Source organism: Glycine max, chromosome 10, assembly GCF_000004515.6.
Source record: "Glycine max cultivar Williams 82 chromosome 10, Glycine_max_v4.0, whole genome shotgun sequence".
Classification (NCBI taxonomy): Eukaryota; Viridiplantae; Streptophyta; class Magnoliopsida; order Fabales; family Fabaceae; genus Glycine; species Glycine max.
This window is the reverse complement of record NC_038246.2, coordinates 32,379,078-32,451,166: the sequence shown is the minus strand read 5'-3', so window position 1 is coordinate 32,451,166 and position 72,089 is coordinate 32,379,078. Positions and strand designations below refer to the sequence as shown.

General features: G+C 35.5%; 2 long non-coding RNA genes across 9 annotated transcripts; one reads left to right on the top strand and one right to left on the bottom strand.

The window, feature by feature from the left end:
* Positions 1-25,756: 25,756 nt before the first annotated feature.
* Positions 25,757-43,841, bottom strand: LOC102663015 (uncharacterized). 7 transcript variants are annotated; one of them, XR_003263187.2, is made up of 5 exons: positions 43,348-43,841; positions 42,962-43,228; positions 40,919-42,851; positions 40,759-40,839; positions 25,757-28,428 (listed from the first exon to the last, which is right to left on the bottom strand). It is a non-coding gene; the product is annotated as an uncharacterized lncRNA (long non-coding RNA). The 7 variants fall into 7 exon arrangements; XR_003263188.2 differs by having other exon boundaries at positions 40,936-42,851; XR_001383181.3 differs by lacking the exon at positions 25,757-28,428 and having other exon boundaries at positions 40,217-40,839; positions 40,919-41,004; positions 42,273-42,851.
* Positions 35,810-37,990, top strand: LOC102662930 (uncharacterized). 2 transcript variants are annotated; one of them, XR_416420.4, is made up of 3 exons: positions 35,810-36,410; positions 36,847-37,061; positions 37,550-37,990. It is a non-coding gene; the product is annotated as an uncharacterized lncRNA (long non-coding RNA). The 2 variants fall into 2 exon arrangements; XR_005886836.1 differs by having other exon boundaries at positions 35,810-37,061; positions 37,550-37,746; positions 37,893-37,958.
* Positions 43,842-72,089: the final 28,248 nt, after the last annotated feature.

Sequence of the window (72,089 nt, the reverse complement as noted above, 5' to 3'; positions counted from 1 at the left end):
TCCCATAAGCTTATTTTATTTTATTTTATTATATTCTAGGCCCAAACGCTAACATCTTTTCTTTCTAGGCCCATAATAACAACCCACAAAAAATAATTAACAACTGAATTATTTAAATATGTAAAATGTAATCATAAAAGAATTCACACAATAAAATATTTTAAAATAATTACTCATAATTTCCTACAATAATAATTCTTTAAATTCAAACAAGTAATATTTTAAAAAATATTAAATTTCCTAAACGTAAATTCCTATAAGACAAAATTTGGGATGCTACCAAAAACATATTCTAAAATACATATTTTGGAATATGTTTGTAATAGTCCAAATAGTTATTTCGATTTCGGAATCAATTTTCAACATCTGGATTGTTTGCTTCGAAAGTGGAGCATCCTTATACAACAGTCGAGAGTGGAGCACAAATAGGAGAATTGGAAGCATCAATAATTTCGTTAGGTGAAGGTTTGGATTGTAAAAATTTATGGGTTTCCTAGATTAACAATTATAGGAAACCAACAGGATCTTGTAAAAGTTTAAGGGTTTCCTAGATAAACAATGCACACCTTTCTCCATAGTGAGACTTCTCTCTGGTGTACTTCGATTTCTTGGAAAAGAAGAGAAATTAGATTTCACTCCCTTGACTATTCTTTCTGTCTCTCTATGTTTGTGATGACTAGAAATTAGAGAGAATACTTTTTTGTCAGGAATGAGACCTTGTTTCACGTTAGTGGGTATTAACCCATTTTATAACCACTACTCCCATCAAGTAGTTGTTACTTCTATAAACTTCTTTTATTTAACACAATTATAATTTAGTCCTTAATTATTAGTTATTTATTTATTAGTCTCTACATAAGTCGCATGCCTCTCACATGAGACATTAATTCTAACATTCTTCCACTTGGCTCATGTGACATTAAGAAACATTATGGACTAAATAGATAAATAGATTAAACTAACATAATGCGCATTAAAATGACTAAATCGTTCTATATTTTGGGTACATCATAATTTCATGATTAAGAATAAGAACCAATTTGAGTCATGGTGGCTTTACATCACTTAATCGACATATCCTCTTTCATGTACTACAAATTAATCTTCTCCTTAATATGATCATTATATTAGTTAGGAGTACATAATTGGTCCAACATAATGTCTTTATTAAAGACAAACCTGTTAACATTACTCTAACATAAACATGCATGCAAACATAGAAAGCATGTAATTAGAAACATATCATAAATGACCTTAGAGTGTCAGTAAAAGTACATTAGGTAAATTACACTTAATGAACATCAATAACAATAATGCCTATATTTTCAACATGTTCTATAAATGTCTTGGGTGGTAATCCCTTTGTCAAAGGGTCAACTATCATAAGGTTTGTGCTAATATGTTTTATTGACACTCTTTGTTTCTGAACTTCTTATTTCACGGCAAAATACTTTAATTCCATATGTTTAGCACGCTTAGAGTACTTGTCATTCTTAGAAAAAAATACTGCTACGGAGTTATCACAACACATTTTCAATGGCCTAGCAATACTGTCAACAATTCCAAGCCCTGAAATAAAGTTCCACAACCAATTAGCTTGAATTGTAGCCTCAAAACACTCTACAAATTCAGTTTCCATGGTAGATGCAACAACTACTGATTGATTTGCACTCTTCCATGATACTGCTCCTCCGGCTAAGAGGAATACAAAACCAAGAGTGGATTTTCTCGTATCCACACCTCAAGGTGATCGTACCTCCTATATGTAAGCATGTGATCTTTCGTTCCCTGTAAGTATCTCATAACTTTCTTTGCATCTTTCCAATGAATAAACTATATATTTGATAGTGAATTGAAAGTTATCAGGTGAAGGGTTTGATGTGTTATGAAAAATACATTATGAGTCTAATTTATAAGGTGATGATTTGACAATGTTGATCTCATAGATCCAACGTTGTTCATCGCACCGAATTTTTTAATGGTCAAAATTGCATCGACAATTTTAACTTCAGTACCATGAACAGTGTTCGTACCACATATGCACAGAAATCTTTGACAAACAATACCATGAATAGTGTCAGCATAATGTCTCTGTAGGATTCCTGATGTGCATGGTGTCTTTGCACAATGTCTCTACAGGATTCCTACTCGCATAGTGTCTTTGCAAGATTCCTAACACGCATAGTGTCTCTGCACAGTGTCTTTACATAGTGTCTCTACAGAAATCCTGTCGCGCACAAAGTTTGCACAGTGATCCAGCAGGATTCCTTGCGTGCATAATGTTTGAACAGTGTCTCGATAGGAATCCTGATGCAACAATGTTTAGACAATTTTTTGCATACATTGCACCGACACTTCTTCATGCGTATAACACTTCTTGATGCCTATAAATACCCTACACCAGCTTATTTAGAATCACGAGAAAAAGATTGTTAACAATTTTCATTGTGCAAAGGGAGAATGGAGCCAACAATGTTATTATGGAAACAAAATAGTCATCGATCTTCAAAGATACAAAACATGGTAAGTATAAATTAAATTATACTATAACCTTTTATTTGATAACACAATTTTTATTGTCATGGAAATTAAAAAAATGTAACTTCAAATTTATAAGGACAATAACCAATAATAATTTCTTATTGTCATTCCATGCCGCCTCTTCATCCTTTAATTGAGCGTTGTTAAGTCATATTGGCTTTGCTGATGTTGCCAAATTACAACAGTTCAAAATTGATCACCATCTAGTGAATACACTTGTTGAGCAATGGAGACCAGAGACTTACACTTTTTATCTTTTTGTTAGGGAATGCACAATTACACTCAAGAATGTAGCACTTTAACTTGGAAAAGGGTTGACGGTAGGCCAGTAACGGGTGCAACGTACTATGATTGGGAGGAAATGTGTGAACAATATTTGGGTGTGGTTCTGCCAAAGGGAGAAGCACTAGTTGGCTTTGCCGTTAAAATTAAGTGGTTGCAAGATAATATGTCATCGCTTCCTGTAAAACTAACACAACAACAATTAGAAACACACTGTAGAGTTTACATTTTGCAACTAATTGGTGGGTTTTTAATGCTAGACAAGATTGAAAATCAGGTTCATTTGATGTACCTAACTATGTTGGTTGATCTCGAATGAGTTAGGCGCTATAGTTGGGGCTCTATTTGTCTTGCGATGCTATACAGAGAAATGTGTAGGGCCACTAACCCTGAGGTGAAAACCATGGGCGGGTGTGCGACATTGTTGCAATCTTGGGCATGGTATCACATGCCCTTCATTCTGGCAAGAGTTAATCGCAACCCAATGTATCCATTAGTTATGAGGTAAGAATGTCAAATTCATTGTTATATGATTATTATAGTATCTATGAATTTAATATTATTCCATATATTAGATGGAGTGATGATAGATTAAGCTTTACTGGCACACCATATAGAGGTGTCATCGGTTATAGAATATGATTAGACAACATAACACCTGAACATGTAATAAATACTAAACTATGGATTGCATAAAAATTTCGTTATGATTTTTGTTTTTAATAATTAATTAATTATTCAAATGTATTATTTTAGTTCTTGTGGAATCCATATCTCCATTTTTTGGGGCTTATTAAGTCGAGAGCTTTCAAAGACTCCTTCATATGGTCAGCCTACACCACACTGATTTGTTTCTCAACAGTAGAATTGCAACAAGCTGATAGAGTTAAACTTTAATTCTGACTACAGCAAGGCATACCAGATGATGTAGCTCCATGTAGAGCTTGTAGGCCTTGGATCTTCTTCATCAATGGAGTCCTTTGCTTCTTGAAGATCAATGGCAGCGGAATGGAGAAGAAGGAAAGGTGATTAGAGATGCCACTTCAAGGAGAAGATGAGTTAAGAACAAGCTCACCATCATAAGAAACCATGGATAAGAGCTGGAAGGTAGGAAAAGATGAGTGGAGGGAGAGGGAGAGAAGGGGGCACGAAATTTATTCCTCAAATGAGGTTTGAACTTTGAAGTGTGATTTCTCATATGATAAAAGTTGCAAAAATGCACACACAAGGCCTCTATTTATAGCCTAAGTGTCACAAAATATTGGAGGAAAAATTGAATTTCTATTCAAATTTCACTTGAATTTGAATTTATGAAGCCAAATTTGGAGCCAAAATTTCACTAATTATGATTAGTGAATTTCAGTTATGGTTCAACCTACTAATCCAAGATCAAGTCCAAAACTTTCCACTAAGTGTGCTTAGGTGTCATGAGGCATGTAAAGCATGAAGGACATGCACAAAGTGTGACTATATGATGTGACAATGGGGTGTAACAAGCAAATGCTCACCTCTCCCTCTAAAATTTAATTGGATTGGGCTTCTCCGAATTCAATTAAATTTCTCTCCCAACACACACATCAAATAGTGCACTTAATGCATGTGAAATCATAAAACTACCCTTAATACAAAAACTAGTCTAGGTGCCCTAAAATACAAAGGCTGAAAAATCCTACATTACTAGGGTACCCTCCCTACACTATGGAGCCCTAAATACAAGGTCCAAAAATAATAAAACCCTAATCTAATATGTACAAAGATAAGTGGGCTCATACTTAGCCATGAGCCCAAAATCTATCCTAAGGCTCATGAGAACCTTAGGGCCTTCTACTGCATCTCTAACTCAATCTTCTTAGAGTCTTCTATCCAATACCCTTGGGGGGTAGGATTGCATCACCAGATCTCCCAAACAACATGGACAAACTTCACAAAATCAACATGTAAGGTCGAATTGACACAAATAAGGCTGAAAAACATGCAAAGTGGATAGGATATTGGTGACAACGCTAATCAATTTGTTTTAGAGGGACAACAAATTATAGGACATGCAAAGCATTCTGAAGAATACCTAACATGATATCAAAGTAATTCTATTATTTTTTATATATGCTACTGCCAAGTGGAGCGTCTATGAATGTAGAAACTGGTCAATCCTCAAGGGCAACACAAACATCATGTAAACAAAATCTAATCCTATATACACACCAATTCCTGCAAACACGGATTTTGTTCCACCTAGTCCTTTGAACATGGACTATACTCCACCAATTGTCCAACCTGATGAATTCCTGAGCAATGTTTTCTGAACTGATTGTGGCTCGCAAGCATCAACTCGTGAATACATGCATAGCCAATAGAACGAACTAGGTCACTTTACTCCACCAAGTTTCAATTTGATGTTTGCAAGATGTTGACGAGAATAATCCATCATCGCATGATATACCAGATCAACGCCCACGTTGAAATCCAGGTCGTAATAGGAGACATCCTCCTTGTGGAATAGGACATCGTTATAGGGATTAATTAGTCAAATCTATTATACTAGGACAATATTATTCTCCAATTACTTTATGTTCAAGTTATCCACTTACATTATGTTCATGTTCAAGTGCTTTCCTTTTGCAATTAATTTAAGTACCGTTATGACAAATGAAAATAACAACTGAAAAGCATGGTACAAATGCCAAATACATAATGACTACTAACAAGTAATTAAAAGCAATACAACAACAAAATATATTAAATAGTTTATTCTAATTTCATGGAATTATGTAGCTTCTGCAACATCTCCGTCTAGATTAGCTCATTAGCTTGAGAAGGAGACAGTGAAGTATGAAGTTCAACTCTAAGTTCCATACATATTACACTTGGCATGTTTGTGAATGTATTAAACATGCATCAAACACCTTCTTTGTCAATAATTCGACATGCCCTATACTCACCAGTCCATTCATTTTGTATATAGCAAAACAATACCAAATTGAAATAATTGCAGACAAAACATCATCATCTCTAATTGATGATTGTATTATAGTGATTATGTTTGGCAATATCATTGTTGGATACAACAACATCGATTTTGTGTTGTCACTGGTGGAAATTGAATTTCTACTTGAATTGTAGATTATCTCACCATTGACATTAATGAATACACAAATTGGGTCTGAAATCATTTTTCTTGTACTCTACGCTTTTTTGCTCATTGAGATTTTGATGTAACTATGCAAAGTATAGGGTGATATGATGCCTTTAAATATATAATCAATCACGGGTTCACGGTTGACGTGCTTTGGAATCTTGAGGTATGACAGTAAGATAGTCTTTTTAACGTGCTTTGGAATCTTAAGGCCTTACATTCAGACAAAAGTCGTGTGCTGCACAACCTCACATGCCAATTATCAGTGCATGTGACCACACAGTGAACAACTACACACAACCGACAAAGCATGTGTGAACGATTAAAGCTATTTTTTATTATTACTCCTCACCGCAAAAAACCTTATCATATTTCGAGGCCATGTATTGTTCAGCCCTGCATGCCAATTACCAATGCATGTGACCACACAATGAATTCATGCACACAACTAACAAAAGAAAAAAAAAACTATCTTATCGACCCTTAAAACAATGTTTAACTGGTCATGTTATGCAATTTATAAAATTTATCTCCAATACATTAAAAATATCTGTGGCAAATTTATTTCAAAGTATTCACATTAAAGAATCCAAAAATAAATATATTGTGTAATAGTTTCATCATCACCAAATTTGTGCATCGTATACGCGTGACTTCATTTTGTCACCTCCACACAACCACACATGAAACCCATTCAGGCCCCACCATCATCGACACCCACCCACCAAATGCATTACATATTGTTATATTTGTAATGCATTTGTATTACATATTGCTCAATTCATAAGGCATTTGTACTACAAATTGAATAATCCATAATGTATTTTTTTGTATTACAAATTGAGCAATCCATAATACAAAAAATATGTTATGGATTGAGTAATCCGTAATGGATTGGTACTATGAATTGAACAATCCACAATGTATTTTTTTTTTGTATTACAATTGAGCATCCTATAATACAAAAAAAAATACATTATGGATTGAGAAATCTATAATACATTTGTATTATGAATTGAACAAACTGTAACGAGATCGGAGGTACTAAAATTCAGTGCCACTTATGATGTAGCTCCATGTGGAACTTGTAGGCCTTGGATCTTTTTCATCAATGGAGTCCTTTTCTTCTTGAAGATCAATGGCAGCGGAATGGAGAAGGGAGAAAGATGATTAGAGATGCCACTTCGAGGAAGAGATTAGTCAAGAACAAGCTCACCACCATAGGAAGCCATGGATAAGAGCTTGAAAGTAAGAGAAGATGAGTGGAGGGAGAAAAAGAGAATGAGCATGAAATTTTATGCCTCAAATGAGGTCTGAACTTTAAAGTGTAATTCTAAAATGATTAAAGTTGAAAAAATGCACACACATGGCCTCTATTTATAGCCTAAGTGTCACACAAAATTGGAGGAAAATTTGAATTTCTATTCAAATTTCACTTGAATTTGAAATTGAACTTGTGGAGCCAAATTTTGGAGCCAAAATTTCACTAATTATGATTAGTGAATTTTAGCTACGGTTCATCCCACTAATCCTAGATCAAGTCCAAGATTCTCCGCTAAGTGTGCTTAGGTGTCATGAGGTATGTAAAGCATGAAGGACATGCATAAAGTGTGACTATATGATGTGGCAATGGGGTGTAGCAAGCAAATGCTCACCTCCCCCTCTAAAATTTAATTGGATTGGACTTCTACCAATTCAATTAAATTTATTTCCCAACACACATATCAAATGTCCACTTAATGCATGAGAAATTACAAAAATATCCCTAATACAAAAACTAGTCTAGGTGCCCTAAAATACAAGGGCTAAAAAATCCTACCTTTCTAGGGTACCTACCTACATTATGGAGCCCTAAATACAAGGCCCAAAAATAATGAAATCCTAATCTAATATGTACAAAGATAAGTGAACCCAACCTTGGCCCATGGGCTCATAAATCTACCCTGAGGTTCATGAGAACCCTAGGACCTTCTTCAACAGTTCTAGCCCAATCCTCTTGGAGCCTTTTGGTCATGGCTCAGGTGACAGGTCCCTTCCTATGGAGGATTGCATCAACTTACTCTTTTTTCCTTAACCTTCATTTTCTTGACCAAAACTCAGCATCGCACTGATGCACACTTCATTCATCTTGCTTTCTAGACTCTCCTCACACACATGTGAAGAAAAAAATGGCATGCAAATCTAGGTGTGAGTGAGATGCATTTGGGTGGTGATGGGGTGGTAGCATGTGAAGGAGGTGGTTAGAGAGAGGATGAAGGATAAAAAAGAGACATTAGAAACTTTAGAGGTGCATCAAGTAATAAATGGAATACGTTAAATAATTGCCTAGCACTACTGTAATGGGGTGTTCAACCCATTTTGTTTGCAATTTTAATTTGGGATTTTCTTCCTACACCGAAATAATTTCTTATACACCCAACACTTTTATAAAAGTTCCAAAATTACCCCTATTAACTTCTTCTTCCATTGTTCGGAGGTTAGTTTTTTTCCCTGTAACTTGGATCTGTGCTAATAAACATACGGGTTGATAATCCATAAGAACCATGTGAATTGTTAATCCATAAGGTTCATACAGATTACCATCCTCATGTGTCATGTGTATCCCTCCTTTGTCTGGACTGCACATAAACATTTCGTTGCTCAGTGACATCCTTGGCTAATCTTAGATAGTGCTCAGTCAGAGCGTATGCATCAATTCCAACAGTGACCATCCTCATGTTGATCATGTGTTCCAAACTTTTTGCTATCTTTTGGCAAGCGTCCTATATGACATTGACAACAAAGTATAAAATAATTATTGGAAACATGACACCAAAAATCACTAATAGTGAATTGCAAAAATATATTATATTACTGCGTGTCGAGGCATGTCTACATCGGTAGCTGGAGGTGCAAGTGGTTATGGCCTAGCTACTGCATGGATTGGCTCTTAAGGAGGATCTTGTACAATAAATGTATCATCATGCACCACCGGTGGATGTCTAGGAGGGTCCTCAAGCTGTGTTGGACTCATGAAGGGGTGAGTTATCCTATAGAACCACTCCATGTAGTTTGGTGCACACTGACTATGAGTACTACAAATTTGTCCAATCGGTGCAAGATATTCTGAAAACCGAAGTCATCTATCATCAATTTCCTCTGTGGATAAGGATGGAGTAACATGGAGTGGAGGAATGGTCTGAACATAACCAAACTGTTGCACTACCCTCTCTGGTTGGTGTTTGACAATAGATGAACCCCATCTGATATGTCATAAATATAATGAAATGAGTTCAAATTTTCTGAAGGGTCGGTGCTCACCATAAGGTATCCAGCACACAACATCTGGCGTCAATTTATCCAATCACTTACGATATATCATCACTGGTAATGCCTTCCCAGACTTCTAACGACAAGCACGTGTCACCTATCTCCAACGAACATGTAATCAGAGAACTTAATCTTGTAGTAGCCACTATGCCTTCAATCTCAGGTACAGGCCTTCCAAATTTCTCTACTTTCCTCCCATGAGAGGCCAACTTCAACTCAATACGTTCCTAAAAAAATTAAAAATTAATTAGTTCAACTAAAATGATAAATAGTTATTCAAATATTATATAATTAAAAAAATAACTACCTCTTCTGCCCAAACTTTGGTTGCCACATGATCAACATAAGACGTCAACACTGATGTATCATAGGGTCCGCCTGCAAAACCCTCTGTATTAGCACCGACATGATCCATAATTGGCTCCTGAGGCTGCTTATGAACCTCATTAGCAACATGATCCACATGGTCACCATCCTCAGCAATCGCTGCAGCTGCCCATTGTGTACGTCCAGATGCTGTCAGCCTTCGACACTGAGGGGCTTCTTCTGCATCACCACTAACCTATCTACCTAAGGCTCTTCCTAAAAGTCTACCTAAAGCTCGACGCAATCCTTGGGTTCTAACCATAATCTACAAATTTAAACAATAATAGCAATTAACGTCATCGTTCAAATAATAGTTGAGTTTCATATTTCATAACAATTCTTTTTTCATTCTATTACTCAAAAACTAACTAACAAATTTACTAATAAATCTTCTAAAACTCTACTGTATTATTAAATGTAGTTTATTTTAACAAAGAAATAAAAAAATTAAGTTAACATTAAATGATTAATCTAGCAAACTAAAATATATCATCAAAATCAAACTATAATTTAATTTAAAATATTTTATAAATTACTATTTAACAATTCATAAATAAATATTTAATTATTTTATAAATAACTATTTTAATACTTTTACATATTCATAAATCAATGTAGAAATTCATTTTTTAAATTTTTATACTTCACATCACTAATCCTAGCAAACTAAAATATATGATCAAAATCAAAGTGCAACTTTATTTTTTATTTTTAATAAATGACTACTTCATTATTTTATAAATAACTATTTTAATACATTTAAATATTTATAAATAAATGAAGAAATTCATTTTCTTTTATTTTTATACTTCCAAACACTATTTATATAAATATTTAATATTATTAATGTAATAATATTTATACAAGTATATTAATGAAAAAAACATTCGTCATATATAATATTACCTTTTCTTGTTTAACTAAACTCTAAAATTTATACATTATAAAAATTTGGAATTTTTGTTATCAAATTTTTTATAAATAAATATTTTAAGTATAAAAGTTTATTAAAATAATTATTTATAAAATAATTAAATAACAAAAGAATTTATGCATTGATTTTTAAATAAACAAAATTCTTAAATAAATTGTTTATTAAATAAAAAAATTATTAAAAATCAACTTAAATAAACAAATATAGTTAATTAAATAAATAAATATTTAAAATAAACAACAATATTTGTTTATAAAATAATTAAATAACAAAAAAATTTAAAATTAATTTTTAAATAAGAAAATTAATCAAATTAATAATTTATTAAATAGTAAAATAAATAAAAATAAACAAAAATATGGATTGAGAATCCGTATAACTCACACGGATTACCAATTCATATGAGCTTAATGCACTAAAAATTAAACTTTATGGGGAGATAAGGGTACTCACGATGACAGCGACAAAGGGGGACGACACCACAAAAATGGTGAAGATGTATGGAGGGATGAGTAGAGAGAAGAAACTCACAGCGGCGCATCAAGGAGGACGAAAATTGAAACACGAGAGAGGGGACAGGTGTAAGGAGGGATGTTATATTTCAATTTTATGTGAAGAACAATTTCGCTAATTCACTTTAATGGTTAGGTGTAGAAGAAATTCTTCCTTTGTAGAAAGAATAAGCCGTTTAATTTTGGCTACCAAGGGTCACACGTGATGTTTTAAAAAATATACCCGACTTATATATTTTAATTGTAATTTTATTGTTTTACTCCTTTAAAATATAGAGTAAAAATACTAGCAAAATTACTATTCAATTCTATTCTCTTTCCTTCTTCCACCATGACCCATCATCCCAAAACAATCATGCGGCTCAAATTAACGAAGTGAATAATGCATGGGAACATGATCATACACAGTCATGAGAAGAAAGCTTAATATGATTAGGATTGGCGTGTTGGTTCAGTGGATCCACAGGTAATTTTTGTATAACAAATTAACAATAAAATAATAACAATGGAAGCAGCATTCATGTCTTCTTCAGTTTATTTAATAGGTATATAAAGTAAAGCAAGGACATTTCTTAATTTTCACAATTAAACTAATGGGTTTGTTTGTTTATAGCTTTGGGACATCTTGTGCTTAGGTGGGTCTAATAAGAATCTTTTTTGCTGTTCAAGAAAAACTAATGGGTTTGTTTTATTCGCGTTTTCTATCTATCTAATGATAGTGAATGATAATTTCGTATGATAATAGCTGATTAAAAAAAATTCGTATAATGATACTAAGAGTGGGACCAACTATCTTCTACACTTTAAAGTTTTTTTTTAAACAAATCTATCTTTAGTGGTAAAAGAATCTATCTTTACTCGAATATTTCAGCTTATTTTATTATCCCCGCTTGCACATGCATCGGCTTCATTCCTCTGCTTCTTCGTTCAAGTGTTTCCCGCGTTTTGTTCGAATTTCATTTTAAATTCAATAGCCCAGGCTATGACGACGCTAGGTTGCAGACATGTAAGGTCACATCGCCAAGCCTCAGCTGCATCTACCCACGTTGAGCTTCCTCATTTGCTTCATTCCTTCATTTCACGGTTTATTTCAAATTTCAATTTCAAAACTTGCAACTTTCTTCTCACTAGCTTCCAGACCTACGAGGTAACCTGAGCCAACTATCTTGATTATGCACTTCATAGAAAAAATCCCAACCAGATATTAGTTGTTGTGTTTTTGTTTCAACCTTTGTGCCAAGCTTTCCATTAGTTTTCTTTCAACCTCATTTCTCAACTCCAGTTGGATTTTTGGCAACCTAAATGGGATCCTGCATTTTGATTATCTGTTGTACAAAGGTTGTTCAATTGTGTTTATTCAACAAGTTAACGTCAATCGGTAAGGGTCATGTTTTGTTTTGAAGATAGATTAATGTGTTTTTTTTTTGTATTATAAAGAGATTTATTTTTTAGTTTCTATGTTTTTACTATATTATCACGATTCTATTTGTAATAACATTTGCTCTATTCTGCATTTTCATTTTATGCTGCAGGAATCTTCTGCAGGTGTCACCTTAGCAACCTCACCCTGCTTTGAAAGTGTGTTTCACTCTATATATGGACTCATTTAGACTAATGGATCTTTAATGACTTTTTAACAATCATGTTTTGGATATTTTCAAATTTTTGCAGTTGGTGTTGAAAGTTTAATGGTAGCTGGTATGGATTTAAGGCAGTTCCTTTCATTTGTGGTGCTTTTACTAATAATAACTGACACGTGTAGTGGTTTTGTTTGCAATAGCTGCAATTTGTGTATTTGTGTAGCATTACTTTGTAGGTTGAACTCCATAGTCAAAATAGATGACCAAAAGGAAACTTGGAAGATTGTTGTTCGAGTGATATACATGTGGACTATACCAAGATCGCCTAAGTCTATTGTTGAGCTAATTTTAGTTGACAAAAAGGTCATGTTAACTGATTTTTATTAGCTATATTGTATGCATTGGTTGTTCATAGTTGTTTATAGCAAATATTTTAAAAACTATCACTTGACATGTTGATTGTCCAAGGTGATAAAATTCTAGCTCAAATGAAGAATGTTGATGTTCAACTAGACAATGTAATTATTGATGTTGGTCAAAATTATGTTATTAAGAACTTTGAAGTAGAAAAGAATAGTGGTCATTATAAAGCAGCACACCATGGCTTTACAATTAATTTTGTGAAGGCAACTAAAGTCACACCTCACAAAATATTAGAAATACATGAAACAATGTACAACTTCATAATGTTTGATGACATTGTAAGTGGCTCAACCAACACTAACTTTTTAATAGGTACAATTTTTGAATATTTGATAAATGAACAACTTTACATGTTAGTGTCGTTATTCTCTCTAATGTTGGTTTTTCTTTGAAGATTTTATTGGTGAGGTTGTTGAGATTGGGCAGTGGAATCTGCATGGCAAGCCAAAGAAAGTTGTATTTACAACGAAAGATGGTGGTATTCATTATTTGTTTGTTAACAGAAACTTGAGTTAGTTTTAAATGTTAGTTGCATGAATAATTGATTTTTAATTTGTTACTATAGAAGTATCATGAGTTGTACTTTGTGGGGGTCAATGGCTCTGGAGTTTAAGGATTGTTTCGATAGGCATGTTTATGGTATTGTGGTGTTGTTATTGAGTCTGGCTAAAATCAAAGAAGCAAGAGGTTATTGTTTCATTGTAAATGGATTTTCTAAATATACATTTCATTTTAAACTAATAATTTTTTTTCTACAAGCACTTAACCTATAGCAATCCAAAATTCAATATATGGTTCTCAAATTTTTGTGAATAGCGAGATGAAAGAAATTTTGGAATTCAATGATCGGTTGACCACTTCTTTCATGATACTTCCATCTATGTTGTGATTTAGTTATGAATAGTTAAAATTTATTTATCAGTACATATGTTTACTTATTTCAAAATTGATCCGACACAGTTAACAACAATTCCGTGTACCCAAATGGGCAGTCAAATTTTGGGATCTTTATTGTTTTCTCTTGCAGATCGCTTTCTACATAATGCACATGTGAAACGCTTTTATGAACTTATCCAATTGAAAAAGGTTTGAGATAATATTTGATACATTCCTTGGGTTTCAAATATTGTAATTCATTTTTATAATGAATTCATTTTTGTTGTAGAATTGTATGTGTCATTGTGGCCACTATAAGCAAGTTGTTGGTAGCCAATGGGTGGATTTATGATGACTGTCCCAAATGTAACAAAAAAGCTAATGGAGAGGGTTCGTTGTTTGTTTGTGTTGGGTGTGGTAATAAGAGTGCAAGTACAGTTCCAAAGTAAGTTGCATCTTGTGAGATGTTCAAATAACAATTTTCAGTGAATGAATTTTGTTATTTATGGGTTTCACATGGATGTTAGAGTTGGTCAACCTCATGAGTCTGCATTTTTTACACTATGGGATCGTGAATGTTATGCTCTGATAAAGGAAACTGCAATTGAGATTAAGTAGAAAATGATTGATGAGGTAAAGAATATTGATACTGCGTCTCTGTATGCATCTTGCATGGATAGTATAGTAGTGGTATATTAAAAATTAATGGCTTTATAAATCTAATTACATAGGATGGAGTATTTGATGCAAGAGATATACTGGAAGAACTTGATTATGTTCTGAGCAAAAGATTAACATTCAGATTTAAGGTTGTCCTTGGCAATACACACCATTCTATGTCTTAGTTATCTGATGATTATGCTTTAATCAAGTTTGTTCTTTCAAAGCTTCCAACCTTACAACATGAGGTAAGGTTTTTTTAAGTTGTTGGCCTATTTAATATTCACTTTGTTAGTTACTAACTGCCTTGGTTATTGTATTATTAAGGAAGAAGTTTCGCCTTCTATATCGATGATGCATGAGATTAATGATGTTAGTGAGAGTGTAAGTTATTTGTTGTTTCCATTCAATGGATTGTTTTTTAAAGTGTCATGCATTTGTAGGCTTCAACAAATAATTTTGGCAATGTTCATCAGCTACTTGTTTTATTATGAACTCTTGAAATGGTAAATGACTGATTGAATATATATCATATGTCATAGAAATGTTTCTCAGCCTCCGTTGAGTCTAATCCAACCCTACTGGGATCCATCACACTGGCTAAGCACATTTTGCCACTATCTCATAGTCAGTTGGATGGAATACTATTCAAAGATTTATCATTGATACAACTATCCTCTACTAGACTCGGCAAACAACACATCAAGACTGAGTGATCACCATGAACCACTATTGAAATTGCAGGCCTTCCTTTTTTTTGTTAATCTGGACTAATGTAATAAGTTATATGGTTATTTTGAGTACAGTATCACATGTGTTGTGGTAAAATGTGTAAAACATGGACAAAACATTTATGGGTTGTAATATTAATTTAATGTTGTGGACAATATTGTGTTACATTTTCTGATTTTTTAATTTTAGTTTATTATGTTATATATTTATTTACTAAAGTGTTTAATACATTGAAAATATAAATCAAGCTTGAAGCTTTTTTTGTTATTTGGTCCATATAGTTAACAAGACCATGACAAATAAATTGGTAAGTGTTTGGTGATTTTAGAAACACTATTATAATCTAACCAGACTTAATATATCTCAATTTGTAATTGATATGTTAAGATGTGATCACTTGGTTGATAGTCATATTTGACAACAACTAACCAATATTCACAATAAGCATTTTTCCTTACTTCAATTACACAGTCATATTAACAGTGACAGACGTGATGGATTAAAACACAATTGCAGTCAAAGCTATTGACTTGTGTACTACACACTTATAGATATTGTGCTTATGAAATGATAGGTTAACAGTCTCAGGATTACAAATATTGTGAAGTAAGAAATTGCAATGCAGAAAGCACACAGCAGAGGTGCGTTCGTGTGATTGTTAGCAATCTGATTTCACCAAGCTGATTTCAGAAGCACACAACATAGCTACCTTCAAAACACCCTTGTGCTAAGGTGATGGCAATTTTAGGATACATGTTAATCCCAGTGAAGGCTATTATTCCTTCTATTACCTGTTGGGCTGTGAAGGCTCAAGTCAGTAAGCTATGGAAAACATTTGACCATGTTAATGGAAATGCAATTGGGAGGTTCAAAATGATTTTGTTTGATAGCCATGTATGAATTTGTTATGTGTATAGGTTATTTTTTTCTTAATTAATATAAGACAAAATTGTCTTTCTGCCTTACACCAAGTTTCATTTTTATATGGAATAAAGGTGATCAAATTGAAACATCTATAAGAGAAGACATTTGGAATCTGCTGAGTTTAAATATGGAAGAAGGAAAGCTCTATATTTTGTAGAATGTTAGTGTACTGAGGAACATTGCTGAATTTCTCTTAGCAAATCATGAATATAAGCTTAAAATAACAAGATTATTTGTTGTTACATCAATGGTATCAGAATCATTGAATCAATCATGTTGCCTGAAATCAGTTCCATTAGGAGCCTTTACTGAACCTTTTCAAATTCCTGCATATTGCATACGTATAGTAGTTGTCTTATTGTAATAGGATTTAGTTATAATGTTGTGAGCAAGTTGGTGATTTAATTTGTTTAATGTTTTATGTAATGAAGACATAGCTGGGTGGATTTTAGCAATATCGTCGGTGGAAAACTTTGTAAAAAATGGCACCACTATTCAAAGGATATTTGCTCACATCGCTAATGGAGAGTATGATTAAATTTTTTGAAGTTACATTTTGTATAGTACCCAGTGTCTGATAGTCAATTGTATGTATTATTATGAAGTAACATTGTTGAGTGTGTTTTCTGTGATGAATATGTCAAAGTTAAAATAGAGTTATTAAGAGATAGTAATGTTTCTGCTCCTTTTTTGGCAATTCAACATAGAAGACTGCAAGGAAGTGGTGCATTGACTCATGGTAGGCATTAATATTAATTTTGAGAGTCGTTATTGGTTGATGATACAACATACATTTGTAAGTGTCGATTAACTAAATGCATGTCAATGAAATAGGTGAAATGTATGTTGGAACTATGGCTAATGTCAGCAACATATTATTGAATCCAAGCTTACCAACCATGCCTAATTCTGGAATAAGGTATCCATTGATTTACTGTGTAGCTACTACAGTTGTGATTTTGGCCAAATGTGTATTTTGTTTGTCAAGTCTTTTATGCTTTCGTTGAACATTAACATTGCACGTATTATAACAGAGTCAAGCTTGAGAAAGTATATGTGATTAATCTTGGACCAATTGCAAAAGATGTGTATTTCAAATTCCTGATTCTTAATGGCCACAAAAGGATTACAGATTTGCATTTATTTGGATCGGTCAATAATTTTACTCCTTGATATACAACCGTTTAGTTGGTTGTTGAAGTTGGTAATATGGTATTCACTAATATCTACATATGGTGTTGTTCAATGTGAAGGATAATTTGTGTGTAGTTTGGGCCAAAATTGTTAGATTCATGGATAATAAACCTTGGTGGGAGTTAGAAAATGGCCAACGATTGGTAGAATATGATAACACCGGACATTACTACACTAAACTCAGTGTTCCAATTATTCCCAAGTAAATATATTTAATTGATACATTCTGTTTTGAATTCATATTGAACCTGTGAACAGTGACACATTGTCGCAACCTACCCTTCGACGGGGGGGGGGGATGCGAAAAGAAAAAGGCGTCTTCTCATGAAGAAAATGCGTGGAATCGCCACCAACGTTTATTCGAGGAAAACACTAGAAAAACCAAAAAGAGATCTGCGAATTTGGAAATAAGGGTTCAAGATTTGTTTACGCATGGGGAAGGTATCAGCACCCCACGCGCTTGTCATAAGGGACGATAGCCTTTAATCGAGTGTGCGCAACGTGACTTCAGAATTATGTACTTTTCCCTTTTTATATTTTTTATTTTTTGGGGTCAACAAGGGTGTTGCCCTTGCTCCTACGTATCCTCAGGTGTGACGAGGAATTCAAACCTACGTATTTCTTTAAGTCTGAGTGTTTGTGTGCTAAATTGATTTTTTATGTTTTTGAGAAATTCATTTTAATTGTGAACAAAAAGTCATTTAAGGCATTGGACCCTAAAATGATGTTTTAAATTTTGAAAAGCTGAGAGAATCATTAAGGCGTTGGACCTTGAAACGATCTTTTAAATTTGAAAAGCTGAGAGAATCGTTAAGGTGTTGGACCTTGAAACGATCTCAAGTGATATTTGATAAAAAGAAGTTAGTTATGAGTTGGTTTGATCTTGGTTTTGTTTATTAACTTTTGATCTCTTTAAAGACAACCTTACAACACTAGTGATCGGTTAAGATTGAACTTTACAAAGAAAAACGAGATCACCGATGATAGAAGAAGGAGATGAATATGCACAAAACACAAGCGAGGGGGACCCCTAAGGGTGCATAGATCACATTCAAATCCTTAAAGACAAACACTAACCGAATGATGAACGAAGAACACAGAGCGAGAAACGACATAGAGATTGATCACAGTCGTGATTCGGCAGCGCCTCGACCTTGTTTTCCTTTTCTTTCTTCTTCTTCTCTCTTATTTCTCTCAATTCCTTCACTACTCAATGTTGGAACCTCCCCTCAGCCTCCTTAGCATGCCTATTTATAGGAAAATGGGCAATTGGGGCCATGGCAGCTCTCCCAGGTGAGCCGGAACTCGCATAGGCAAGCTGAGACTTAGTCATGAAGCAATGAGCTTGCCCAGGCGAGCTGGAGCTCACCCAGACGAGCTAGAGGCTAGCCTGGGCGAGCTAAGGTCCAGGAAACTCAATGAAAAGACCTTTTTGTCCCTTCTTTTGGTATCTTTTGCATTCCTGTCGAAACACTGAATGGTTCTTTGCTTTGCACTGTAACTGGTGTTCAACACCGTAAGTCGACTAGCAAGGATCAAAAGATCAACAAACGATAGTCCCCGGGCGAAATTAGGGTATGACAGTTGCCCATCTTTACTTACCTTTTATTGGAAATAAAGGGGAAGTAAAGATAAGGACACTAATTTCGTTCGAGCGATCTTGCTATTCGACCGTGCAGCTGGCGAAAACCAAGGAAGTGAAACCGAAAAAACATGAGGATATTAAAGTTTTATGAAACGTAAAATAGAGGACATTGAAGTCCTGTAGAGCGGAAGACATCTGAAGTTCTTCTTTTTTTTTTTTCAAAGCATAGGAACAGAGGATGTTGAGTCCTAAGAAGCACAAAGACAAGGACATTGAGTCCTATAAAAGACAGAAGACATTGAAGTCTTTGAAATATAAAGGACATAAGACATTGAAATCTTGTAAATGTAAAAGACATGAGACATCGAAGTCTTTGAAATGTAAATGACAGAGGACTTTGAGTCCTATGAAAGCATAAAGACAGAGGACTTTGAGTCCTATGAAAGATAAAGGCGAGGACTTTGAGTCCTATGAAAGATAAAAGCTAGGACTTTGAGTCCTGTGAAAGATAAAAGCGAGGACTTTGAGTCCTGTGAAAGATAAACAGAGGATTTTGAGACCTATGAAAGATAAAGGCGAGGACTTTGAGTCCTGTGAAAGATAAGAGCGAGGACTTTGAGTCCTGTGAAAGATAAGAGCGAGGACTTTGAGTCCTATGAAAGATAAAGGCGACGACTTTGAGCCCTGTGAAAGATAAAGGCGAGGACTTTGAGTCTTGTGAAAGATAAAGGTGAGGACTTTGAGTCCTATGAAACATAAAAATGAGGACTTTGAGTCCTATGAAAGATAAAGGCGAGGATTTTGAGTCCTATGAAAGATAAAAGTGAGGACTTTGAGTCCTGTGAAAGATAAAGGCAAGGACTTTAAGTCCTATGAAAGATAAAGCAAAGGACATTGAGTCCTATGAAACAAGCCAATAGGTACTAGTACCAAAGGGCTCAACCTTATGAGAAAGCAAGAGGTTGACTCTTTTAGAGGGTCTTTCCTCCTAAACTCAAAAGATAGGACATTAGATTTGGGAAATTGGTATATAAAGAGAAATCTATGTACTTATAGCCTAATGTGAATATGATTTTTGGGATGCAGATGCATGCAACCTTTATCTTGAAATGTAATAAATGTAGGCTTTGTATCATGAAAATTGTGTAATGCTCATGACATTCTTTCCTATTTTGTGATTTTGATTTTGATTTGATTTTTTTTGTTGCTTTTTTCCTTTTTATGGAAAACACAGATTAACTATCTGTTTCTGAAAGACATGATAACTCATGAGACCTCATCCTATCTTTTTGCAAATCTCTTCGGGGACTCCCTCAGAGTGTATGTTTTGTTTGATTTAGCCACTTGAAAATTTTGGAGTGACGGCAATGGAGCCGTTTGACATTTAATCAATCAACTGAAATATTGATCCTAGGCTTTTCCCCTGTCCTTTCATTTAAAACTTTGATTATTCTGCATAGCAAGAATATATAAGGCTTTGGGACCGATCGTATGCACCATGGAAGGATGGCAATGGATTGTCACACTTTGGTATGTTACCAAGTGAAACTTTCCCGATTTAAGATCGTAGAGTGATGCCAAGGGTTTGTCGATCCTGCTGAAACTTGATGACATGGGCTGACCCCGAAAGAATTTATACAACAAAGGCCACCCTTAGATTTAAAAGGAATCCTAAGGAGTCTGCATGAACGACTAACATCAGATGTACCCTACTATCACAATTGTCTTTGGGCATGGTGAGCTCTTGGTCGAATGAGTTTTCTTCTCAAATGTGCAAGTGCGAAACCTCGAGGATTCTCTCTCTTTCTTTATATATATATATATATATATATATATATATATATATATATATTTCAACAATCATAAGCGTGTGCAGGTTTCATTCTAGAATCCCAACTTAAAAGAAAAATTAGTCATTCCTTGATCCACATGGGCTTTATTGGGCTTGTAACGTGGTTAGGGGTAAGAGGGCTATGAAAGAAAGGATTAGAGAGGCTCAAAGAGTGTTTAAGGGTTACATTGAGTAAGAACCTCGAGAGCGTTGCTTGTACCTTTGGGGTTGGGCTCTACTTCTTTTGTCTTATACATTAATCTTTATTGCACTTTTTGTGCCTTTCATGTAAAATCTAGAGATCTTTTAACTCTTTTTTTTTCTTCACTCACTTTTGGCGGATTTTATTTTCTTTTTCTTTTCATAGTTTCCCATCTTCATGCATGCGTTGTTTGCATTGCTCTTCCTGTCAGTTTAGCGGTGGTTCCTACTCAAGGTTCCTATTTTGTTTTTTTTGTTGTTGTTGTTTTTAGAAAATAAATATGCTTTAGTTTGGAGGGGGTAGCAAGGGATAAATTAGTGTTTAGGACCAAACCTCTGATAAACACGCCCCTGATTGTTTTTTTTTTATTAACCCTAATTTTTGCCTAGGCCGCCCTTTCGGGTTTTCGACCTACTGGGTGAGAACTTCTGATCTGCCCTTAGGTTCGCTTGAGGCTCATGCATGGTGCCTCTCATTGCCCCAGTGTAGGGCTCTTAGGTATCTATTGTTGTCTTTTTGTTATGACCATGTAGCAAGGAAAAATGAAAGAAATTGTGTAGGTTCTCGAAAATGAATTTTCAAGGATGAGAAATATTTAAAGGATTTTCAATTGATGGATTAAATCAAATGACTCTTGTTCTTGACAACTCACTTTTCTCTCAAAAAGACAACTTTTAAGAACGATAAAATGAGGTCACATGAATGTTTGTACTTCTTATTTTTTATTTGAAACACCGTCAATCAAACATTTTTTTAACTTTTTACTTTACTCGTTGTTTACAGCACCCTCACCAAACGTGGAGAACGAGCAATTTCTGATTGAATAGACTTGGAGATCAACTCAGGAGCGCAGGTTACTTGAGCAAACAAACCAACGACTTACATTCACATGCCAATGAAAGTTAAATAAGCAAAGATGTAATTGTGAGAGAATGAGAGACAAGGACATCAAATTTATCCATATTACTAGCATTGTGACTGTTGTTTACAGTAATGGTATAAACCTGAAAATCTTAATGAGTCATTGGAGACATTTAACAACAACCTTCAAATTTCCCCAAGCATCACACATAGTATTGCTTGACGACATCAGAACTCACGAGTGATTCTCCTCCTCGAATCTCAACCAACCTGCATCAATCAGACTTTGCACCTTATGTTTCAAGGTCATACAATGCTCAATAGAATGCCCCGAAACTCCTCCATGATAAGCACATGTCACATTGGGGTTGTATCCTTTAGGAAACGAAGGTTGAGAAATCTTTGCTGGGCTTATGACTGCCATTGCATGGTTGAGTTGATATAGGATTAAGTTAGCATACGACACCGAAATTGGGATGAATTCTACAGGCTTTTTTCTGAAAAATTCCTCCCCTAGTTGGTGTTTTGGTTCATATTAAGGGTGGTGTTTGGCCTCGGATGTGTAGCAGGCGGGTTTTGTGGCTGATTTAGGGGTGGCCTTTGTGGATGATTGAGTGTTCTTGGCTGGTAGGGTGATGGGTAATGAGAATGACTGATATTGGTCGAGTATTGATATTGTTGGGCTAATGGGAAATTTGGCCATGTAGGAACGCCAGCCACAACATGGGTTTCTCCCTTCTTCTTATTCTCTCCATTTGCCCCAAGCTTCCTAATCATCAAAGTAGGATAATCAAATTTGCCTCTTCTCAGACCCACTTCGATTCTTTCGCCAACGAACACTAAATCGGCAAAGCTTGAAGGCATGTAACCCACCATCTTCTCATAGTAGAACACCGGCAATGTGTCTACTATTATTGTTATCATCTCCCTCTCCATCATTGGGGGCGTAACTTGAGCTGCTAGATCCCTCCACCTTTGGGCATATTCTTTGAAAGATTCATTCTCCTTCTTACACATGTTCTGTAGCTGCATTTTATCCGGAGCCATATCAGAATTGTACTGATACTGCCTAATGAAGGCAACCATTAAGTCCTTCCAGGAATGGACCTGGGAAGATTCCAGATTGGTGTAACAGGTGATGGATGCCCCAGTAAGACTTTCCCGGAAGAAATGCATCAACAAATTTTCGTCTTTTGCATGTGCCCCCATTTTCCTGCAGTACATCTTCAAGTGATTCTTGGGGCAAGTAGTCCCCTTGTACTTATCGAAGTCCGACACCTTGAACTTTGGAGGAATGACCACGTCGGGCACTAGGCACAACTCTGCCATGTTAGCAAAAACTTAATCTCCACCTCCTTCAATGGCCCTCAGCCTTTCTTCTATATGATCAAATTTTTCACTTTCCATCGTGGAAGGAGGAACTCTTCCCATCGCAAAGTGCAAGGGTTGTGGTTTTGGGCAAAATTGAGGACCCCCCCCCCCCCCCAAAGTGTTTGGCAGGGGTACACCACCAATTGCTTGTCCTTCAGTGGCATATCCGAGGTGAGGCTCAAAGTCGACTAAAGTGTGGCAAGGTACTTCATGTGTCTCCCTCATGGGTTGAGAGACATGTGCATGATCAAATTGGGGTTGTTGGCTCTCAATGGGTATGAGAGTAAAGTTATCGACATTCTCATCAGGAGTGTATGCAACATTAGGTGGTGTATAGTTGGGAGGCAAACCATATGGTGGGAAGGAATGTTTGCTTCGGACCTGCACGAAATGGGGGTCGCCCGTACTTCCCAATGCTTCGCCTCTCTGGCCTACTATATCTGAGACTGAATGATTTACTTGATTGAGGCCAGATGGGTGAGCCGGGTCCACCTCAATGGCAGTACTTACGGCAACGACTGTAGTCGTGTTGACCTCCATCATTTTTCTCATACTCATCATGGCTTCCATCATTATGGTCATTTGCTCTTTCATGGCCTCCATGTCGGCCTTCATCTATTCTTGTACCTCTTCTATTTCACTCATCACTCTAGCTTTGGCACGCGTTCGGTAAGGGTGTCGTAAAACACATTCTTTCTTTTTTATTACAATGATTACAGTTCTGATTTCAAGGAAAGAATGCAATGAGCAATGCCACCAATGTGAACAGAAAAATAAGCATGGATGTATGTAGATGATAGATTGTTGAAGTATTGCAAATAATTTTTACACAGGACATTCAGTAGAACATAGGGTCGAATCAATTCAGATTTTCATTAAAACAACATTGTTCATTACATCTTGTCAGAGGCAAAGTGCAACTGGAAATAAAACATGGACATCAACAGTCCCTAATTTTTTAAATTACTTAGCTCAATCATGTATTGGCTGTAGCCAAAGAAGCTATGTTAAACTCGATCCATCTCTTGCCCCAACTTTGCAAGCTGGTTACCTCCATACTTGACCTTGACTTGACGAAAACCTTTTCTTAAAAGCATGTGCTTGGTTCGACCCCATAATCCAAGGAATAGAAATTTTGACTGTCAATACTTCGCCAACATATCATAGAGATGAATGGTTAGGGCATACTTATGCTATGCATGACAAATGTAACTATGAGATCGACATAAGATGCCTGAAGAAACACCCTTTCCTAGTTAACCATGTATTAGGTACCATGTTCACATGATTTTCAATCATTTTTTAAGAGAAATGAGTGTATAATCCTAACATGGTTTGCTTATAGCTATCATCATGGTACCCAACACATGTAACTAAGAATGTGGTGTAAACTTTCATTCTTCATTGTGACTTTCTTTTTGTTCTTTTTTTGTTCTTTTGTTTTTTTTTTTTGTTTTTTTCTTTTTGCAGAGGAAAACACAAGGATTATGCATAAGTGAACATAACATGCGAACGATGAAAATAAAATGTATGCAGTTGGCAAAACAAAAGCATGCTAAATTGATGGAAGCTTGCTTGTGGAGCTTCTATGGAGGCTGGATCTTTGAGCTTCAATGAGGTCCTTCAATGGTGATTTTCCACCATGGAGATGCAGTGGAAGGCAAAGGAGAAGAGGAGAGGGGAGGCACCATCCACTAGGGAATAAGCCATGGAAGAAGGAGCTTCACCACCAAGAATGTGCCTTGGATAAGAATCTTAAAGAGGATGCTTTAATGGAGGAAAAGAAAGAGAGAATGGGGGAGCACAAAATTGAAGGAATAAAAGAGGAAGAGAAATGGAACTTTGAAGTGTGTCTCATAAGACTTTCATTCATCAAAGTTACAACAAGTGTTACACATGCTTCTATTTATAGACTAGGTAGCTTCCTTGAGAAGCTTCTTTGAGAAAACTTCCTTGAGAAGCTAGAGCTTAGCTACACACACCTCTCTAATAACTAAGCTCACCTCCTTGAGAAGCTTCCTTGAGAAGATTCCTAAAGAAGCTAGAGCTTAGCTACACACACCTCTCTAATAGCTAAGCTCACCTCCTTGAGATGAGAAGCTAGAGCTTAGCTACACACCCCCTATAATAGCTAAGCTCACCCCCATTCCAAAAATACAAAAAAAAGTCCTTACTACAAAGACTACTCAAAATGCCCTGAAATACAAGGCTAAAACCCTATACTACTAGAATGACCAAAATACAAGGCCCAAAAGAAGGAAAAACCTATTCTAATATTTACAAAGAAGAATGGATCCAACCTTGACCCATGGGCTCAAAAATCTACCCTAAGGTTCATGAGAACCCTAAGGCCTTCTTTAGTAGCTCTAGCCCAATCCTCTTGGAGCCTCTTGCTCATGGCTCTGGTAATTGGTCCCTTCCTAGAGAGGATTGCATCATAAATGAAGATGTATGATAATGCAATGACTTATGCAAATGCAATGCATGAATATGATAAATGATAAATGCAGGAATGATATGTCCATTACGATGCCATAAAGAGATGCATGATGTGATTAAGGAACAAGCCAGAGTGAGTTTGTTATGTGCCGCCTAATTCAGGAACCTAATGGAAAGGATCCAAAAGTTCACTTCTAGTGATAACTCCTAAGGGTACTTTCATGTAACCTTACTGATCTCTAGAGATATCATCCTCTTAGATAATACATTGTGGTGGTAGGGACTATCAGCAACAATGCATCACCAAAAGAGGAAAACTCTAGATAAGGCTTCACTATTATCAAGTGAGTCAGAGACCCAACATGACCACAGATCGACCTCCACTCCTTATGGCTCACATAAACCTGGATATAGGGCCTAATATCTCAATGTGTGTGCGAGGTGTAGGTGCCATGTGTGCATATTTATAGGAAGATGGGCAATTGGGGCCATGGCAGCTCGCTCAGGTGAGCTGGAACTCACCCAGGCGAGCTGGTTTCTTAACATTGAAGTCTTTTGGTGGCCCAGGCGAGCCAGAGGCTAGCCTGGGCGAGCTAAGGTCTAGGAAACTCAATGAAAACACCCTTTTGCCCCTCCTTTTGGTATCTTTCGCATTCCTAATTGAAACACTGAATGGTTCCTTGCTTTGCACTATAACTGGTGTTCAACACTATATTCGACTAGCAAGGATCAAAAGATCAATGAACAATAGTCCCTGAACGAAATTAGGGTATGACACACATCAATAAGTTACAACTACTCATTAATAGCTCAAGTTTATGATGAATCTAGAACCGTGTGGTTAAAATGACCAAATTTTGATGTATCAAAGTTACTCAATGAGGAATGCCATAATCTTATTTTGAAAATTGAGGTAGTTATAGACTTTTCATGGACCTGTGATGGTTTTAATAATATAACCAATGTTGCCTAAAGTTGCTTTCATGACTTATTCATGCAGGATCCTGATACAAGTGTGTATCCAACACAAGTAATGTCGCTTATCGACAAACATCTTCTATTTTTAATAGAAAGAGAAAGTACTGAAGGTAGATGTCTTCAAGATGTTGTTAACTATCCTAATGCATATACAGTGCATGAAATCTATCATGACAAGCAAGTGCTAAGGATGTTTCATTCCAAGGAGCTCTTAATTGTGGCATAAGAGGTATGTGAAATATTTAATGTTATAATAGTATAATGGTTAGAAAACTATTTTTTTTATTGATAATTAAACAATTTTATATTGCAAGTTAGGTGCAAAGACAGTTGCACAAAGATCATCAATTGAAAAATGCTAAGATGATTATTGTGCAGCCTGCTCCACCTGTAGTGTTAATTGAATGGATTACAAAGCAAAAGGAGGACCTCAAGTGTCAAGGTTTTCGAGGAAGCAAGAATGATGCACCCTAAGCTACACAAATTTGGAATGATGAATCAACATCTTCTTAAGTATTGCAAATTGGTTCATGATTGTAACATATAATTGTTGTGATCAAACTCAATGTTTAGAACAGTGCATTTTGGGATATTATTTTGTTTTTTGTTCTCCTTTAATGTAAGTCAGTGCTCATAAACAATATAAAAAGGAAATAGGAAATACATGGCAATTTCTTATGTCCAAAATATGATCATTGCAAATTGTATAACCATTTTTAACTAAAACCTTTCTAAAATAGAAACAAAAATAACATTTTAGCCTCTGTATGAGGTTTAGTGATAGTAGTAGTAAAATGTTATATTATCGTTTACCAATCACAACAAACTAGACCAGTGAACCAAAAATATCATGGAAGAGGTGTTAGGTGTCCTGGGAGGCTATTATCAAAAGCAATTTTTAACTGAAGTTGTAATAAAATACAAACAAAAATGACATTTTAACCACACAACAGGTTTATTGTTAGTAGCAATAAACTATTATAGTATCATTCACCAATGACAAAGGATTAGAAAGCCAATTCAATCTAAACTTAATGCGCTTAAACTAATGACAACAAAGCAAATCAGTGCCCAAGAAGTATCACTAAAAAGGTGTTAGTTGTCATAGGAACCTATTATCAAAAGCAAATAGAGGTTTGCTTTGCACATGTGCTGCTAGCCTATTACCAATTGGATGGGATATCTTTATAATTTTATGGCCTGTTATTAGCCTATTTTATCAGCAATAATAAAGTAGAGTCAGTATGTTGTAAGTGTTGGCTGAAAGATGGCTATAAGTCTACCATCTACCATAAAATTGGTGTGACCAATGAAAGTTGTCAAACAAGTGTACTAATAGTTCCAATAAGTCACTTTTTGTCTTCTAACCATGGTACCATGCAAAATCGTGATTAAAAGTACAAGATTATCAATGTGGTAGACTTGGTATATGATTTTTCAAGGCTAAAAACTTATGCAATAGCTGTGTCATAGATGTCACTAATACTCAGCCAAATAGCCATCACCTCCAAACCTGACAGAGGAAAACTATCAATAACATGTGTAGGCTTCGTAATAATTTGTATAATGACTTTGAAGTTGCATCTTCAACTTCTACTGCACTACCAGACAATGAAATGCATGATCATTCCTTTGTATGTGAACACGCAAATGACCTACTTCAGCAGACATATGAAGGCTCTTCAAATGACAGTACTGAAAATGCAGGTGACAATAATTTGAAATATTATATCAAAAAAATTACACATCAAGTAATAATCATAGTTGTGCTATCGTTGGTTGTAATGCATAAACCAGTGTGAGTTTACTAGATGATGAGAATGACCTATTTGATGGTGTTCATGAATCTACTCATGACATTAGCACATGTTTTAGTCTCACAATGTAGTGGTTTTACCTTCAACAATGTTATTAATGTCAAACTAAGTAACATGTATTTTGTAGGATATATTGATCTAGGAGATGCTTCTGAAACATATGCGTATTGCCAAGTTGCTATGAGGTATCAAGAAAGGACAAGAAAAAATAGAAATCAAGCTAATGCCAAATATAGTCTTTGTTGCAGCATGGGAAGGATACAACTTCCTTTTCTCAAGAATCCTCCAATGCTTTTGCAACAACTACTATGTGATCAAGAATCACACGAAAGTAGAAATTAACAACATAATATTAGGGCTTATAATATGATGTTTGCTTTTAGCTCTCCTAGAGCCAAGATAGATACAAGTGTGCTCAGAGGAAAGGTCCAGTAATTTATAAAATTCATGGACAAGCATGTCATTTGATTGGAAGCTTATTACCAATGCCCCAAAAACCTCCAAAATTTGCCCAGCTGTATATATATGATACAAAAAATGAAATTCAAAACAAAATTGGTGCAGTAAGGTAAATTGTGTGTTTTGACTTTATTTGCATTAAATGGCTATGTGCATTTTTTTATTCAATTGTGATACCGTTAAATGAATGACTATATGCATGACATGTTTTAAACTTGTGCAAGGCAAAATATACTTGATTCACAGCTGGTCTCCAAGTTAAAAGAAATGTTTGATGAACACAATATGTTTGCTAAGTCTTTTAGGATGGCCAAAGATAGATATGATAACTTTCAGACAAAGAATCATGACCTACAATTGATAGCTGACAGAAAAAAAAGATGGAAGAATCTATAATTTGCACACAATTTTAAAGGTGGTTGCAGTTATTGTTGGTGATGCAAGTCAACCTATCAATCAAGACATTATACTTGAAAAACAAAGTGGACATTTACAAAGAATCAATGAGCTTCATCTAAGTTATCTTGGATTGCAATATCCTCCGTTGTTTCCTTATGGCGAAGATGGGTACCACAGTGATATCAAACATGGAGATATGGATGATTCTCATCAAAGAAATAGATACATACTAACTATCAGAGAGTTTTTGTGTTTTAGGCTGCAGTCCAAAAAAGATAAAGCTCAAACTTTATTGAGGTCCAAAAGATTGTTTCAACGATTTATTGTCAAGGGTTACACAATGATGGAAGCAGAACGATTATTGTTTGTCCATATGGTCATATCTTGTTGTTTTTGGATGCTGCAAGCAAGTATCCATCTCCTTCAAATATTAATGGCATCATGTCAGCTAAGATACTAAATTCTATTGAACAACCACAACTATATGATTATGCCAAGAAACAAATGATGCATGGTCCATGTGGTCATGCAAACAGAAAGTCTCCATGCATGAAAGAGGGAAAGTGTTCTAGATATTTTCCTAAAAAATGACAACCTGAAACTATTGTTGACCTAGAGGGCTATCCTATTTATAGAAGACGTAATGATGGTAAATATATTGACAAAAATGGGATAGCACTAGATACTAGATATGTGGTACCATACAAACCAAATCTGTTGTTGAAATATCAGGCATACCTTAACATAGAATGGTGAAATCAGTCAACATCCATCAAATATTTATTCAAGTACATTAATAAAGGTTATGATCGCATAATTGCGACTCTTGTACCTGCCCAAAATGATGATGGAACTACTGAACATATTGTTGATGAGATTAAGCACTGGCTTGATGGGAGTTATATTTTTCCTTGTGAAGCTTGCTGGAGAATATTTTCATTCTAAATTCACAAGAGATCACCTGTTGTTGAAAGGTTGTACTTTCATTTGCCAACAAATTCGCATAATTAATGGTCAATTGTATTCATCATTTAGAGAAGCTTGATTTGCTATGGGCTTCTTGCTTGACGATAAGGAATATATTGAGGCTTTAAGATAAGCATACCATTGGGGTTCTGGCCAATTCCTAAGAAGATTGTTTGTAACAATGCTCATATCTAATAGCATTGAGAGACCATATCATGTATTAGCTAAAACATGGAAGTGTCTAATTGATGATATTCTTCATCAACAGAGAAGGATAAGAAACATGTCAGGTAATGTATAGTAAACCTTGTATTTTTTTATTGAATGCAATTGTTGTTTAAAACTTACAAATTCAATTGTTTACTTCTATCCAAAGATTTACAGATTGAAACAGAAGAGTTATAGAATTTGGCATTGATTGAAATTGAAGAGATATTACAATCGAACAAAATATCATTAAAGGATTATCCAATTCCAAAACATGTGTTCTAGCCACATTATGTTAATATATATATATATATATATATATATATATATATATATATATATATATATATATATGCTGAACAAAATTATGACAAGGCTCAATTACAACATGATTTGCAAACATACTTTGTTTCTCTAACAGGTTGGAAAAAACTGGTGTTCTTATTCTAATATCACTATTATAGAAATAATGATGGCTCAATCATGTCGATCTAATTACATTTTTTGTAATTACAAAAACATATGAACAAAGACACATCTTTAATTTAATCATGAATGTTGTCAATAGACAAGCTGGTGGAATGTTTTTCATGTATGGATATGGAGGTACTGGGAAGACCTTTATGTGGAAGACATTAACTTCTGCATTACGTTCGAAAGGTGATATTATTTTGACAGTTGCCTCAAGTGGTATAGCCTCATTGTTATTACCCAATGACAAAATTGCACATTTGAAATTTGCTATTCCTGTGCCTGCATTAGACAACTCCACATGTAATATCGACCAAGGTACGGAACAAGCTAAACTATTAAAGGCAACCAAGTTGATTATATGGGATGAGGCTCCTATGGCTCATAAGTATTGTTTTGAAGCATTAGATAAAACATTGAATGACATCATGTGCATGTCTAATTTCGATTGTGTTCTATTTGGTGGAAAAGTTGTTGTGTTTGGAGGTGATTTCAGGCAAATTCTTTCCATCATCCCAAGAGGAAGTAGATCCAGCATATTATATGCTACTATAAATGCTTCATATCTATGCGACTACTGCACAGTTTTAAAGCTGACAAAAAACATGTGTTTGCACTCCAACCTAACAATTACAAATACACAAGAAATAAAGAGCTTTTCTCAGTGGCTGACAGATGTTGGTGATGGGAAACTAGGCAAAGGTGATGATGGGTTATATGACATAGAAATTCCATCAGAATTGTTGATTACAAACTTCACCGATCCTATGAAGTGATTGTCAGCCATACTTACCCAGATATCCAGCATAAGTATAAGGATGAGGAATTTCTCAAATCTAGAGCTAATCTAGCTTCAACAAATGAGGTCGTAGACCAAATTAATGACTACATATTAAACATCATCCCAGGTGAAGAGAAAGAATATTTCAATTATGATTCAATTGACATGAGAGATGCTGCAACAAGTGAATGTTATGAAGCTGTTACATCAGAATTTCTACAATCATTGAAGACATCAGGAATATCTAATCATAAGATAAGTCTGAAAATAGACACACCTATTATGTTGATTCGGAATTTAGATCAAGCGAAAGGCCTTTGCAACGGAACAAGGATAATTGTCTATAGAATGACCAATCATGTTATTGAAGCATGGATAATTTTGGGGCAAAAACATAGGAAGTTTGGTGTATATTCCACGAATGTCTTTATCACCATCTCAATCTCTATGGCCTTTCAAGATGACTAGAAGATAATTTCCATTTATAGTTTCATATGCCATGACAATCAATAAATCCCAAGGACAATCTCTTTAATGTGTTGGAATATATCTTCTTAAACCAGTTTTCATTCATGGCCAGCTTTATGTGGCATTCTCAAGAGTTCAAAGCAAAAGTGGATTGAAAATTCTTATTCATGATAAAGGAGGAAAACCACTAAACATAACAACCGATGTGGTTTTCAATGAAGTTCTTCAAAATTTGTAGTATGTTCTAAAACTAGATAAATGATTACTAATGACATTGAAATCTATTGATATTGATCATGAACCTTTTCCATGCAGGGTTTTTAACTACAGTGTATGTTGTAACACCTTCATCACATCAAGTTTTTGCATAATTTGTTTGATCACATCAACTTCCTATTGCATTTGATACAAGCCAAATAGTTGTAATACTCTTTCAAATTGGTTAATACATCTAACATGATCTGGAAGCTAGGCACTTGAAATACACTTCTTTGTGTTCAAGGAAGTTCTTCAAAATCTGTAGTATGTTCTAAAACTAGCTAAATAATTACTGATGACATTGAAAGCTATTGATATTGATCATGAACCTTTTCTATGCAGGGTTGTTAATTGCAGTGTATGTTGTAACACCATCACATCAAGTGTTTGCAGTATTTGTTTGATCACATCAACTTCATGTTGAATTTGATGCAAGCCAAATTGTTGTAACACTATATCAAATAGTTTAACACTGCTAACATGATGTGCAAGCTAGGCACTTGAAATACACTTCTTTGTGTTCAAGGAAGTTCTTCAAAATCTGTAGTATGTTCTAAAACTAGCTGAATAATTACTGATGACATTGAAAGCTATTGATATTGATCATGAACCTTTTCCATGCAGGATTGTTAATTGCAATGTATGTTGTAACACCTTCATCACATCAAGTTTTTGCATTATTTTTTTTATCACATCAACTTCGTGTTGTAACACTCTTTCAAATTGTTTAACACAACTAACATGATCTGCAAGCTAGGCACTTGTAATACACTTCTTTGTGTTTGTCAGTTGTCTAAACATGAGTCATTAATTACCTCTATTCCTCCTAAGATTGTAACATGTGTTTGTAGTGAATGTTTTATTGATTTGGACTTAGTTTAAGATTACATGCGTCTGTAATTTTGGAATAAGGTATTATATTGTATTTATAGTGTAATGGTTTGGTTTTACTCATTAAATAAAAGCACCACTCTTGTATGGAGCATCAGGTTTCAGTTCAAGGCTGAATGCATGTATACGTAATGCAATGTTTAACATTGGTGTCTGCAACAGATGTCATGTAAGCCAAAATTAGTTTGATTTTGTATGTAATACTCTATTGTGGATAAATGGTATCACAATGTAATGGTGCGACTTTTATTTTTGAATCATAGACATCACTTTCTAAGAGTTTAAGCTGCAAGGTATCATGATTGGAAACATATTGTTATCATAAGCAGTTTATCCATCTTTCTCAATACATCAAAGCTATTGTTGTACTGTGTATATGATGACCATTCTTGTTGATATCAATTGATTTCAAAGGCAACAAGAATTACACAATTGAATGACTTTTAAAGAAAGAACTAAGACAACAACCACAATTTTCATCCTTTCATGCTACCTTCAGCCATATTTATTTTCTATAACCACTTCAAATAAATTGCAATTTATCTTTTTAAATATCAGAGTCTTCTATTAACCAGTTACTAAAATAGTCAAAAATAGATTAATTACATATTCAAAAAAATGAATTTGACTGTTATAATAATATCTACAAACCCATATTTTCTTCCTGCAGTTGTCAATATTTACTGATGGATCTAATAGGCCTTAATTATCTCTTTCTCTATATTATACGATACCATGAAAATTCTTTTTAATTAATTCGAAACTTAATTTCAAATTGTCATATTAATGTAATTCATTGCACAAATTATTGTTATACACACTCAAAATAGTAGCAATAAACAAATAATCTCTATTAACCCATACGAATTACAAATTTGTAACAACTTTACCGATTCGTAATATGTATCAGATTCACCAAAGGAAAATTTTTTGAATTATCTAAAATGGCCTAGGTGTGCAAGTATATTGGTGGGTGCAAGAAGCAAAAGTGGCGCTACTAAATGTTTGTTCATTTTTAAAACCGCAAACATTGTTTCATTTCATGCTTTGCATTTCCAAAGCTTGCTTTGCCTTCTTCACTGACGAATGGAAACAACATCGATTTTCCCCCAAAAATGAAGTTGGAGCCTAGCTTGGATGATGAAGCTGGTCTGCCTGACATGCAACGACAGTGCCCTCCTACACCAACGCCGCTGCCTACCACTCTCAATTGGACACCTAACACGCATCGAAGTACCATGCTTGGTAAGATTCTTCGTACCAATACATGGTATTTAGGGTTTTCTATTATTTCTCACGGAGCCAACATCATATTAGCCTTTCGATTCTCTATATTTCCATTGTTTCGTTAACATAGTATATTATTTTTTGGATAATCATAACACTGTGGAATAGAAAACATAGACCTGGGCATTTAGTTTTAATTTATCAAATTTCATTACAAGTTGCCAACAATAGATTATGTTAGGCATGTTAATTGAATGGGCTAACTGTTGTTACATTATACGTTAAGTTGTTCAAGAATTAACATATTTCATGAACTTTCTTAATAAGTGATAATTTTGGGCCAAACTGTCAAAAAATCATTTCTATTTTACCAATGTCAAGGCTAGGGTGGACCACCTATTAGGTGGTCCATAGTGAACCATTATTTTTAACCGTCAGATTAATCTATTAATCATAGGATTGCTCACACCATATCTCTGCCCCTCCCCTTCCAACCACCATTCTCTATTGCTAGGAACAATTTTCAATGGCGACATTTGTTTACTCCAACGAGCTAAACATGCCAACAACCACAACATATCCACCCTTGTTAGCCATAAACACCCACAACACACTTGATTCAAATGTTGTCAAAATTAGAAGTACCCAACTGAGAACAAACAAATATGACACTAATGGGAAGGGTATAGTAGATCTGACACCCTCTTCGGATAAATGCTCCCTTCCCTAGAGCCTGACAATGATGCCAAACACGTGACGTGAATCATGATCACCTTTTTTTTTGTTACACTTATTCTTTAGTCTCTCTGCTTCCTCCGATGAGGTCGTGGCAAAGACAGTGCTGAAGCGCTACGAAGGGCTTCTGATGCTTCAAAAAAAAGTGATAAAGGGATAAGGTGCATGGTACTACGAGTCTGGTGCCATTGTTTCTTTCTCGAGTTTGGAACATCCAAAGTTTCAAGCTTTTCTCGCACAGGTTGGTTTGGTGGTGATTTTTTTGAGGGAATTTAACGATACGAGGTTGGATGTGAGATTCAAGGATGCTAAGGTTGAGTTTGAAGCAAACATCAGAAGAAGAAGGAAAGGGGGGAAGGTTATAAGGAAGAAAAGAGAAAAAAGTTGCCATCGGAAATTGCCTATGATGGCAAGGAACGATCACCGGAAAATTTATGGAAGGAGATTGAAGTATCTAGTGTGAACCGTCGTATAATAACTATTTAATCTAACGGCTAACAATTTTGTCCAAAGTAGGTGGTCCACTGTAGTTTTGGTCATTCATATTAAACTCATTTTACACATTATTTTCACCTATATCCAGAAAATAACTCAAATTTAAAAAACTAAAAACAGGTGCAGGCTTCGGTGGACCAATTCTTTTCTTTGTGTGTGATGGACAAAGAAAAAATAATCGAGTATGATAAGTAGTACTGGTATTTTGATTTTTTTTTAATATGGTGATTTATTTAGTATTCATATAGTCATTGATGGTTATTAATGAATGCAAAAGACTTTAATGTCCTTGATGAAATGTAATGACTTTTTTGTCTATAATAAAGAGAAGCATGATCTATTGTTTATGTTAATGGATCAAGTTCGTTGAATCTTATCGATCTTAGGTTTGGGTTGCCTACGAAGGTTCATTTTCTCATTTAAATGGTTTGAAAGATGTAGTTGGTGTCTGCGCCCCTGTTTGGATCTTCCTATATCCTTTGTTGTGTTCTTGAATTTTGAAGGTATGTCTCCTTATATTTCTATAATGCACCATCATAAAACAAGTTTTGATTATTTTCCTGCGCCCTTCATAATATCTTAGTTCGGGTCATCCATGCCCCTTGTAGATATGGATGGAAAATATAGTTATTTTTTTGGGTTCCCTTTGTTGATTATATTTTATTTTCTATTAAACCCATACAAGGTTTGGTTGCAATTATGGTTTTGGTCCAATGCTAATATGAATGGATTAAAATATTGTTGTAGGAATGGATGATGCATCCTATGTCTAGTTTACTAGTGGTCGATACTGGTTAATTTGGGTTATGGTCCTGGTAGTTCTGTTGGGTGCTAAAATAATTTGATACCAGTTAGGATAATGTTAGGTGATTATAAAGTCGGTAAATTTAAAAATATGTGGGTGGAAATGTTCTCACATTAGGGGAAATTTGTTTGCAGGAATAAAGACTACTTCACGTTGTGAAGGATTTCATGGTCACCTTGGGAAATTTGTGAGTTCAAAATAGGTTGGTCTGAATTTTTTTGAACAATTTGTGAGTCATTTTTGGTACAGGGAATTTGAAGCGGATTTTGACTCGGACTATGATAATGTGGTTTTACAAATCATTTTGCGATCACTTGAGCATTCAATAGCGAAGCAATTTACGAAAGAGGTATTCCTTTTGTGTTAGGCTTGTTTTGTAAAGAGCAACATCGTTAATGAGAATTAGAGATTGTCATGAGACCCCAATGTTCTAAATATTTTCTGTGTCTAAGTATTGTAATAATGGAACAATTTTCCATGTGTTTTTTTCCATCATCTGTTGAGTTTGGATGTTCTTGCTTGAGAATGGAATCTTTTGGGGTTCCTTATAAGCACATAGTGATTGTGTTGATTGAGCTTGATTTTGTTCAGTTTCCAAAATGACTTGTGTTGGATCGATAGGCCAAAAATGCTAGAAAATGTATTCATCAAAGGTTCAAAAATGGATCCACTCATTAGGATTCGAATTTAATAGCAAGGCATGCTAAGTTGCATTTATATTTAGAGAAGTTGCTCAGTTGTGTTATTGTCATGATGAAGATTATAATCTAATTGTCGATGTTATTAGTGAAGAACTTGTGAATCTAAAGTTGAAACATGGTTCAAATGATGTTGTAGATGACGAGAATACCGAATCGGTGAATGTATCAATTGAGGATCCTATCGTTGCCAAACCTAAAGGATGTGATCCAAATATGCACTCTAGTGCTAGAACTTTTAAGTGGAATATCAAATGCCACAACTGTGGTGGTTATATGGTCACAATAGACATTCATAGAGCAAATACCCAAGGTTCGCAACCAGTTGGTCAAATGGTTAGTATATTTATTTTTGCTTCCATTCATATGGTAGTACTGAATATTTAGTTTTTCATTCCCTGATTGTAACACATATGCATTAGTATACTATACTTTTAAGGATATGGAAACTTATATTGGGCCATCTTGTTTTCCACCACCAGAGAATGCAGGGACATCTTTGAATTAACATGGAGCAATATTTATTCACTGTAGACATGAAATGTAGGATATTTTTTGTTGGTTAGTTTATATTGCAAATGTTCATTATGTTGTTTAGATTTTTGAATCATAGTATCTATCTGACTTTAATTTAACTATTTATTGTGTCATTGTTGCGATGAAATACAATAGGCCTTAGAAGGGTTATACAATGATTGTCTTCATTTGGCACATTTGCATTGCGTGTAAATATAATAGGCCTAAATATCCAAATACTATTACACTATGTTAGATAGTTCACTAAAGAGTTAGATGCAATGTTTATATTCAGAAAGCTATAATAATCCATAAAATAATAGGGTCTTCCAATATAGGTCACAAAAAATGGCCCATAACCTATTACATGCCAATGCAAATAATTACTTCAAACCCCAGAGAAGTGTGTCTTGATATTTGTTTTGCATTATGCACCATCATAGTGTGAGTGAAGAAAATTTTCTAAGTTAGAAAAATTTCTTCAGAGGCAAAACACTATGTTTCAATCGATTATAGAGTGGTCATAATCGATTACAACAAGTTGTCTGAAACTTAAAGAGTTAAGTCTCGTATCAGTTTAATCAATTATGGTAGTATTTTAATCGATTACACTGTTGTTTGAGACAATGACTGATTTTTCAGGAGTCTCTCCTTTAATTAATTACCAAGTGGATTAATTGATTACTTCTCTCTCGTTTAAGTTGTTTAGAGGTGAACAAGAACACTTTAATCGATTACTTAGGTCATCTAATCGATTACATTGTTCTTGAGTTGTTTTGCATATGTTGGATGAACACTTTAATAGATTACTTGGATAATCTAATCGATTACTTCATTGAAATAATTGATTACCTTATAGATTTAATCGATTACATACGGTTATAATTGTTTTCTCTATAAATAACCAGCTGGTGTTCACATCTAAACAATCTAAAAAAAGAGATAATTAGAGAATACTCAATACATCTTGAAAATCACTTCTTAGCCTCAGGATGAGAAAGATTTCGTGCTTTCAATAGTGAATGAGAGAAGAGAAGAAAAAAGCTTTATAGTAACTCACAACTTCTTAATATCTTTTCTTGAAAGTGAGTTGTGTCTTTTAAGTAGAATGAGAACAATTTTTCAATCCAACAAGGTTTTTGTAGAAAGATTGGTTAGGTTGTATCTCTTCTACTTGGTTTTTTCATGTGTATGATTTTTACATTGTCTTGTGTTTATGCATGAATTTTTTACAACATGCTAGAATATGATTTTCTAATTTGGGCTAAGAGTAGGGTTCCCTTAGGCTTATATTCAGAGAGGGTCCTAGTGTTGGATGCCTTAGTCTCTTTTCTAGGGTGGAAATTGTAGATTGATTATGCTTGCTTGTAAGAATTCTTGATGCATAGTGGAAATCTAATTCAGGTTGTGGATTAGATAATTGGATTAACTTTTCTAAAAATAGAGAGTGAATTAGTATAAAAGATTATGTTTTTTCTCTTGTTCATATCTTTCTCTCATTCAAGGTTTAATCAACCCATTCAAGTTTTTATCAAGGTTTTAAAGATTCAAGTTGTATGATTGTGAAAGAAAGAAAGTTAATGAAGGATCATGTGTAAGGAATGATTGATTAAGTATTGATTACGTTTGATTCATATTTGCTTTGTGATACGATCCGCATAGAAAAGTTTTTTGCTGCTACTTTGTTTTTAAAAGTACATTGTGTTTTTGAAAACCAATTCACCCCCCCCCCCCCCACCTTGGTTTATTGAGTTCCACCATCTTTTTTTAGTAAGGTGCATAACAACATCGATTTTCACCAAAACCGATGTTGTATGGTGCATTACAACATCGGTTCTTCCAAAACCGATGTTGTTTTTGCATATATATATATTTTTTAATATTTTGTCTATTTTGTAACTAATCCAAACCTGCAAACTGAAAATAGAACCAATCCAGGTAGTACAAAATATTATATTCAAACTATTATTAAATAATTACTATCAAATAAAAGAAATACTTAAAGTAATGAAACAATAATCTCAATACGTAAAATCATCTATAACCTAAGCTGATTAAACATAACTCTACAATTTTAAAATTCCTTAAACACCTAATGTTTCATTTTTAATTCTTAGAAAACATTTTGTCCGTTGAATGCGAATTGCCTTTATTCTCTTTGTACAAATCAAGCTATATGATAAATATGTTCATTGTGTCAGTAGTATACTTTAAATATAAAAAAAAAAAAAAGACCAGGAAAGCAGGGAAGAAGGGTAAACTCATCACTTTAAGACAAAAAACAACATCCTTAAGAACTAAGAAGGACAATCTCATTTGATTTACTAGTTTTCACATCCTCCAACAAAAGTCTTTGAGTTTGAAACGGAACATAAACAAAGCAAAATATAAGTGCCACTCTTCCTTTTTAAATGGAAACAAAGCTGAAGAGACCACAAGAAGAAACCAATAGATAACAAACTAGAGATAGAGTGAAGTTAGATATAGAAAACAACAGGAAACCTTAATTCAAAATGCACACAATTATGGTGTGTTTGTTTGTTGTGAGGGGGTCGCAAGAACTAGCAAACTTGCACCATCAGATCTAACAACCCATTGTAAGAATAATTGTAAGCAATATGACAGTATGATAACACCTATATCATGTTGACCTTGAATACGAAAATTCATAAAATTTAGATTATAAGCAAGCCATCAAAGCAGCAGGTATTTTCATTTTTTTAGACATCACATATTTATATTAATTTTCAAGACAACTTGTATTACACAAAATGGATTCAATGAACAAGTTTCATTTGAGATAATCAAGTACCACAACTCATGGATAAATACCTTGTAAAGAGGAACTTTTAAGACGTCAACACCAACTTTACAGACTGCAGGAGACATTGCCAATATAGCATTTGCTCCAAGCTAAAACAACAAAAGGTTGCATTAGAATAATATGAGCCACATTCAAAATGCAAATTTTCAAACATAATCAGCTAAGCACCTTTTGCTTGCACTAACCGCGTTCATTAATAGTTCCATCAAGTTGTTGAACCATTAAGTTATTAGTAGAAGTCTGTTGAGTTGGGTCTTGCTCATCGTCACAAAAAGCAACATAAAAGTTAGATCGAGCCAAATAACCTTTAGCAAGTCCTAGCTTGAGCAAGTGAGAAATTTTTTAGTTAACATCATTACTGTAAAAGTTATTTGAGAACTATACGTGAAAACTATCTAAATTTCATGAAAAAAATCATGGAATATATAAGCTATATGAGAAACCTTATCCAAATTATTTAAGAAAACATATGCATCACATATCTTAGTTAAAAAATTGCACTTGTCAAGATTCAAGATAGTTAGATTCGCAAACTTCTGGAAAGAAAATAAAGGAAAAAAGAAATGAGTGAGTAGATTTATAGTGAATTTAATAATAATAATAATAATAATAATAATAATAATAATAATAATAATAATAATATCCATATTCATATTAATATTAATATAATATTAGTATTAATATTAACAGTTAATTTTATCACTGATTTTATTTATAGAATTACAATTGATCAAGAATGTCAAATAATGAAATTGAAGAACAAAAAGTTATAAAATAAATATTAAAGAAAAATCAGCAAACAAAATAAGAAAACATTTCACAGTGCCAACCAAATTGGAAATTCATATTGGACCTATTAAACAATAAATGGGAACAATCAAACCAAATTTCTATTAAGAAACTCATAAATTAAAACTAAAATATTATAATTTATACACAAAACATATATTGTGAAACCTAATTAAGTGAAATAAACATGACTCCAATCAAAGGTAGCATTTGGCGCACAAACATAATGGAATAATAATGTTCTATTCCCCCTTTTTTAGTGGAATAAAAATTGAGATGTTTAACCTATGTAGTCTTAATACCATTATGCATAAGTTATGCTTCATCTTATTTTAATTTGTTTTCCTAATGCTACCCAAGTGATGTTTTTTATAATATCAATAAAAATACTATCCAATCAATAACTTTATAGTTCTTGGCATGCCATTACCACTAAATCACTAGTCAAAACTCCATTGCCCACAATTCAGTACAAAAAAAGAAAGGGCATGAGATAATTCGAGAAGATAAATTGCACAATTAGAGAAGGAAAAATATGTTCCTATATAGAAAACTATAAAACACCAACTATATAATTTTTAAGCCTATATCCAGCAACTTGCCATCGAAAAGATATCATATCATATACAAAGAGTACTAGAAAACGCCATTATTTTAGTTATGAGAAATTTCCAGTAACAAGCATCATCACAATTTTACCCAAACATGTAAAAGTAAATTCGTATCAACTCACTTTGAACATATGACATTTGGTGGTGTTAGTACCATCCCAAGCAAATATAATCCACTCATCTTTAGTTGTCTTGCAAAAATGAAGGATCTAAATGTGAATAAGAAAGTAAAAGTATGAAAAAGGATGAGCATCTCGATGTGGTAAAAACTAAAAAGTAAAACTCAGATCTTATAAAAAGCTCATACATTTGAATTAATGGTGTCAATTTTTTTATTTTTCTACATCTATTAATTGATACATAGATTCAAAGTTCAGAGATGAAATAATTGTTTGAAATGCTTTGAAAATAACCAACCAAATATGACCCTAATCATCAACATAAATAAATAAAAAAAGGTTTCACCTAGCTATTATCATAGAATTGGAATCAGCAAACATCCTAAAGGCACTATAAATAGCTAAATGAAACCAAATCAAAGTCTAAACCAAGCATAAATACACAGGAATTGTGCAGGAGAAAATTGTTAAAGTAAGCAGAAACCTCGATAAGGAATTAGCCAATCCTAACAAGGTTGGGGTGGTTACACCATCTACATTGCTCGTGGACGCTTCCTCCTTCAAGGCAATATTTTGCAACCCCTGCATAACAACACATAAACCTGATTTAAAAAAGAGAAAATTCCATAGAGAATAATAGCATTGTGAAGTTGGATCCTATCTATCCTATGAGCGTGTTATTAGAAAGAAACCTTGAGGCACGCTAAAGCAAAGCACGCAAATGCGTTCAAAGTAGGAGGAGATTTTGGCACTGCGGTTTCGATCGACTTTATCAAGTGTAATTGCCACCAATTGGAGACATGTGGCTGCATGGATAAATTGATTGAGCCGATAGTGAAGCCTTTTCTTGGAGAAATGACTAACATACACTCTGTTCTTTGCATGGAAGTTGTTTACATTTTGATCCCAAAGAATAGGGGACTAGAAAACCCTTGCAGCATTCATAGAACACCTTCCACCTTTCATCAATTAAAAAATTGGATGCAGAAACACACAATTGAATTGCCACGTTTATTAAAAGAAAATGAAAATTAAATTCAAGAGTCAAATCAAGAATGAGTGAGTGAGAGAGGCATACGAGTTCACATTCATTTGTTCTGGAGGAGGAGATTGGCACTGCAAAATGAAATTCATTGTCCAAGGGAGCGTAGATTCTTCGGATTAAGCTTCGGGGAATTTGTGACTCTATCCCCATTTTCTTCTGCCAGTGAACACTCATGCTTTGTTGTTGGGAAGAGAGGAAACGAGGAAAATAAAAGAAGCTCTGGAACCTCACCGTCAGTGTGAGCTCTATTCCCAGTGGTGTGGTCCAGCTGCCGGATCTCGTAGTCCAGCTCCGGAAATGAAAACGATGACATCATGGCTTCGAATCCCGGCAAGAACCATCGCGACGAATTTGCGTGGCCTCGAATCCTGACAGTGCTGCATCGAAATACATACAATAAGATAGTGAGGAGAGTGAGAGTGAGGAGTTGAACCGTTGCGGAGAGCAAGAGAGTGAGAGCGACACTGAAATGAGAGTGAGAGTGAGAGTGAGTGGGTCAGAGAAGACAGAGAGACATATTCAATAAAAGGAAAAACACAATGTTGGTTCTTACAAAAATGGACGTTAACATTAAAACCCAACATTGTTTATTAAAAAAGTGATGTTAACTTGGCGATGTTAACATTGGTTTTAGAAAAATTGATGTTAAATAACAAAATTTGTTTATTAACAAAAATGTCACTGTCTTTTTGTTAACATCGATTTGATCAAAAATTGATGTTAAAGTAACAATGTTGAAAACATTCTTTCTAGTAGTGATGACTTTTTGAAATAGATGCTAGTACTGGTTTAATGGAGGCAATCTCTTTAACTATGGATTTGAAACCAACCTTTAGGTCTTCAATAACCACATCTGATACTACCCACAAAATGTTGACTATGACTTTATCCGATGACTTCATTTCACTTGCCAGTTTGTCAATCTTTGTGTTCATGTTCTATAAGAGACAAAAAAAAAATCAGTTTCAGCAAAATTTGTTATGGTTTTATTAACACTTTCATTCATAGTGAGTAAAAATCACAGGCACTCACCTTAACTGTCATGGCAAGGTCTATCACAGCGAGGTATGTTCTTTCTACGAAAATCATGGTAGCAAAGTTTTGATCCTTTGGATTGCTAGACGAGTCCTACATACCATGTAAGCAACATACTATCAAACTTAACATAAGATACTATTTTAAAAATAATTATGACAATGGTGGGTCTTGTTTACATATGAAAAGACTCAAACCAAACCCTAATATGAAGTCAAATAGGTGACATAGTTAAATGTTATGTATCTCATGCCTTCTAAATCAATAGGTGACATTGTTGACACAAACCTCCAGTTTCATAGGTCGATCTTAGCCAACAATAAAAGTAAAATACATAACTTCAAATTTTTAATATTTCTTTCAAGATGAAACCAAAAATGTTGTGTGTTGCATACCTATGACACCCTCAATAGAATAAACACCTTAGTTGGACTATGAATGATCTCTAGGGGTGAACTATTAACATTACATTTGGGTAAACGATTTAGCCTTTTATATTGTAAGTATTGTTCACAATGTGTTTAGACAATCTTTCAAGTGGGTCCACAAACACATCAACCATAGTTAGGCATTTATTGTTAGTCATGTTAGAAATGGAATGATCTAGACATCTCTTAGTTTTGGTGAAAACAAAAAATATACATTTGTGTTAACAATTTGTTGAATCTAAGTCAACAGGTTTGATGACTGGATGCAACACCAGGTGAGACTTATCCATTAGTGGATATCTCATCTACTGAAAGCAAGAACTACTCATCCAATACATCCAAACACCGAATGGAATATGCACATTTATTTGAATTATCAATTTATGCCAGTTTATATGATTCTATTAAAAAGGAATATATCTGTGAATCAATATTATATTTCCTTTTATAAGTCTAACGACCATATTGAGTTATGAATGACAAATATGGAAAGTTGTGATCATATCAAATAAAAACGCACAGTATCAACTTATTCCAAGAAACAATATCAAGTTGCACAACAGTCATACCACAATTACAAGTCTCTCTCTATAAATATGACATCTAGGATTGAAGAACGATGATGAGCGTGTACAGAAAAACAAGAATCATGAAACAAGAAACAAGAGAAAAGAAAAGCATTTGTCGAGAAATACAATGAGCTTAAGAGAGTCCATCCTTTGTGATATACAAAATACTTGTGATAGATTAGAACTTCATTGTAAATTCACTCTTTGAGTGTTATAAAGAATCTTTGATTTTAGGGTAAATAGTCATTTTTATTCCTGAATGTGTAATTCGCTGACAAATGTATCCCTGAAAGATGAAAAATACATAATTTAGTCCTCGAAAATGTAAAAAGTGCAACAAATATATCTGGTCGCTAACTTCCATTTGTCATTGTTAATAAAATAGCCTACATGGCACAGAGGGGCGAATTATGATTGTCAACGAGACCGTCTCTAATTGCCAATATAGGGACATATTTTTCATATATTATTTTCTTGACTTTTCTTCTTCCCACTCTCTAGGAATAGAAATGGGTAAATAGTCACTTTTATCCTTAAATGTGTAATTCACTAACAAATGTGTCCCTAAAAGATGAAAATACAAAATTTAATCCCCAAAAAGTGTAAAAAGTGAGACAAATATATTTGTCCATCAACGTTAATAAAATAACCAAGATTCAAAGAAGTGAAGTGTGAGATATATTTATCTTTTATTTATAGTAGATTGTGACTAATTATTATAATTTGAAAAAATTTGTAGTGATTGGTACATTGTTACAATCTTTATGTTGGTAAACTAGTACAATGTTTATTTTGGATAATTTCTATTGTGACAGACAAATTATGGTTGATAATTAATATTATCGTAATTATTATGTTTGTTTTAAATTATGTTTGCCAATATATTTTTTAAGTAATTATTGTAATGTTATGCTTGTAACAATAAAAAAAAATGGTGAAAATTTATCCTAAAATTATATTTTACCCTTAAATGAAACAAAATTTTTGGTCTAACAAATTAGTCAAATAGAAACATACTGATATTTAGGTCTCATAAAAAATTACTGACATTTTCATTCAATAACGATAACTTATTGACATTTTGATCTAATGGAACACACTGACATTTAGGTCCAAAAAAATTATTGACATTTTCCTCCAATAAAAAAATATTGACATTTTTATCCAACAAAAAATTACTGATATTTACGTCCAAAAATGGTTTCTTACTGATATTTTTGTCCAATCTAGTCAGCATGGTCACGTTGACAATCATTTCAGTGACAAATTCATCCCTCTGTGTCACGTAGACTATTTTATTAATGCTGACAGACAGAAGTTAATGGTCGTATATATTTGTCACACTTTTTTACACTTTCACGGACTAAATTTTGTATTTTTCATCTTTCAGGGACGCATTTGTCAACAAATTACACATCCAGGGATAAAATGGCTATTTACCCTAAAATCAAAGATTCTTTATAACACTCAAAGAGTGAATTTACATCATTAGATGATAGTCCACCTGTACTTAAGAAAATTTATCTTAGTCACTGGACAAGGACTTTCAATAAACTTGTCTATTAAATAAGCATATTTCATTTGAAAAGTATTTATAATTTAACTAACATACTATTTAATCCTTCTTCTAATGTGATTTATTGTATTTCAAGTCATACCGCAAGTAGGGGGGAAACAAGCTAGGTCAGGCCAAGTTGGCTAGGCCTGGCCTTGGCCTGAATTAAAAAAGCTTGGCTTGGCCTATTTACCTGTCATAAGATTTTTTATTTAGACTTGACCTGACCTATTTAATAGTCTGACTTGGCTTACGAGCCTATTAAGTATTAAAAATCCTATTTTACAATAAATATTATATATAAAGTGAATGTAATGACTATATATACTATGGAATTTTGAGAATTTGTAAAGTACTTTTTTAAATTTAATATAAAGAAAGACACATACTTCCCTTTTAATTTGTGTGTGTAAAAAAACAAGTTAAAATTAATTAGAGCACTCTAATATGAGATTAAAATTCACTAATCACAATTACTCAAGTAAGAATTATAATTGGAGCACTTTAAGTATTCAACAAAATAAGCAAGCTAAGTAAAATACCATAAGTTCCATTTGATAATCTACTCGTAATGTCAAATACTAAAATAAATAAGAAATAAGAACCAAGGAAAGTTAAACACAAAGAAGAAGAAACTTTTTAATTCCCAAGTCATCTCCCAAACATGAAGCAACGAGCCTGTGTATCATCAAATCTTCAATGTGATTTCTTGAAGTTGTTCATCCACCTTCATTTTGAGGGTGGAAATTTTATTAGAATATAAATATTTTTTATCTTATTTTATTAAAAGATTTTGTCTTATTTTATTTTATTTATTTTTTAAAAAAAGATTTATTTATGTCTTTTAAGTTTTAATATATATATATATATATATATATATATATATATATATATATATATATATATATATATATATATTAAATGGGCCAGCTTAATAGGCCTAACAAATATTTTTTAAAGCTTGAGTCTGACCTTTTTATTTAAATAGGATTTTCTAAAATCCTAAGCTTGACCTTTATAATAAAAAAATCAAGCCAAACCAGGCCAAAGGTCCCTAATAGGTAGCTTGGCCTATTTCCATCCCTAACCACAAGTAATCAAGATTGGGTTATACGAAGATAGGTTACCTAATTTGTGAACTGCACAACATTTTTTATTTCCAAAATAACATGTATTTGGTATATAGCAAAAATAATAACAAGAAAGCTATAATATGTTCTTTCAAGTACTTGAATATTATAGAATGTTTAAAGAAGTACAACAAAGTTAGTAGCAAATTTTGTCTGCCAAACATATAAGAGTAAAATGATGTGAAAAGCAAAAAATAATACATAATAAACCTATTTGGGTTTATAGCTACCAAGTATAAACCTTAGGGTGGAGTTGATGATTAAGGTAAAACGTATATGATCATTAAGCATATTTTCTATTAAAATTTAAGAGGTGTGAGACTTGCCATTGTTACCCATCCTTCCTTCCACCTCCTGACATGAGCAATTAATAGTACAATTATGTTAAGACAATGTGTGTTAATGATACAAGTGTTGAGGACAAGTAAAGGCTCGATGCTCTTGTAAGTTGAAACCCTTGTCTATGCATAATATAAAGATATAGAGCTTGATCAGTAAGATCAGTGACCCCAATCTATGCATAATATATAGATACAGAGCCTAATCAGTAAGATCAATGACCACAATAATTAAAGAGAGGTCTCTTTCCTTCTCTCCCTATCTACTGAGGGTATCTATAGTTGGTTTCTGGATGGAACCCTCAAGTTAGAATGAGACTTGAGCGTAAACTACCTGGAGTAGAAGTTTCCTAGTTCCTAGCACAAAGCCAACATCAGTATTACCAATCCCTATAGCAAATTGACCAAATGCTTCAACAGTACAATTGTGAGAATTAGTACCTAAGAGAACCCACAGGTAACAGAGAGAAATTAGCAAAGCAGAAACCAAACTTCTATCAAACAAATGAACATTATTTCACTATAATAATAAAAAAAAACTGGTTAAACTAGACGAACCTCTCCTGGCCTACAATGACCTTCCAGAGCAAGGGCAACATGGCAAATACCCTTATAGTCTGAATTTACCTATATTTTATAATCTCATAGTCAATGTTCTTGTACATTGAGCATTACGATGCTCTTTAAGAATTGAAACAAACAAATCAAGATTGAAAAAAAAAACAAAAGAATGCATACCTTAAAATTACTAAGATCCTTAATATCATAAAAGTACTTGATATTCTGCTCATGGCAGAAATCTCTTAATATGTCTACATTGTGATTGGCACATTCATCGCTTGTGAATATATAATGGTAGGGTATTATTACAAGCTTTTCACAGTCTCAAACCTTCAAAAGAGCAACACAATCAGGAAATCACAAAACTTAGGTCTCAACATGTAACTAGATTAACTGCCAAAGCAATCCTAGAAAAATTACAATCATTCTACAAGCCATATATTTTTAACCCTCAAAGCCAAAGATAATTTTTATGCACATGTAACAAATGCACAATTAAACCAGCCGATGTATTTTAATGCACAATTAAACCAGAAAATGTATTTTAATGCATAATTAAACCAACAAATGTATTTTAAAGTCAATGCTTGCAAAAATCATCATCATGTTATATCCTTTTTCAGCACTTACAATGCTAGTAGCACCACTCACATGACTTGTAAATTGAAAAACCTCCCAAGCAAAAAGCACATATGACATAACTCCATCCAATAAACAAAAATTATCACTCAGATTATTCCTAAAATAAATTTTACTACTTGACATTTGTCAAAACGTGAATTTGGACGTAACTCAAATTGTCTCCATTAGATACCTTTCCATTAAAAAATTTATGCTTTCCCAGCATTCGGTTATTAGGATGATTTTTTACAAACACACTGCAATCATCAAAGCATCATTCATTGGTCAACTACCAACTTTCAATATTTTCTATATTTACATTTAACAAACCCCACAATATTATTATGTGGGCAAAGCTCGGTACAAAACATAGATCGTACCATTCTATCCTACTAACTACTATTGAATAATTATAAGGACTGGAATTAATTAATAACCAGAAAATATCCCAAGTGGTACTGAAATCATTTTACGGAGGCGGTTGACCTGGCTGACGATGTCAAGATCCTTGAAGCTTCTGGTGTGGCTAATTTCGTGATGCTTCACCCAAAAATCACTCATTCCCACAAACTATTTCCCGAACCGCTCCACCCATAAGAGGTTCAGGTTTCCTTTGAAGGTGGAAATGATATCGTCCGGGTCGATTTCGGGAAGAACCCACACCTTCTTGCTCCACACGCCAAACTCATACGACCACAACGTCTGCCCCACACGTGAGTCAAACAGTGTGCACCAGTACACATTGTCAAACTGCCCTAAGGCCTCCATGTCATGCTGCACATCAAGGAGCCCGCCAGAACGACTTCAATACACGATTTCGTCCAACAAGTAGGATTTCGGCATGCCAAAGCCAGCTTTGAAGGGGATGTACTTCACCGTGAAGTTGTTTGCCGATGGTTCTAGATTTGAAGGTGGAGAGAGTGCACAGAAATCTTAGTGGTGCCAACATTCAAGTGAGGACGATTACACACACACACACACACAATCAGGATCCCATCATTGTCGAAGGTGGCGAATCTGGCAGCAAGGGAGAAGGCCTCGTCCTCGATCTGGTGGGCGACAACAGAGGCCTCATCGGGGGACATTATGTTGTAGTGCTTGGAGAAGACAAAGGGGGAGGATAGGGTAGAGACAAAGGTAGAGAGAAAATACGGGTATTGTTTATTGGTGTGTTGGTATGAATCCTGATGAGATGAAATGACCCAATTAAAACGTGTCACGTCAACATAAAAGGATGCACTACTAAAAAATCATGATTTAACATTTTTGTATCTATGTTGGTTTTCAAAAAACCAATGTAGAAAAGCAAGAGGTGGCATTTTTGAAATTAATTCCAAGTTTTTTAAGACGATTTTATAAAAACCGTCTTTGAATGTAGGCGTTAACGATAGTCTTTATAAAATCGTCTTTGATTTAAAGGTTATGAAGGCGGTTTTTGTAAAATCTTTGTCAATGTCTTCATCATATATCATGGATTCTCCATCTATAGTGTTCTCATGGTTCTCATCAACTGTCAGTGTTGGTGAACCAGCTTCAAAAACCTCTACATGTATGTCAGAAGCTAAAAATCGTGAAGGGGTGTGATTGATTGAGGTCCCCCTCTTAAGGCTTAGGAACTCTTGCATGGTCTAACATGGACTTTGTTGCTTGAGCATTGTCCATTTCCTTACCTGTGTTGCCATGCATTTTGTCATTTTCACATTTACCATTGTCTTCATGTGTTTTTTCGTCTACTTCACTTGCTGGAATATAAGATTTTAATACTCTTTCTCTAGCTTCTTTGGAAAATAATAATTCTTCAAGCTTCTTATGATTTCCTCTACCTGCATGAATGAGCAACAAACATTCAATTTCATCAAGTTTTACATCAATTCCCTATTGTGTTGCTTTTTCCATTAACTCAATAAGGAGACAGAACAAGAAGAAGAACAAGAAGAAGAAGAATAAGAGAAGATAAAAAGGATATTGAGGAGAAAAGAAAGTGTCAAATGGTCTTCTCTAAGAAGATGGGGCAGAACCAAGCATTTCTATGCCATCAAACCCCCATGCAGAATCAAAAGGGTTGAGTCTTGAAATGAATAGTGGAGCAATTTGGCTTGGAGATACTAATTTCCTATCAATTAGACCTTTCTCAATCTGCAACTTCAATTGTTTCCTTGCTCTTCTTCTAGCTATAATAGTCTCCAACCTTTTGTGTCTCTGCAACTCTTCTAATATCCTAGATCCATTTCATTTTTATGTTCATCCTCTGTCAATTCACCTTTGTTGCCACCCTCTTGAGCTTTTTCTCATCCTCTTCGATTTTTGTCTTTTTCTATAGACCATGAAAACTAGCAGCATGAGCCACTAGGTCCAGCATTGAAGGTTCAACAAACAAAACTTTCTTTTTAGGAGCCTCCAAAGAACCAATCTCTTCCCTGAAATATTTAGTCCTTCCAATCTATTTTTTGTTTCTTTTGAATTCATTGCAGAACACTGGCAATAAATCCTTGGCTTTTATTTCTAAACCACCATACACATCCAAAAGACTCTAATGTGTGTAGGCAGTGCACACGAAAAATGGGGATAGCAAGATCAACAAGTTGTAAATAACAGAAACAAATATGTACAAAATGAACAAGATTAACAAAGCACTCGAAACAAATGGACACCTTAGCATGAAAGTCTAGTGAATCTCAAATGAAACATGAAGAACTCTTAATAAAAGAAGTAGAATGTCCCTTGCATTCAAACCCTATTTTTGTTTCCTTCAAAGTAGGTTCCATTGTCAAACTATAATGCTCTTGAAGGTTTTACTTATTGCATGCATCCATTTGTCACAACCCCACAATGGAAATTCATACAAGGAACATTTTAGCCATTACCACATCAAAACAAGTCATTGTTTTTATAATCATCATAGTAATAATCAAATGGGGGTTGACTTGTATATGTTACAACCTCCCCCCCCCCCCTTGAACAAAAAATTAAAGAAAATGCAAATGTAACTCTGGTGTTGTAGTGAACAAGGTTAAAGATCAATGATGATTTTTTTCTTAAGTTGTTCCTTTAGGCATATATGGGACTTGGCAAGTGGAGTATTAAAGCTCACATTAATAAGCCACATTGAACAGGTTGGAGGTATGATGCCAAGGTATTATTGGTGGTGGTAGCAATTGTGAAGCAGGTTAATAATAACAACATGGTTTTTTAACATGTGTTGCTGTTAGCAATAGACATATTTATATGTTCTCTATTGGTGACAATAAACAAGTTAAATGTTGTGATGTTGAACATAATAAGGTCATATATATTTCATTAATTGTTTTGGACTAAATATTTCAACAGTTACTGGAACTCCATTAAATAACAGACTACTGAAATACATGATATTATATTTAGGTTATTAGGTCTTATCATGGTCATTTGAGTGGTGTTTATTGCTTGGCTCTTCATCCCACAATTGATGTTTTACTAACTAGAGGACGTGATTTTGTCTGTTGGGTATGGATTTTATTGATATAGTTTCATTCTTTCCAGCTTGTTTAGACAATGTAGGTTTTTGAAACTTATTCTATGTAGAAATGATTAAAGTTTAAAATAACAACTGAAAAGTGTTTGATTTACTGATGGTTTCACTTACAAATTAAGGAAACACATGGACAGGAAATGGGTAGTCATACTTTGATAGACAAATAGTTCTGTTCACTAGAAAATAATCATATAGAAAAGGTCAAAATATGGAATCTTTTTATCATTGTTTTGATTTTAAGTGCATTTTGTCTATCATTTATGTCCTATTAAACATAATTTTCTTGCATAGTTGGAGATCTACGTGGAGATCTTAAGCAAGGTAGTTCTGCACTTGAAATGGCTGGTGTATTTAGCTCTGATGGTGGAGACTTATGGACTGTTGGAGAAACCATATGCTTATTGTTTATCATTATGGATTGGTGTTAGTTTTAATTCAAATTAGTAGCCTCTATTGTATACTACTATATAACGTAGTAAAACTTATTGAAAGGACAAAGTTTACGAAATGATCAAACTTATACAGAAGAAATCCATTGTAAAAAAAACATATTATCATAGAAATAAGAGATTTTAACATATGAATTTTTTTTCTCCATGCACTAGGTGTTGGTTCAACTTGGAGACATACTAGATCAAGGTTGCTCTTCATATGACTTCCCTCTCACTTTGTGGGTGGAGGAACCCGTGTCTATCAAGGAAAATCTGCATTTTCATTACACTAAAGCTCACCCTACGACTATGTTTTTTTTCAATGGAGTTAGAAGTTTAAAGGGTCACCTTAAGAAAGAGCACATAAGTGTCCTAGTTGGCCACTCGTTTTTCGCTTCTTTGGTCCTTATGATGCCTTAATCTCACTTGAATAGGGAGGTTGGCGTGTTTCAGGTATGATTTTGTCTCTGAAAATTATTGAGTTGTTCATGTAATATCCTTCTTAATGAGAGGAGATTGTAGTTTTATGATTTTGTATATGGTGTTGGTGTTGCTTTTTAGATCTATGACTCTTTTAGTATCCTCTTCAATGTCCCTCTAATTGAAAAATAATACCTCGACAATATTAACAGAAACAAAATCTTTTTCATTTAAAAGATAATTTTCTAATAATATTTCATTTTTCAAAATAAAACCAGACCTGCTTGATCGTAATTTGTTACTTAATTATTACTTTGTTGTTAATTGCTAGTTGGTAAATGCTGACAAATAGTCCTGACACTTTTTTCTTGCATAATCTTATGGTCCCGGACAAGTAATAAGAAAATCACAACATCTGATTCACTGGCTGGTTATATTCCGTTCTTAACTGTGCCATAACTTAACTATATAATATTGACTGAATATAAGTTCAAATATATCATAGTTTGCTCTACCATTACTCAATTATTGGATATAATTATTTTTCTTTATGTTAAAAATTGTGTCAACAAGGAGAGAATAGAAGGAAAAAAATGAGACTTCATTGGTAGGATTGGATACATGATCTCTAGGAATATTAATGTTCTCTAATAGTAGAGACATTTTGCAATTGACTACAGAACTCCTGTCTTTGCATGGAAATGTGATAGAAAAATCTAGCTAGCCGTGCATGTTGAGGTTTAAAAGCTCACCGATTCAACTAGTCTTGACCTTTATGATGGGAGTGCCTCTGGTGTTGGGAATCTCAAGGGAGACTCGGAATATTAATGTTCTCATTACTGAAGCACAAAGAAGACTATAGAAGAAGCAATTCTATTTGGGCAACTCTTCCATCTTGTCCATGTTGCGGTCATTGGATAAACAGGCAAAAGAAAAAGGTGGAGCAGTGTTTCAGGTGTGTCATTTGTCACTTTCAAAGTCAAAAATTTCAATCACTGGTAGACAGGATTATAAAACATTCCAATTACTATCTCTAATAACCAAATATTAGAGACGACATCACCAAGGAGATGATAATTCCTTATTGTCATACCCTAATTTCATCCCGGAATCATTGTTTGTCGGCATGCGACCTTCGTTTGACCACTTCAAAATGTTTAACACCCATCGCCGTGGAATCCGTCAAGTTCTGGATGTTTCGGAGAGAAACCGGCCAAAAACACGAAAATGGGAGTGTATTTAGAAAAGTGGGGGGTGTGTAAATAGACTGCTACACCCTAATTTCATCCAGGAACCATTGTTCATCGCTTCGGAAAGCTTAACACCAAACGTCGTGGAATCCATAAAGTTTCGTGAGGTTTCAGAAGGAAAACAGCCAAAAAACACAAAAATGGGGGGTAAACTTATCAAGATAGGGGTGTAAATAGCAATTTCCGAATCTAGGACCTTCCAGAACATTTTGGAAGTTGGTTTCCTTAAGGAGGAAGCAACCTAGCTCGCCTGGGCGAGCTGGGCAGCAAGCTCCTCCCCCGTTTTGTTGAAAAATGACTTTCGGGGCTTCCGTAAAATTCTTGTAACCCTAAATAAGCATATTTCACTTAATATGGGTGAGAAGGAAGAGAAAAAAAATAAAATCAAGTCCGATATGCTTCTGTAAGGCTTCCATAACTTTTCCGTGAATTATGAAAAAGGGGGGATGAACTTAGTAAAATGGGGGGTGCATTAGGAAACTTCCTGAGGAAGCCACCTGCACGCCTGGGCGAGCTGGGCGGCAACCTCCTACCCATTTTTTCTATAAATAGGTTGAGGGGGGCTGTTCCAAAGGGTCCCTGACCCCTATGTTATGCATTTCAGCTGTTTTGGGTGAAAAAACGTGTTTCCGTGAAGAAAATCCAAGCGGAGGTGCTTCCGAGACGTTTCCGTGAGCAATTTCTTGAAGATTTTCCACCATTCTTTTCCATTCTTCGTCCGTTCTTCGTTCTTCAACCGGTAAGTTATTGAATCCGAGACTTTCAATTCATTTCTTGTTTTGTTGGCTTTCATCTTCATTTTGTTCACTTTCAGTTTTCTTTTCTTCCATTTTTAACGAGCTTTAACCGATCGTTTAAGCCGTTATCTCGTCTAATAAATGATAAAATGAATTTTAACCGATCATTTGTGTTGTAATCTCGTTTAATCACTGTTAAAATAAAAACCAACTGATCATTCACGCTGTAACATCGGTTAAATCAAAAAGGACAAAATAATAATAAAATAATCAAAATATCTTGAAAAATAATAATAAAATAATCAAAAAAATCAATCGGACGTTTTTCTTTGAAAGTTTCCTTGAAATGAATTGACTAATAACCAAAGTGAAACTAAGGCTAAAATAAACTCACAAATCAAGCTTTGTCCGCAAAAGTCACTCAAAACCGTTTTAAGGTCCAACGCCTTAAACGGTCCTCTTTGTTTTTATCGGTTAACATGGACAGTTCAAAAGCATAAAATCAATACATAACTTTACCACTTTTTGCAAGAACTACGTACGTCTGATTTCCTCATCGCAACTGAGGATACGTAGGAGCAAAAGTCCCGCTTTTGTCGACCACCCCAAGAGATCGCTAATGGTCCAATGCCTTAACGTTTCTCTTCTTTCAAAACCAAGAGATCGTTAATGGTCCAACGCCTTAATGTTTCTCTCCTTTCAAAACCAAGAGATCGTTAATGGTCCAATGCCTTAACGTTTCTCCCCTTTTTAAAAATCAAAAGATCGTTTAAAGGTCCAATGCCTTAAACGACTTTTGTCCAATTAAAAACTATCTTGCAAAAAAGATAAAAACAAATTAACCAACGTTTAGTTCTCGAAAGAACTACGTAGGTCTGATTTCCTCATCGCAATTGAGGATACGTAGGAGCGAGGGAAACACCCTTGTCGACCACAAAAAGATAAAAAATACAAAAGACCCATAAAAAGCTAAAAAACATAAAAAAGGGAAAATACATAAAAACATAAAAAAAGGAAAATATGTAGTTTTGAAGTCATATTTGCACACTTGATTGAAGGTTGTCGTCCCTTGTGACAGACGCGTGGGGTGCTAATACCTTCACCGTGCATAAAAACAACTCCTGAACCTTTCATACTTAAAGTTCGTAGACCACACGTTCCGGTTTTTATGACGTTTTCCTCGAATAAACGTTGGTGGCGACTCCGTGCGCCTTCCTCGCCTGGAAGACGCACCCGTGAGCCCCATGTCGCCCTCCCGCCGAAGGATAGGTTGCGACAGTTGACAACTCCACTGGGGACCGTTTTTAGAGAGTTAGGCCTATTAATCTTTTGTGCAAAAGTTGTATTTTCCCTTTCATCGGTTCCCCTTTTCCTTTGTGTTCTTGTATAAACTTCTTCAATGTTGTAAGCATGTTTTAATGTATGCATGAGATAAATATGTATTCATTTGATGCACACAACACCAACACCTTTTTGCACACACAGTGAGTTGAAAAGGGGCCCTATACCTGGGTCCATGGGGACATAAGGAATGGAGGTGAATCTGTGGTCATGTTGGGTCTCCGACTTGCTTGATAACAGTGAACTCTCATCTAGAGTTTTTCTATTTGATAACATATTGTTGTTGGTAGTCCCTACTACCGCAATATGTTTTTTCGAAGGGGATGATACCTCTAGAAACCATCAAGAGAGATAATATCACCTCGAGAAATGTTACTAAAGACCATTAGCTCCTCCCATTTAGGTTCCCAAAATAGGGGCACGAAGCGAACACGCCGTGTGCCTTTTAAACACTGCCATGCATATAACCTAAATGCCATGTATGCCTTTGCTGTATGATTATTTTTGGATATTGCCATGTTGTGTACATCCCCATGTTGTGCTTTTGCGCGTCTGCATCATGTCATCACGCACGTGTTGTATGTTGGTCTTGTCTTTTGTCACAGGAAGCCAGAAGGTCCATATCACCTTCTTAACTGCACACATGGGGAACTGCGCCTCCAAATGCGCAAGTAAGAAGAGATGATTTTTCGGGCTCTCGTATCTGTAAATGCATTCATATCATGCATCGCATAAGCATCTCTTCATGGCATCGTAATGGACATATCGTTCCTGCATTTGTCACTTATCATTTCATGCATTGCATTTTGCATAAGTCATTTCATCACCATTCATCTCCATCTAACATGTTTTTTTTTGCATACCTTTTATTTTCATGTTTACTCATGCATGATCCTTGCATTTTCCTCTACAAAACAAAAACAAAAAACAAAGCATGAAAGTTCACACTGCATTCTTAGTTGCATGTGTTAGGTACCATGAGCCAACCATGTTGGGATCATAAACCCGTTTCTCTTAAAAAACAAAATGATTGAACATGGTACCTACTGCATGGTTAACTAGGAAATGATGTTAATTACATTTGTCATGCACAACATAAGTATGTTCGAGTCATTCATCTCTGTGAAATGTTGTCGAAGTATTGTCAGTCAAAATTTCTTTTCCTTGGATTATGGGGTTGAACCAAGATCATACTTTTAAGAAAAGGTTCGTCAAGTCATGTTGAAGTATGGAAGTAACTATCTTGCAAAAATTGGGGGAAAAATGAATCGAGTTACATCGCTACTTTGTTTACTGCCAAACACATTTAGGACTGTTGATGTCCCTATTACTTCCAGTTTCACCTTGACCAAGATGTCATGGACCATGTTGAAAATCTAAATTGATTCAACCTCATGTCCTGTGTAAAAATTCGCAATACTTCAATTGTGCATCATTCGCATGCATCCATGCTTTTCATTGGTTGCATTGCTCATTGCATTCTTTCCTTGAAAAAAACGAACTAAATCATTGTTATCAAATAGAAAAAAACACGCTTTACGGTGCCCTTACCGAACCCGTGCTAGAGCTAGAGTAATAGGTGAAGTAGAGGAGGTGCAAGAGCAGATGAAGGCCGACATGGAGGCCATAAAAGAGCAAATGGCCACAATGATGAAGGCCATGAAGATCATGAAGAAGATAATGGAAGCCAATGCGGTTGCGGTTGCGGTTGTCGTTACCAGCGTTGTTGCTAAGGTGAACCCGACGCCCCCATCTGGCCTCAATCAAATAAGTCATCCGACCTCGGATGTGAGAGGCAAAGAGTTGGCAAGTACGGGCTGCCCCCATTATATGAAAATTCAAAACAAGCACGCCTTCCCACCATATGGCTTGCCTCCCAACTATACACCACCCAATGTGGCGTACACTCCCAGTAAGGATGTCAATAACTCCGCTTCCATACTCATTGAGAGCCGACAACCTCATCATGCACATGTCTCTCAACCCATGGGGGAGACATATGAAATACCCCACCATAATCTAGCCGACTTCGAGCCTTGCCTCGGATATGCCACTGAAGGGCAAGCAGTTGGTGGTATACCCCTGCAAAACACTTTGGAGGGCCATCAATTTCACCCCCAACCACAATCCTTGTATTCCACATCGGGTAAAATCCCTCCTGCTATGGCAGAAATGGGAAAGTTGGATCATCAAAAGGAAAGGCTCAGGGCCATTGAAGAAGGTGGAGGTTATGCCTTTACTGACATAGAAGAGTTGTTCCTAATACCCAAACGTGGTCATCCCTCTAAAGTTCAAAGTACCAAAGTTTGATAAGTATGTGGAGACTACTTGCCTCAAGAACCATCTAAAAGATGTATTGTCGGAAGATGGGGGCATACGCAAAAGATGAGAAAATGTTGATACATTTCTTTCAAGAAAGTCTTACTGGGGCAACTGCCACCTGGTATACTAACTTGGAACCTTCCTGAGCCCATTCTTGGAAGGACCTAATGGTTGCCTTCGTTAGGCAGTATCAGTATTATTCTGATATGGCTCTGGATAGGATACAACTATAGAACATGTGCAAAAAAGAGCATAAATCCTTCAAAGAATACACCCAAAGGTGGAGGGATCTGGCAGCCTAAGTGGCACCCCCAATGACGGAAAGGGAGATGATAATCGTGATAGTAGACACATTACCAGCGTTCTACTATGAAAAGATGGTGGGCTACACACCTTCAAGCTTTGCTGATTTAGTTTTCGCCGGCGAAAGGATCGAAGTGGGTCTGAAAAGAGGCAAATTTAATCATCCTGCTTGGACGAATGAGAAAACTGGGGCAAATGAAGAGGGTGATAATGAAGGAGAAACCCATGTTGCGACTACCGTTCCTACATAGAAAATCCCCCACCAGCTCAACAACATCATTACTCAGCCAATATCAGCCCTTCTCATTACCCGCCACCCAGTCATCCACAAAGGCCATCCCTAAATCAACCACAAAGTCTGTCTACCACACTTCCAATGGCGAACACCACCTTTAGCACAAACCAAAACACCAACCAAGAAATGAATTTTGCAGCGAAAAAGCCTGTAGAATTCACCCCAATTCCAGTGTCCTATGATGACTTACTCCCATATCTACTCGATAATTCAATGGTAGCCATAACCCCAGCCAAGGTTCCTCAACCTCCATTTCTCTAAGGATACGACTCGAACGCAACGTGTGCTTATCATGGAGGAGCCCCGGGGTATCCATTGAGCATTGTAGGGCCCTGATGCATAAGGTGCAAGGTCTAATTGATGTGGGCTGGCTAAAATTTGAGGAGAATCGCGTGAAGTCCTGACATTGACAAGAGATGCCACACATGGGGCAATTTAAAGGTTGTTGTTAGATGTCTCTAATGACTCATTAGGATTTTCAAGTTTATGCAATTATTGTAAACCACAATTACAATGCTAAATAATATGGATAAATTTGGCATCCTTGTTTCTCTCATCCTCTCACAAACACATCTTTGCTTATTTAACTTCCACCGAAATGTGAGTGTAAGCCATTGGTTTGTTTGCTCAAGCGACCTGCGCTCCTGAGTGTTGACTTCCAAGACTGTTCAATCAGAGATTAATCGTCCTACAGGTTGGTGGGGGTGCCATAAAATGACGAGTAAAGCAAAAAAAAAGTTCAAAAAGAAAAAGGAAAAAAACATTTGATTCACTATGTTTTCAAGTAAAAATATATACGTTCGTGTGACCTTATTTTATCATCCCGGAAAGTTTGTCTTTTTTAGAGAGAAGTGAGTTATCAAGAATAGGATTCATTTGACTTAATCCGCCAACTAAAAAAATCCTTTAACTATTTCTCATCCTTGAAAAATTCTTTTTGCGAGAATCAACCGCTTCTTTCATTCTTCCTTGCTACAAGGTTATGAAAACAAAACAATGATGGATACCTCATAGCCCTACACTGGGGCAATGAAAGGCACCATGCATAAACCTCAAGCGAACCTAGGGGCAGATTAGAAGTTCTCACCCAATAGGTTCCCTGCTACAAGGTCATGACGAAAGACAACGATAGGTACCTCAAAGCCCTACACTGGGCAATGAGGGGCACTGTGCATAAGTCACAAGCGAACCTAGGGGCAGATCAAAAGTTCTCATTCGTCGATGTTTTTAAACAAAAAAAGGGGGGACAAACCCTGGGATTTCAATGGATTGATTAAACGTCAAACGGCTCCATTGTCATCGCCCCAAAGTTGTCAAGTGACTAAATCAAACAAAACATACACTCTAAGGGAGTTCCCGAAGAGATTTGCAAAGATAGGATGAGGTTGCATGAATTATCACCTCTTTCAAAAGGATAGTTAATCTATGTTTTCGAAGAAAAAAATCAAATCAAAATCAAAAGCACAAAATAGGGAAAGAATGCAATGAACATTGTACAACTTTCCATTACATTGTATTGTTGCATACAAAGTCTGCATTAACTGCATTTCAAGACAAACGTTGCATGCATCTGCATCCCCAAAAATCATGTTAACTGCATAGATTTCCTAAATCTAATGTCCAAACTTTTAAGTTTGGGATGAGAGGCCCCCTCAATGAATCAATCTCTTGCTTTCTCATAAGGTTGGACCCCTTCAGGGCTACACGTCCTCGCCTCCACAGGGCTGTACATCCTCACTTTTAGAGAGCTACACGTCCTCACCTTCATAAGGCTACACGCCCTCGCCATCAGAGGGCTGCACGCCCTGTTGGACCTTGTGGCCTCAATAATCTTAAGAGGGATAGGCTTAGAATGCAGAAGAAGCAACAAAAATCAATTTAATAATGTTCTATAAACATGCAAGGAAAAATTGATTGCAATAACATAAATGAGATAAGGGAAGAGAGAATGCAAACACAATTTTATACTGGTTCGGCCACTTCCTGTGCCTACATCCAGTACTCAAGCAACCCACTTGAGATTTCAACTATCTTTGTAAAATCCATTACAAAGTCTGAACCACACAGGGACAACCCATCCCTTGTGTTCAGGAATCCTTTACAACAAGAGACTCACAGTCTCTTAATCAATCTCATTGAATAAGAAGAATGGAAGAAGAATTCTCTCTTCAAGAGAAGAATATTACAATGAAGATCATGTAAGAATCCTTATAGATTTTTCAAGTGTTTGGTCAAGGATTTCTTTTGAGAGAGCATTTGACAACGAAGTTCTTTTGGAATCTCTCTCATTATCTTTTGAGAGGATAAGACATTTTTGCCAAGCAAAACTCTCTCAATCTTTTGAGAGGATAAAACATTTTGATCAATCAAAACTCTCTCATAAAATTCGTGCCCAAGTCACCTATTTATAGGCTTTTTATGGCCATTCACAAATCTAATGAAAAGATGTGACTGTTGGCAGATTTTCTAAAAACTTTCCACTGGCAATCGATTACAATGTTTGTGTAATCGATTACACAGTTATAATTTGAAGGGTTATGACTTTTGAATTTGAATTTCCAAAGTTTCACTGCTGGTAATCGATTACAGACATATGGTAATCGATTACATGTTGAAAATTCAAATTCAAAACATTTTTCAACAGCTATTTCTCAACCCTGTCTTCTGGTAATCGATTACACTTCCTGGTAATCGATTACCAGAGCCTTGCATGTCTTGAAAGCACTTTGTTTTAAGGCAAGGCTTGGTCTTTAGTGAATCTTGAAACAAGGCTTTGTTTGTTGAAGCAATCTTGAATTATTCTTGAAGCAAATGCTTATCATTTGAAGCAGCCTTGTTAGATTCTTCTTTGACATCATCAAAATCATGTATACATACATTCACACGCCCTCGACTTCAAAGGACTACACGTCCTTGACTTTAGAGGGCTTCACGTCCTCACCTTCAGAGGGCCACACGCCGTCAACTTCGGAGGGCTACACGCCCTCACCATCAGAGGACTACACTTCCTCAACTTCAGAGGGCCACACGTCCTCAACTTCGGAGGGCACCATGCCCTCACCTTCAAAGGACCGCACGTTCTCGCCTTCAGAGGGTGGCACGCCCTCGACTTCAAAAAGCGGCATGCCCTCGACTTCAGAGGGCTACACGTCCTCGACTTCAGAGGGCTACACGCCCTCGCCTTTAGAGGGCTACGCGTCCTCACTTTTAGTGGGCTCCACATCCGCACCTTAAGAGAATTCAAGGTCCTCTGCCCTTAATGCTTAACCGAGACTTGCACTCCCAGGTAAGGGGCTAGTAGTTTCCTTTTATCAGTTCCTGGGCCACCCGTTGATTCTGGAGGAGGGCCAACTGTGCGAGCACAACCAGAGGAGGAGGCTATCATGCAGCTACTACCGGGGCAAGATTTCGCCCGGGCCGCTGCAAAGAGACGAGTGCGGATCATGCGCACCAACATGACCACTCTTACACAAATATACATGACGTTGCTACTTAGCAACATTTTGCCTAGCGACCACAATGCCGATCTCCCCCTGCAGAAGTATCAGTTGGTCTGTACCGTTAGGACATAGGTAAGTATGCATGTGGCTCAACTAATTTCTAATGTCATCTACTATTTGCAGGGATCGCGCCCCCTACGAGGAGCCCCTTGGACCCAGAGAAGTCCAATAGGGCCCTAGGGTTCTCGTCTCTGATCATCAGCCCCCCCATTAACCGGGCTTTCATCGAGAAGTACTGCGTCCCCAGGCAATTACAGGGCGAGGCACCACGGTAGCCTGGGGACGGCCAACAGCTGGCGGTAGACGCACCGCCACCACCTCCAGAATCCACCTCAGCTCATCTTCAAAGGCTAAAGGATTGCCTACGATACATGGCTGACCAGCAGGCACCAAACCACCGGGACAGGTACGAGCAGGTACTGGGCCCGTGATCAACAAATCACCATCCCGCATTTGGCTCAAGATGTTAAAGAAGCGCTACTAGGAGGCAACCTAGTACCTTTTAAATTTCCGCTTGTTATTTTGTTCACCTATGTTTCTTAAGCCACGGTTGAACACGCCTAGTTGCTCATAATCCTAGGAACTTAAATAAACAAGCACAAACTAGGAAGGTAGTAACACCTCACAAAAAATATATATGTATATGTTTAGGTAGCAAAAATGCTTTGAATATGTATGTATATGTTTAGGTAGCAAAGATGCCACACACAAAATATGCATATGTTTAGGTAGCAAAATTACTTTGAAGGGTGAATGCTGTGGAATTTTCCGAACACCCAAAATGGACTCGGACGAATGCATAAATTGATGCTTGAGTCCTGAGCCCTAGTGTCACACGACCCCAAAACTTGATGCTTGAGTGTCCGCATAGGTGCATGCATGACTAGCTTTGCATAAATTTCTAAATCATCATTGTTGCACGCGTGTCATGGAAATAATGTGGGACATTCCTTTATCCCTGAACCGCTGGCCAAACCAATACCCTGACATATATCATGTCCAGCCGTTCTACAAGCTTTGAGCCAAAATCCCAACTTACCATAAACCTTGACCCGAGATGAGACTTTCCATCCTCGCCCTCGAAAGAAAACAAAAAAAGAAAAATAAAGTTCCCGGTCAAAGATCGGAAGAAAACAAAAAAAAGGATTCCCGGTCAAAGATCGGAAGAAAACAAAGGAAAAAAAATCCCCGATCAAAGATCGGAAGAAAATGAAAGAATTATACATAAGGGTCTTTAGACCAGACAAATATCCAAACAATACAAAATAGCCACAACCAAATAATGAAAGAATTATACAAAAAGGAATCCTGTGCGCTGGCGACTTTCTCGCCCCGCACAAAACAAAAACATAAAAGGGAAAGGCCAAAACACTCAGAGCCAAATTTCCCACCAAAAACACTATTCCCAAAAAGGTCCTATTGATCCATGATCACGCATGTAATCTTTGATTTGATAGGAAATGATTAGCAAAGTCAAATCATGACATATCTATGATTCGGAATTAGGATAAAACAATTACCTGTATAAGATTGATACACTTTGAGCGATTTTCTTCTATTTTCAATTAGACCCAGTGTTTCCTCTAAATGGTCATTTAGAAACAAAATGCTAACATCCAAAATCTCATTTGTGGTTATGAGAAGATTTTATTAGCATACTCTCATTCCCCCAATATACACATTATTTTTCTTCAAAAATTATATGTTGTTCTAATCGGTTGGAGGTTTGTTTCTTTGCTAAAACATGTTTGCATTTTTAGTGAAAGAACACCGAGACTATTCTAGTTTCACAGTTGCAAGAACTACGTAGGTCTGAGTTCCTCATCACAAATTGAGGATACGTAGGAGAAAAAGCCCTGCTTTTGTCAACCACCTCATCCTGCTATCGTAACTCGTGAGTCTGGTAGCATGCGGAGACGCCTTACGGTTATCTGCACCTCGTCATTTGGAGACCCCAAGTCTGATTGACAAGCGAACACCAATGTGGTCGTCTGTAACCTTTCCAAAGATGTCAGCATCTTCTGGCCGAGACTCTTTTGGTCTCAGACCATCTGCTGATCCTGACCCATGCGTCAGGTGGCAAGCGAATATACCCAAGTGATTATCCGTACAAAGACAACATCTCTTGATCCTGACCCATGCGTCAGGTGGCAGGTGGATATACCCAAGTGATTATCCGTACAAAGACAACATCTGTTGATCCTGACCCATGCGTCAGGTGGCAGGCGAATATACCCAAGTGATTATTCGTACAAAGACAACATTTGTTGATCCTGACCCATGCACCAGGTGGCAGGCGGATATACCCAAGTGATTATCCGTACGAAGACAACATCTGTTAATCCTAACCCATGCGTCAGGTGGCAGGCAGAAATACCCCAAGTGGTTATCCATACAAACACAACATCTGTTAATCCTGACCCATGCGTCAGGTGGCAGGCGGAAATACCCCAAGCGGTTATCCGTACAAACACAGTTCTGCTACCTTGACCTGTGAGAAGTCAAATAGCATGCGGAGATACCCAGCGGTTATCTGTACACACACAGTTCTGCTACCCCGACCTATGAGAAGACAAGTGGCATGCGGAGATACCCAAGGGTTATCTGCACACACACACAAATCTGTTACCCCGACCTGTGAGAATCAGGTGACATGCGGAGACACCCAAGGGTTATCCGTACACACATTTATGCTACCCCGACCTGTGAGAAGTCAGGTAGCATGCAGAGACACCCTATACGGTAGTCCACACACATTTCAAAGAAAAAATTGTCTTCAGTCATTGCATGCCTTCAAAGGCAACAATGACCCTCATTTACATTTTGAAGACGACAATGTCTTCAGTCATTGCATGCCTTCAAAGGCGATAATGTCCTCTTCTACATTTTGAAGACGACAATGTCTTCAGTCATTGCATACCTTCAAAAGGCAACAATGTCTTCATTTTCATTTCAAAGACCACAATGTCTTCACCTCAAAAACGACAATATCTTTTTAAAAAAGAGTGAAAATGAAAATGAAAATGAATTAAACGAGAAAAGAAAGAATTTCAATGTCTTCATGCCTTCACGAGTTTTACTGCTTGGATTTGCGCTAGTGGTCAGTCGGGTAAACATTCAGATCGAACGAAATTAGTGTCTTATCTTTACTTTCCTTTTATCTCCAACAAAAGATAAGTAAAGATGGGCAACTGTAATACCCTAATTTTTTCTGGAGACCATTGTTTGTCGGCATGCGACCTACGCTTAACCACTTCAAAATGTGTAACACCCATCTCCGTGGAATCCGTAAAGTTCTGGGATGTTTCGGAGAGAAACCGGCCAAAAACATGAAAATGAGAGTGTATTTAGCAAAGTGGGGGTGTGTAAATAGATTGTTACACCATAATTTCATTCGGGAGCCGTTTTTTATCGCTTCGGAAGGCTTAACACCCATCGCCATGGAATCCAAAAAGTTCCGTGAGGTTTCGGAAGGAAAACCGCCAAAAAAACACAAAAATGGGGGGTGAACTTATCAAGATAGGGTGTAAATAGCAATTTCCGAATCTGGACCCTTCCAGAACATATTGGAAGTTGGGTTGCTTAAGGAGGAAGCAACCTAGCTCACCTGGTCAAGCTGGGCGGCAAGCTCCTCCCTCGTTTTGTTGAAAAATGGCTTTTGGGATTTTCGTAATGCTTCCGCAAAAATCTCGTAACCCTAAATAAGCATATTTCACTTAAAACGGGTGAGAAGTAAGAGTAAAGAAGAAAATGAAGTCCGATATGCTTCCATAACTTTTTCGTAAATTATGAAAAAGGGGGGTGAACTTGGTAAAATGGTGGGTGCATCAGGAAACTTCCTGAGGAAGCCACTTGCTCGCCTGGGCGAGCTGGGCGGCAACCTTCTTCCCATTTTTTCTATAAATAGGCCAAGGGGGAATGTTCCAAAGGTTCTTTGACCCCTATGCTATGCATTTCAGTTGTTTTGGGTGAAAAAAAGTATTTTCATGAAGAAAATCCAAGCTGAGGTGCTTCCGTAACACTTCCGAGACGTTTCTATGAGCAATTTCGTGAAGATTTTCCACTGTTCTTCGTCGTTCTTCATCTGTTCTTCGTTCTTCAACCGATAAGTTTTTGAATCCGAGACTTTCAATTCATTTCTTGTTTTGTTGGTTTTCATCTTCATTTCGTTCACTTTCGATTTTCTTTTCTTTCGTGTTTAACGAGCTTTAACCGATCGTTTAAGTCGTTATCTCGCCTAATAAATGATAAAATGAATTTTAACCGATAATTTGTGTTGTAATCTCATTCAATCACTGTTAAAATAAAAACCAACCAATCATTCATGTTGTAACCTCGGTTAAATCAAAAAAGGGTAAAATAATAATAAAATAATTAAAATATCTTTGAATAAAATAATCAAAAAAATCAATCAGACGTTTTTCTTTTGAAGTTTCCTTGAAATGAATTGACTAATAACCAAAGCGAAACTAAGGCTAAAATCAACTCACAAATCAAGCTTTGTCCACAAAAGTCACTCAAAACCGTTTTAAGGTCCAACGCCTTAAACGGTCATCTTTGCTTTTATCGATTAACATGGACCGTTCAAAAGCATAAAATCAACACATAACTTTACCGTTTTTCGCAAGAATTACGTAGGTCTGATTTCCTCATTGCAATTGCGGATACGTAGGAGCAAAAGCCCCGCTTTTGTCAACCACCCCAAGAGATAGTTAATGGTCCAACGCCTTAACGTTTCTCTCCTTTCAAAACCAAGAGATCATTAATGGTCCAATGCCTTAACGTTTCTCCCATTTTCATAAATCAAAAGATCGTTTAAAGGTCCAATGCCTTAAACGACTTTTGTCCAATTAAAAACTATCTTGCAAAAAAAGATAAAAACAAATTAACCAACGTTAAGTTCTCGAAAGAACTACGTAGGTCTGATTTCCTCATCACAATTGAGGATACGTATGAGCAAGGGAAGCACCCTTGCCAACCACAAAAAGATAAAAAATACAAAAGACCCATAAAAAGCTAAAAAACATAAAAAAGGGAAAATACATAAAAACATAAAAAAAGGGAAAATATGTAGTTCCCCAAATTTGTAATTACTAGAATGATGAGTTCCCTAGTTAAATAACAACAACAAAACCAAAAATATAAATTAAAAAACTATGGAAGAAAATATAAAATGAACTTACCTGCTCATCACTGTGGGACTTCGTCTGTATTACCATACTTAAAGAATCAGTGACTTTATTTTGATTTGTCTCTCTAAGTATAGGATGTCAACAAAAGTTTACTCCAATCTTGTAAAAGTGATTTAGATAAATTAATGTAAAACTTTTTTGTCCTAGAATCATCAAATTTAATGATGTATATAACTTAATTTCTACATTACTATCCCATGGTGTGACTCATGTGTGGCTACAGGTGGAGGGTTGCTTTGTCTTCACATTCAACATTTTCTTTTTCTTCTGTTTTTGTAGTAGTCAAATGGTAATTAAAATAAAAATTCTCTAACATAAAAAGAGAAAACATAACACATTGTATCAAATGTTGAGGGTTGTGTCTCCTAGCCCAACTCCACCCCTGCAGAGTTCTATACCTGTGACTCCACAGTCAGTTTCTATTTTCAAGCCACCATACCCTGCTAATTTTTTTTCCATATGGCCACTATTATCCTCCAATTCATGTGTCTCCAATGCACCAATTTTTAAACCACAATGGTTTCCCTCAACAATCATTAGTTGGCAACATGTATCTACCAACAGCTGCTGGGATCAAATTCATCGTCCCTCAATTGAAGGCTGTAGCAAACACAGGAAAGATAGCTCATATTGGAATTCCTTCTAAATCATTTATCACTCCACCTGTAGGATATGCACCATTAATTGTTATCTTTTAAGTCCTTTGTTCTGGTCATATTTGAGACCATGTTAATTTAAGTAATGGAGTATCAAATGTTCAACACAATAAATTGGTTTTTGATTTCAATACTTACAAATTAAGTTGGTAATATATTCAATATCTATAAAATATACTCACAGTCAATATACACTCATTTAGTGACTAGGAAGATTTATAAGATTAGGAAGATTGGAAATTATTCTAATTAAATGAAAGCGCTTCTAAGGTACTTTCATGCAATTTGACCATTAGCACCATGTGTAGAAAGCATACAAACTTCAACTCCTGAAATTTATAATTGTAGAAAGCCACAACTTGAGAGTATATTATTCATTGACAGCCTTTATTAAGTATTCATACAACTTATGAATATCATTAGAAAGACACAAAGTTCAGTTCAGATGTGTCCCCTTAAGCCAAAGATGGAAAAGCCAGAAATGACAATTCAAAATCAAACCATCTAATTTAATCTAACGTCAAGCGGAATCAAGAGAGGGGTTTGGTTTCTTGAGTGAGCATGATGATTTGAAAGCCTCAATCTATGAATGACATTTGAGTTGTTCTCCGTTGTTCTCTTCCACACATTTTTTTAAAGCCTGCTGATTTTTGTTTGGTCAGCACTGTTCTTTGTTATGCAGATTGACTATCTATAATAACTAACAAGAAATGACAAAGACATGGTAAATATCCAGCTTGCAATTTCATCTTACTAATGAACATGGCTCACACTTGAAAACTATAACCGCATAAAATGTGAGACAGAAAATTATTGACCAAATCCTATGATTAGATCACCAACATAACTACTTGAAAGTTGACCTCTTCAAAACTATCGTATAATAAATAAGGACCTCTTTAAAACTACCAACCATAGTCATCCTTTGTTTGACTTTAGACATGGTATGGCAAGACTGAGCAACCAGAAAACCAGTACCAGTGAATTCAAAATGGAATTCAACCATGGTTTGATACATTTCTATCTACACATTGTAAGCACCCCGGCCAAGCGTCGAACCAATCTCTAGAGATAAGGAATGTATCAATCCTACTCAGGTATTACAATTATAACCCAGAGTTGTAGCCTTCTTCATTAATCCATACAACATTTAAAAATATTCAACATTCCTTAGGTTACACAAATCTCCTGCCATAAAAGTATGCACCTCTGTATATGGTTCAGCACTTGTATTATCATAAAATTTGTTTGCCAATTGAGTTAGCAATGTATGATTTTATTTATATTTTCATCAGTTGCTGATAAACGATGTATAATTTGTTGTGCTTCACAACTGTCTACACATTGTTGTGGTTTCCGTGGCTGAAATTTATGAGTTCTATATTGGACAATTCACACTTTGTTGGTTAACCCACGAGAAAACTGATAGTATTTAAAGCTTCCATTACCGCAGCCATCTATCTAGGTATGTAAGTTAATAGGAATTTTATTTGGATTGTAAGTTTGTTGTTCCATAAATTACTATTATTGTTCATAAAAAACATATGCATTGTGAGTGAACCCTAGTTTCCCGTTTGAGATTCCATACCATGATTAATACGGATAGTTTGGATTAGTTGTGGTATGGATTCTTGAATTGTCCGTTCGGACAGTTTGGGAACTCTTTTTTTTTACTTCATTCATAGTTATAGGTTAAGTGTGTTGTGGTATATTTGATTTGATTTTGGTTTATTGCGTATTGCTTTGTTCTTTGGGTGCATACTTGATTGTGGTCAATTTAGGTGACCACTTTCATTTTGTGTATTTGGAGACTAATGCGAAATGTTGCCAAAATTTCATCAAATTTAGCATAACATACTTAACTTGTACATATGAATGAAGCAAAAAAAGTTTGTTCCTGAATGGGATAGGACCTGACCTTCTGATGCAATCCTACCCCCCAACAGCATTGGATAGAAGACTCCAAGAAGATTGGGCCAAAGATGCAAGAGAAGGCCCTAGGGTTCTCATGAGCCTTAGGGTAGATTTCGGGCCCATGGGCTAAGTATGAGCCCACTTATCTTTGTACATATTAGATTAAGGTTTCATTATTTTTGGGCCTTGTATTTAGGGCTTCATAATGTAGGTAAGGTACTCTAGAAATGTAGGATTTTTCAGCCCTTGTATTTTAGGGCACCTAGACTAGTTTTTGTATTAGGGGTAGTTTTGTAATTTCACATGCATTAAGTGAATATTTGATGTGTGTGTTGGAAAATAAATTTAATTGAATTGGTAGAAGCCCAATCCAATTAAATTTTAGAGGGGGAGGTGAGCATTTGCTTGCTACACCCCATAGCCACATCATATAATCACACTTTGTGCATGTGCTTCATGCTTTACATGTCTCATGCCACCTAAGCATACTTAGTGGATAATCTTGAACTTGATCTTGAATTAGTGGGCTGAACCATAGCTAAAATTCACTAATCATAATTAGTGAAATTTTGGCTCCAAAATTTGGCTCCACAAATTCAATTTCAAATTCAAGTGAAATTTGAATAGAAATTCAAATTTCCCTCCAATTTTGTGTGACACTTAGGC